The sequence below is a fragment of the Dermacentor silvarum genome, chromosome 9 (assembly GCF_013339745.2).
Source record: "Dermacentor silvarum isolate Dsil-2018 chromosome 9, BIME_Dsil_1.4, whole genome shotgun sequence".
NCBI classification, from domain to species: Eukaryota; Metazoa; Arthropoda; class Arachnida; order Ixodida; family Ixodidae; genus Dermacentor; species Dermacentor silvarum.
Window position 1 is genome coordinate 24,300,910 of NC_051162.1, and position 71,171 is coordinate 24,372,080.

Here is a 71,171-nt window from a genome sequence, read left to right on the forward strand (position 1 = left end):
CAACTCTGAAAAACATTATTTTTTCGGTCTCGGGCTGGGTTCGGGTCGGTTTCGATTCGGGCTCGGGCCTAAGGTAAAGGAGTGGCGGGCCCGGCCGGGCGGGTAACGTAGATCATTTCCAGGCCCGGGCCGGGACCGGGTCTCGCCATAAAAGTTTTGATCGGGCTCGGACGGGCCGGCCAACGTAAAAACGGGCCCAGCCCGGGCTTTTTGTACTGGGGAAAGGGGCAAAGGGAATAAAAGATGATAGAAGAAAAAAAAAACATTGAAGTAAGAAAATTTGCGCAATAACGCGACCCTACGCGCTACAACGTTCAAAGCCGGTCGCACAATTCACAAGCCCTTAAAAGCTTCAGCAGAGCCCTTAAGGCCTTGAGTGCCGAAGTCCGTCTACACCAGTGTCCTAAAACTTTTTCTTCTGTGAGGGGGCGATTGTGCAGTTTTTCAAGCGCAGTCGCGAGCACTTTTCTTGCCACATAGTAGCGGGGACAGTCACAGAGTAGGTGCTTGATTGTCTCCTCGCGGCCACAGTTGTCGCAAGCAGGGCTGTCAGCCATTCCAATGCGGAAGGGATAGGCGTTCGTGAATGCCACGCCGAGCCACAGGCGGCACAGAAGTGTTGCTTCCGCTCGTGGTAACCCTGGTGGAAGACGGAGTTGCAGACATGGATCCAATCTGTGGAGGCGTGCGTTGCTGAAGTCACTGGTGTTCCACAGAGTCTGCGTAAGCTCGCGTGCGAGGGAACGAAGTTTTGTGGCTGCGTCTGTTCTCGACAGTGGTATGGATACAATAGGGAGGGGCACCATCGTGGGCCGATCGGGCAGCGTCATCCGCACTGTGATTTCCCGAAATTCCGCAGTGACCCGGTATCCACTGATAGATGATGTTGTGCCCCTTGTCGGTTGCGTGATGGTGAAGTAGTCGGATTTCTGCTACTAATTGTGCGTTAGGTCCGTGGTTGAAAGGGGACAGCAGGCACTGGAGAGCTGCCTTCGAGTCACAAAAGATGGACCATGACTGTGATGATTTGGGACCAATAAATTCCAGAGCAGCACGGATAGCTGCGAGTTCTGCAGCCGTCGATGATGTAATGTGAGACGTCTTGAATTGGATGGTGACAGATTTCACGGGAATTACCACTGCTCCAGCTGAACTTTTGGAGGAGACAGAACCGTCCGTGTAAACGTGGGTGCGTTCTCTGTGCTTATCATGCATGAATGAAAGCACGGTTTGTTTGAGGGCGAATGACGACATGTCCGTTTTCTTTCTGATACCGGGAATTACAAGAAGGGCTTGGATTGGATGCAGGCACCACAGTGGTAGAGATGGTCGTGCTGCAGGCGTGAAGTTCGACGGTAAAGTTCCATGGCTGGCGGCAATAATCCTGCTAAACGCTGAACGAGGTCGAGCGGCAGGAAGGGAGGCGAGATGATGCGATGGAAGTCGGGTGAAGTGCCGGATGTGCATCCTTAAAGCATCGACTTGAATGTACGTAGTGATGGGGAGATCATGCGCGATGGCTATTGTTGCTGCCGTGGATGCACACCTGGGAAGGCCAAGACATTCTCAGAGCTTGAGCTTGCACAGACTGGAGGACCCGGAGGTTGGTCTTACCGGTCCCACTCAGTACAGGTAAGCTATAGGGTAGGAGACCCAGGAAGAGTGCATTATAGAGTTGGAGCATCGCCCTCACAGATGCACCCCATGACTTTCCCGCGAGAAATCTGAGAACATGGGTTACCATGGTCAGCTTCTTTTTAGGTAGGAGATATGAGGACTCCAGGAGAGGTCTCGATCGATTGTCGCTCCTAGAAAACGGTGCGCCTTCTCGTAGATGATTGGCTGTCCATTAATTTTGACAACATACGGTCTCATTGCTTTGCGCTGAAAGCGACCATGGAGCACTTCTCCGATGACACCTCCAGACCTCGTGCTCAGAGATAACCTGATGTAACTGTGGCCGCTTTTTGGAGTCTGGCGCGCACCTGGGGACGCGTAACTCCTGATGACCAAATGCATATATTGTCCGCATAGATCAACACGTGGACGGATTGCGGAAGGGAATGAACTAGGTCGATGAGCGCTAGATTAAATAGAGTGGGGCTGAAGACTCCACCTTGCGGTACGCCACGGTAGGTGTTGTGCTGCGATGTCATACCATCCTCTGTTTGCACAAAGAATGACCTGTCCTTCAAATAGCTGATAATCCATCGAAAAACAAGGCCACCCAGGCCAACATCGCCCATAGCGTCCAGGATGGCTCGATGAGTTATGTTGTCATAAGCGCCTTTAACGTCCAGGAACATCGCCGCTGACAGTCTCTTTAGGGTTTTTTCGTGCTGAACCGACGAGACAAGATCTATGACGTTGTCTATAGAAGAACGTCCGCGTCGGAAGCCTGCCATAGCGTCAGGGTATATCTCGTATCGCTCTAAGTACCACTCCAGACGTGTAAGCACCATCCTCTCCATCACCTTTCCTAGACAACTGGCCAGAGCAATGGGACGATACGACGCCACGTCTAGAGGTGATTTGCCTGGTTTGAGCAGAGGCACAAGGCGGCTGGACTTCCATACAGCAGGAACCACTCCTTCACGCCACGAATTATTGTACACGTCCAGAAGAGCTTGCCGAGCTGTTTGACCGAGGTTGGCAAGAGCTGCGTACGTCACCCCGTCAGGTCCAGGCGATGAGGAACGTCTGCATGCTGCCAATGCCGCTTGCAACTCCTCGGTCGAAAACAGATTGTCCATACGAGAATCCCTCGAGATGGGAACGTCATAGGAATCATGCGCGGTGAACGAGGACGGTTGGCCGGCAACCTTCAAACAGAAGTCCTCCGCTACGCCGATCTCTCGGCGACCTTGGTAGAGAGCCAGGCATTTGAAGGGGTGGCGCTGTTGCGGCGATGTTCGAAGACCGCGCACCGTCCTCCATATATAGGACAGGGGTTTATGGGGGTCAAGAGAATCACAGAAACTCTTCCACCTTAGAGACTGCAGTAAGTTGATCCGACGCTGGATCTTCTTCTGTATGCGTCTCGACTCCCTTAAGTCGTAGATGGACTTGGTGCGCCGGTAGCGTCGTTCAGCGCGACGGCGAATTGCTCGGAGGCGTTCCAATTCTGCTTCGAATTCACAAAATTTTGGTGTAGGCCTAAAAACGCTTGTGGCCTTTTGAGCAGCGTCATTAATTAGCTCCTCGATGTTTCCAGGCACACAGTTCTGAGAATTTTCACACATCTGCTCCGTGAGGAGCGTGTATTTCGGCCAGTCGATGCGTTGAACTGTGGTACAGTGTGACTTGGCGATGCCTTCGACCTTAACATATGTTGGAACATGGTCACTACCATGCGTTTCGTTGTCCGGGAACGATTTCACACTGCTACTGAGGGATCTTGAAACAAAAGTTAAGTCCAGGCAGCTGCTGTAAGTCAATCCCCGCAGAAAAGTGGGACTTCCATCATTTAGGCAGCAGAGTGCATGGTTCGACGCGAAGGTGAGTACATGTCGTCCTCGGCAATCCATCTTTAAACTTCCCCATAGCGGATGATGCGCATTGAAATCGCCGGTAATAATCCATGGTCCAGGTGTCGATTTTAAAATTGCACTTAGTCTTGCGTTGTTAAATCGGCTCGAAGGTGAAAGAAATGTAGGCACCTACGAGCGTGAGTGTGACGATCTTGCATTTTACGGTCAAGCATACGTACTGATTGTCGTCATCAAGTGCCACTGGGTGTAAAACATAAGTGAAATCACATGTGACGTAAACGATGACTTTGCTGCGGTCGCTACAGCTGCCAGACATGAAAGCTTCATATCCTGCAGGATAAACGGATCGCGCTATCAATGTTTGGCTCACAAATAACGATGATTGGAAATTTGTTCTTAAAAACAAAGGCACGAAAGTCCGAAATGCGGGATTTAAGGCCACATTCCACTGGAAGACAGACGCTTCCTTGACTTGTTTAAGGAACGAGTGCAGAGGAGCAGCCATGGTGCTTCTCAAGACTGGCCAGTACCGGATTCAGCGCATCCAGTATCTGAAGCGCACCTCGAGCCGCCAGAGTGTGTATGGACGTCAGGAGAACACGGAACGTGTTCATAAGGGCCCTTATCATGGTGACAACTTGTTTGTCGTCTTCGTGGCTGCTGTCCGAAGGTGAAGTATGATTTCGCGAGCGTGTGTCATGTAGCTTCTCCGCTGGTTGGTCTAGCCTCGGCAACGGAGGCCACTCCTCGCGTGAGGCAATGACATTCGAGACTTTCTGCGTAGGATCCTCGCTGCTAGTATAGGTGACCCATAAAACGAGAAATCGCAAGGAATTGTGGGGCGCGCCGTCTGCTAGGATCTTCCGGTTCGATGGACGACGCGCCCGACGAGGCGGCATCGGCGGCAAGCCCGGCGCACGTGTTTTTCTGCGTCGTTTCAACTTTATCGCGGGAAGCTTTCCGCCCGCTTTTTCGGCCAACAATGTAGTGCCATTCGTGCAGCTGATTTTTAGCTTTCAGTTCACTCTGGGCGCGACGATGACAAGCCAAGAAAGGTAAGGATATGCTTTTTTTTTCATAAAGTTCGCGTTTCGTCAGCCTGCTTTCTTTCTGACAGGTTTAGCTCTACGCCGCTGCTTGGACTTAACGACACTGACTGCTTTGCCTGCGGGTCAGTCATACAGATGAAATAGTTATAATTATCCGATAATTTATCCAACATATAGAAGTATTACTTAGAAAATCGGGTGCTGAGGCGTTGGCTACAGCGGTCAGGTAAATTCTGTTCATTGATCGCCGCTGCAAAGCGCAGCTAGCGATTCCGCTAGCTGCGCCGGCGGTAACGGCGCAGCTAGCGGAATTAGAAAATGAAGTGCTGAAAATTATTGAAAACCTTGCGCGCTGTCAACGGCGTTTCTCGGTCCAAACTCGAGGTTCATTTGAAGTGGTACGCAGTTGGAAGTGTTCGCTTTTTTTTGTCAACATTGGCCCTATCGCCGACATATTACGGCTGCGCATTAACTCTATCTGTTGAAGGAACTAAGGTGGGCTAGTTGTACGAGTAATATGTATGTATCTCGTTTTGTCCCGTTTAAATTTCGCCGTAGGACCATGTGTCATAATACCTCTATATGTGCATGCGAGTACCGAAATATTTCTGGTTGTTGGAGTCAATGTTAGAGAAAGAAATATATTCGGGAATCATTCCATGTCGGCCCTTACACAGCTCATCGCCGCCTGATAAGTGGCACTGTATGTTCATTTTCTTTTTGTTCACTGATGGTCCTTGTTACAGTTTTGGAAGTGGCAGCCAACCCTCTGATGCTTGTGACCAGCTGACTTGGCAAGGGATGTTGCAAAGTAGTAGTTTGAGGTAAGGGTAAAGGTACCAGCGTGCCTCTGCTCACACGTTTTTTCTTTCACTCACGGATTTACAGCTACATTGTTTACAGCTCTGAAAGATTTTTTAAACTTGTTGCTACACTTGTTTACTCTTAGATGCTTCTCTCTTACAGTGCTGCACCAGCCAGCCATGTGGATTGCCTTCACTCAAAGCTGCTTCAAGTGGGAACCGGGCAAACAGTAAATGCAGAGTAAGAGCCTTTATAGTTGAATCAAATCCAGCAGTGGAAATGTTACAGTCGCATCTTTTGCAATTGCCTTTTATCACACAATATACAGTATTTCTCAGTGTTAGATATCGTTTAATGACACTGGTGCCATTAGAGCTGCTACCTACACAGCCATTCTTCCCAGCAAATACACCAGGAAAGAACTAGAGCCACTAGCATAAAGAAAGAACTGATTTCCTTTATTCTGTGTTTAAAGATGCATAACAATGCAGTTGGCTGCCATGCACTATTTCTGGTGTTTGTAGTGGACAAAAAGAAAGGCAAGGGTGAAAAACATGTAGAACAAGTGCCATCTCGCAATTAGTTGCGATGAACGCCTGTTCAAATTAATATATGCTCAAAGTATTAACTGTCAGGAACAATGCAACAAAGTAAATGACGAAAACCAAGGAGCATGCACAGAAGCTGTAGTTCTGTGAACATAAATGCAAGACAGCTTGCTGATGAAGGCTATCTTCTAACCACATACATCTGCTGTTGTCTGCTGTACATAATAAATAACGGCATTAATGTGATGAAATTCTGTAACATAGTGAAGTGGCTGATCGGGCTAGCTGGCATTGCATTGTCTTTTATGGGTAGCATGAACTTCAGATGAAAACACATCGAGAAGAATGCACGAGGACAGTGCTTGTCCTCGTGTATTCTTCTCTTCGTGTCTTCACCTTAAGTTTGCATTACCTGCAAAGAAAATCTGTAATATACAAGCTCGTGGCAGCAGTGAACTGTGTCATAAGTAACGTTTTGCTGCATCACTGTGCTTTTCTTAAATGCTGGTTTGGAGGCAACAAATTCGGTGGTGCATATGTTATCGTGCAGTTAGCTGCAGGTCGTGTGTTGTCAATTTCCATGCCACGTGTTTGGAAGAGGATGACGGGGTAACTGTACCTGCCTGCAGCATTTCTTACGTAATCGAATTGGAAAGGCACAGATGGCGTAAATGCCAAGATACTTAATAGGCATGAAGTGAAACCGTTATTGAGGTCATGCCATGACAGTTTGATGAACAGTGAAGGTAACCCGAGCAGTTTCAGTGTTGATGTATGTGCTAAAAAGTTTTTTCCGTAAAAAAGAAAGCAAGAATTACGAACGTGAAAGCAAGAAATGACAGCAAAACAGTGTTCATAACAAGCTACCGTACAGAACAATTAAGCAAACCTAAACTTTTAAACAGTGCTGCCACATTTCTTTCAATTGAGTGAAATGTTTTTAGCTAACATTCCTTGAATCTGAACTCAGCTGGTTATCTGTATCACATTATGACTTGGTCCTGGGTAAAAAGTATGCATGCACATAAAAATGGTGTCCAGTAAGGTGACAAATTAAAAAAGGGTGCTGTCATGCCATATGTCACTGGATAGTACTTAAGTTGCTCTGTTGTCACCTTTCAAAGCTATCTGAAGGAAGCATGACGACAAAACAAGACCCACATCAAGCAATTGCACATAACAGGCACTATCAAGTTTGCTTTCCTGATGAGCCAGCATTAATAGTTGAATTTATGGGCACGTATATATATTACAAATTTGCTTCCTTTAATGAACTAGTTGCAACATTGTACTAGTATCATGTGTTTGTAGCTTTTGCCGTTATCGTTTTGTGCTTCGGCAGTACCATACTGAACCAAATGCAAGTACGCCAGCTTTACATTATTCTGCGTTTTTTACAGCATTTGATTAAATGTCTGCTGCAAAGATAGCTTGTACATGCTGGCATGCAGTGCCTCCATTTTTGGGACACATCTGTGTGCTTCGTTTTATATTTAGTAGGCAATGCTGTGCAAGTACACTAGTATGCAGTCCTAAGATTTCACTACAACCTAAAATTTTGTTATTTCATTACATATGGAACATTATCTAGATCCTAGTCACTATTATGGTAGATGGCCCAATTTTATCGCTACTTTTAGCTACAAAAGCAGGCATCATGAGAAGTCTGTGGCCTTTTGCAATGCTGCTTTTTATGCACTAAATGGAGGGTACAGCTGCGTAGAGTAAAATATTCTTGCTTGTGCCATATAGGTACAACATAAAAAACAAGTTCAGTTGCAAGCAATACAAAGCATACCTACGTGCAAAGTGGAGTAATGGACATGAACTGCAGATCTTAAAACTATTAAAAACTATTAAAGGGAAAATGAGACATCCACCCAATCGTAGCAATTGCTACAAAGGAAACCCATACAGGTTCCTCGAAAGAGAAGCCTCGCAGTTTAAGAAAAATTCGTTCTGGTCCAGGACTCGAACCCAGGACCACCGCCTTTCCGGAGCAGCCGCACTATCATCAGTAGTCTGTCCAACTTGTAGCTATGTATTAAAATGTTCAATGGCTTTTTTCAGGAACTTGGCTTCATATAACCTTGATGCCATGAGAAACCTGAACTATGAGCATGGCACACACCTATGGCCTCCCATTGACTATGCTGCAATATGCAAGTATTTTTTGGAAAGGCCTTGCCATGATGGCGGCACTGCCAAGGCATTTCGGGCTCTTGATGCATACCAGTATGTGAAGTCAGGTAGGATTGAGTTATATTTCTTTACATGTTTTATGTATGCAGGGCTTAGTCTCCCTTCAATACAGGGGGGGGGGGGCTCACAGGGCAGCGACCAGTATATCGCACAAACACTCACACACGCTCATATGATACATGCAACTCATATACATGATACAGCTCATATAATACACAACTTTATCAATAAAAATTAACTGGTAATCTAATGAAGCTAAGGTTGAACCTTCACTAATTCACGAGCAGGTAGCTTCACGCAGGTGGCTCATGAAACAGAATGCAGTGCCAAGAATATTAGTCAAGCAAGAGTGGTGACCGTCACCTGCAGTGCCTTGGGAAAATGCATGCCGCAGTACTACAATACCTTTTTGGCTCATGCCACATGAACCGATCAAACAAGATTAAATCATTAGTTGAAAAATTGGAGAGTTATAATTGCCGTGCACAAGGCACTACTGGTAATAAAATCACCTGCAGTGCTTGTCAAATGGGTGCTGCAGTGCCACAGTTGACCTGCCGAGAGGGGGACCGAGCCCCTCCTCGAAAAATGGTGAGGGGGCAGGGCCCCCCGACTTTAAGCACTGGCCTTATGTACACATAATTTTCAATTAGTGAGAACAGAAATGCTGAACACATGAGCTGTTTTGCCTGACAGTGTTAAAAATTCTATAGCTAGGATTAACATGGTTAGGTAGGGCTGCCTTACAAAGCTATTTTCCTTTCACCTTGTTTTTTGCATAATTGTGCCAGTTACATTTATAAGCTTTATAGCACATGCTGTTAGATGTGCTTACGTATGAAGGCCGTCTTGTGTACATGTATAGGTATGCTCCGCTCCATTTATAAAAATGATCGAAACTAAAAAGTACTGACATCCTGCCGCATGTATTGCTAGTGCTTTTATATTAGTTTTTTACATTATAGTTTGACAAGGAATCCACTATAACATTTCACTACGGGACCTCCTCCAGTTATTCCCCCACCTGTATATTGCACGACTTGATGAATAAACTACTGTCAAACTGAGAGCGCATGCACAGAATAATGCATACCTAACATTCAGTTGAATTGTCACTGCATTTATAGGGAACCTCCAAAGCCCCACAAAAACAAGGACTAGAGTAAGAAATACAGGATATGTGCCGACTGCAGAATTTGAAGCCATCCCTACACACTGACAGCTGATAACATAAACAGTAACACAGGCAAGGTGGTGCAATGGGAAATTCAAATTATGGAATTTTGCTAAAACTCGGCAGTCGGCTCATGTCCTACATTAATTTTCGCTATAGTCATCATTTGTTGCTGCTCGTTCTATCGGCTTGCCCCGCTAGACAGCCAAATTTGCTGGATTTATAGATGCCACACCTGTTTTACTAATTAATCATTTATTATTTGGGCTATCACAGTACACTGGTGTAATAAGAAAAAAATTCTACACAGGCAAAGTTAATGATATAAAGACTGCAACACCGAGACAAGGATTGCGGGTTCTCAAAGGCTACGTGAGCCCTTCACAGAGGAATGGACCAGTATATGAGTGCTGGATTTTGGTCACTGAAGATGGAGAAATAAAAGATGCAAGGTGTTCATGTATGGCAGGGTAAGCAAAATGGTTATGCACATTGTTATGTGTAATAATGGTGAGAGCACAGTGGAATGTTTCTCCAGTTCAGTGAGCCGTGCATTGTAAGGAGCCCTTGTAAGAGATCCTTATTTGCTTTTCTTCAGTCTGGGACGAGTCTGCAGCCACAGTGCTGCTGTATGCTTCGCCGTCGACTTCTGGACCCAGGTCAACACTCATCAACCAGATCCTCATCAGCTAGCTCCGACAGACTTGCCATGCCAGTGGGTGCAGCCTCGTCTGAAAAAGGTAATACGCAAGCCAGGCTCTGATATCACAGTGGCGCCACAAAAAGTGCACAAGCCAGGCTTGCTTGTGCAGATGTGAAATTATACATGGTCATTGATTTAACAGCTACAGCAAACTTGCAGCTAAAGAGAACAACTTGTGGATAAAGATTTATTCATATTTTCTTGTCCATAGGTCGCATCTAAGCCAACAAAAGATATAGTGTACAAGCGACACTCCTGTGGACCTCAACCAACAGTGCCAAAAAAGTGCAAGCTAATAGAGCTTAAAGAAGCCCTTGACGTCGAAGGCTTCTTGGAAAAAATTAAGGAGGTGACGTATACGAACAAGTTCAACAAAACGCATTGTGTATTGCTGGTTTAACATTCTTTAACCACTGCAAATTTTGTTTTCCTCCCATAGGTTGCACCAACGGCAAGGATATTTACACTGACAACTTGCAAACCACAAGTCAATGCGACTCCAACTGAAAATGTCAATGGTTCGTCCCATCACGTTGAGGAGGAACCCCTAACATTAACACTTCAGACACCTCTGGTAGCATTCACATCAAGGTTGCTCAGCCGGAAAGGTTTTAAGCATGAAAGCGTTGAGTGCTTGGCAGGCACTCTTTTCGAAAAATTGTCCATAGCAGAAAATGAGGCGAGGAGAATTGAAGTAGCCACGCGAAATCAGGCATGTTGTCCCATATGGTACCAACACCGTAAGGGTAGGATAACGGCATCACTTTTTAAGGATGTGTGCAGATCAAAACGAGTACACTGCACAACTCTGCTAAACAAAATATTTAATGCGCAACCACTGAATGTGCCTGCTGTGCAATATGGTGTTGAGAACGAACCTGTTGCCAAAGAGAGGCTTCTAGCACATCTGAGCACCATTCACTCAAATGCCCGCATTGAGGCATGTGGCCTCATGGTGAACCCCAGGTACCCATTTTTCGGCTGCAGCCCTGACGGAATTTTCAGATGCGACTGCCACCAACCTGCACTTGTAGAAATTAAATGTCTTTATAGTCTCAGGGACTGCCATCCTGAGAACTTATTAGCTGAAGGCCAAAAAAAGAAAGAGTTCTGCCTTGCAGCTAATGGGGCTTTAAAAGAAACTCATGCCTACTACTACCAGGTACAAGCCCAACTGCACCTGAACCTTGAAAATATCAGAACCTGCTACTTCTACATTCACGTTGATGCAGGTGGGCTCCTGGTAGTAGTAGAGAGGGACGAAAATTTCATGGACTCTCACATAGACAGTTTGCACAGTTTCTTGAGAGACATTGTACTGCCAAGAATAATTCTAGGAAATTCTTTGTAGGGATGAGCGGCCACTTGGAAAACTTTCACTGACTGATATGTGCTTAAGCTCACTCACTGTGCACTACTTTCAACCTCAGAAACAAATGACACTGCACAATGTTGTTCGTCATTTCGTTGGTGATGGGGCGAGCATTCCATTCATCAAAGACATGCTCTAGAATGTTTTACCCGAATGACTGCAAGCATGCCATGACACCACTTTATTATGGGTGCATGTTTGAAATAAGTGCAGTTGTACCTGATATTACTTTGTATTTAAGAAGCCTTTACTAGTAGGGATTTTTAAACTTGTGTGATATACATTTACTGCCACAGCTAAGGGTATTTTTATACAAGTGTGATAAACCTCATTTTGCTATATATTCAGACAAGCTTTTAATGGTTAGGAATCTCACCAAGATGTGAGAAATGTGTTTATCTGGTCAGTTGTATACATTTACTGCCTCAGCTAGGGTGTGTTTTTGATACAAGTGCGATAAACCTCTTTTTGCTTCGTATTCAGACAGCTTTTAATGGTTAGGAATCTCACCAAGATGTGAGAAATGTGTTTATCTGGTCAGTTGTGATATACATTTACTGCCTCAGCTAAGGGTGTGTTTTTGATACAAGTGCGATAAACCTCTTTTTGCTTCGTATTCAGACAGCTTTTAATGGTTAGGAATCTCACCAAGATGTGAGAAATGTGTTTATCTGGTCAGTTGTGATATACATTTACTGCCTCAGCTAGGGTGTGTTTTTTGATACAAGTGCGATAAACCTCTTTTTGCTTCGTATTCAGACAGCTTTTAATGGTTAGGAATCTCACCAAGATGTGAGAAATGTGTTTATCTGGTCAGTTGTGATATACATTTACTGCCTCAGCTAGGGCGTGTTTTTTGATACAAGTGCGATAAACCTCTTTTTGCTTCGTATTCAGACTGCTTTTAATGGTTGGGAATGTCATTAAGATGTGTTATGTGTGAAATGTGCTTAACTGCTCAGTTACATGTATACTCGAGTGCAAATGTCTAAGGACAATGAACATGCAAGCTAAAATCAAGGTGTAAAATACGCCCATGTGTTTTCAGCCAATGGAGTTAACACATCAATTCCAGGCTGTACTGTTGCATAACCAGGAAACTGTTTTTTCCCCTTAATTCTTAGACTTTTGCACTCGACTGTATATGTTATATGCAAGTGCAATCCATTTCGGAACTTAGCATTGCAACAGCTTAAGTGGTTCGAAATTTCTATAATATATGACTTGTGGGTTCAAGCAGCCTTTTCAGTACTGTACTGGACAATTGTTTTTGTAACAAAACATTTATTTCTTTTACAAAAAATAAATAAAGCGAACGTTATGCTTGATTTGTCTTTTGTTTTTTTCTCTTGCTCTGTCTTTTTCATCAGGCTTGTGCTGTCAATGCATATAAGAGCTCAAGCCTAAAGAGAACTGACAGTGCTTTATAGAGCAGTGTATGTAAACATGAAGCTTGCTGCAGGATACGTTGCAAGGAGAAGCCAGGCAACCAAGGAAGATTGATAGCTTAAATTTTTTTCTGCAACATTTGAATCGTGTCTAGTAAAGCTTGCATAGCAAGCTGCACACATAATATAAATTTGAGGTAGGTAACAACTGGAGAAAGCTGTCACTGTCGAACGTGGCGCTTCTGTCGGGCTTTCTACATTATCTTACATACGATGTATGTGTAATATGGGCTTCCATGCAGAAACAACTCACCTCTTTTTGACAGTGGTGGGCAGAGGTTTGTCAACCCAGCAACTACAGTTGTTATTTCGTCATACACGTCCACCAAGAGATGGTGCACTGTGCCGGTCATGATGCGCCACTTCTTGAGGTGCCCAATGGCTCTTTCCACAATTATCCGACTTGAAGAAATTCTTCTTGATGATGTGACTTCCTGGCCTGGAAGCTGCACTTTGTTCTTCGTAAAGCTTGGTGTAATCAGTTGAATGTTTCTCGCGTAAAATTCCTCAAAAAGAAGAAATCCTCGGTCGGCAAGAACTTGGTCACCGCTTTCCAGGTAGTCCATGAATTCTGCATCAAAAACAAAAATACTCATTTACAGCAAATACAGTATGTAAGGCAACCATGTAAACCTAATTATTAACACTGCCTGAGCAGCTCACCTGATGACAGTGTCAATTCTTTGTCAAAAACTCTGCCTCCAAACGTTGCTGAAATAAACAGCACAGCACCATGAGGATTTACGGCCACTAGGTACTTCAATGTAGAGTCTTGTTTGTAGTTGCTCCATACAACTTGCTGAGTATCAAGGTCAAGGGGCCTGAAAGAGAGTGATGGACAGGTTGGTGGGTATGTGATATAAATTAGGTCTGTACAATATTGACTGAGAGTATACAAGAAAGAAGCAAGTGCACTTGTGCTTTCAAGATCGTAACCGATAAATGATATGGAGAAATAAGCATGCCTGGCAACAGAAACTTCTGTGCAGTCGATGATCGCAAGAAGTTTAGGGAAGTTCTCTTTTTCTGTTAGCCAGCTCTGGCACACTTCACGAGTCGGGAACACAATGAGCTTCTTGCACAGGTGGTACATAATCCCAAGCATCCGCCTGAAATTCAAGCCAAGAGTTTTTGCGCTTACGTCAAACCTATAAGCCAAATCATGAAATGGAAGGTTGTGGCGCAGTTTCATAAGGAATGCGAGAAGCTGAGCTTCATGGGGAAACTTGTTTCGAGCAGATTGAAGCGCTGGTGCAACAGTTGCCAATATTGTAAAAAACACCTCCTTTGGCAGCCCTGAAAAAGAGAATGCTATGCATGGCAATGCTTGCCTTGCTTGAGATTTTTGAAAATAAGGGAAACTGACATACCTGTGTAAAAATGCACTTGTGCATCACTCATAAGCTTCACAAGTTTCTGTTCTTGCTGTTTATTTAGGAGCTGGGAACGTTGTTGCGTCAGCTCTTTTATTCTTCTCTCGAGCTGTCGAATTTTTGTCACCATATTCAAGCAGGAATCGCATTCCATGTATTCTGTTTGCACTTCAACTGTGTTGCTGAAAAAAAAATGCTTCAGTTGAAAGCACATTCACACACACGACGGCTCCAGGAAAATAACAGGCGATAGAAACCCCTTATGCATACGTAGCAGGTGCTTCGTAGAAAGACTCCAGCTGCGATGCGTCACCTTCTTCGGCAAGGTTGCAACCGCCGGGCATACCAACGTTAGCGGGCTCCATATCAGTAGCATCTCCGACAGATTCTTCAGACATCGTTGGCTGCTCTCTCGACGGTATCGCGATAGCCACTGCCGCCGTGTCAGCTGTTGCTTGCTGCGCAGCGGTCGTGCGCGCACGTTTTTTTTTTTTTGACACAGTCAGATGCTTGGCATAGCTGCGGAGAAGGATTGCGGTTGCGCCCGTGATAATTTCAGATACTATCGCTTACCTTTCTTGTTTCCGCCTCGAAACCTCCCTCGCTCTCTCATCGTGCCAAAACACCGTAGGTGTATAGTCGACGTGCTGGGGGTCTTTGCTCGGAGCGCCTGCGAGCAAATGCAGTTCTCGATGTCATATGCGCAGCACTTGCGAATGCGCAAACTTGACATTACTCCAAAATACACATGCATACATACCTGTAACGAAATGGTCTTCGCACACTCTAGCTCCGGCGTTAGGTATCCAAAGGGCACCGGTTGCCGTCGCTCTCCTCACGGCCACGGCCCACTTCATTTTTCTTTCTTCGTTCCATGGAAACCTATACATGCGTTTACCTTTCACGATTGAATTCGAGCAGCCAACGGCTGAACAGCCCACCATGGTTAGCTAGGGGCCTGCAACCGGGTAATCTTCGAGTGTGACAAGGCCGGACTGCAAGCGCATCAATAGGCTTCAACGGCAGAGCGGCGGCGGCGGCTGCGCGGCCTCGAACCGGAAGCAGCCAGCAGACGGCGCATCCCAGAATCCATCGCTGTTTTACGGGTCACCTATTGCTAGTTGTCTGTGGAAGTGTGTGGACTGTCGGCGGACGCGGTGCATCCTTAGCAATAGCAGTGGGTTTCCTCGAAGATCTCCGGCGATGTGAACGCCGGCGTCGCACCTTAGCGGCAGCCTCCCTGTGCGACGAACCATCCCCGACCATTTGCCTCAAGACTTTCATCTCCTTTTTCACATGTGGGCAATTCTTGGAAGATGCGTCGTGACAGCCTTGGCAATTGGCGCACTTTTGGTTTTCTGCACGACAGGCGTCGGAGCTGTGTGACCCAGAGCATCGTGAGCACACGGCTGTCTTTGTGCAAACTGCACTAACGTGCCCTATCCTTTGACACTTCCGGCACTGAAGCGGCTTTGGCACAAAAGGCCGTACTACTTGTCGAAAGTGACCGACCTTGACGTGTGATGGTAGGATGTCTCCTTTGAAAGTTAGCTTCACGCAGTTCGATTTCCCTAGGCGACGGGCTTGCAATATGGCAATTCCCTCTGTCGCCGGCTTGATGAGTATAGGCAGGTCGGCATCGCTTATGGAATTGTCTACATCATACACAACACCGGTCGTAGAGGTAGGTTCATCTTGTTTGAAGCAGCGTACGTTGATGTTATCCAGCACATTGACGTTGCTCAAAACATCTAGCGTGCTGCGGTCTGCGACATCTATAGCGAGAATGTTCTTACGGGCGTTGATTCTGACATCTTTGATCTGACCCGGAGCAAGGGCCTCGAGCGCCACAGATGTAGCTTGACGGTTGAGCCGGTTTATGTTGTCGCTAGCAGCCACAGGCACAAATAAAATTGTGTGCTCCGATGACTTTCGCGTCGGGATCACAGTAGCCTTACTTGCGGAAGGAGATGTCCTGATGAGTCTTCTCTTTGCTTTGCGCTTTGCTACGGGCACGAAGTCACTGTCATCCGAGGTTTCATCACTGGTCGGTGAGTAGATCACAGTGTCCTCGCTGTCAGTGTCACTCGAGTGACTAGACCGCTTTCTCGGCGCGGCCGCTGCTGACGTGGAAGGGCCCGGCACCCCTCCAGGCACCCCTCCAGGCACATCCATCGCCGTAGTTATGGGAGCGGCGTCTCCAACAAAGTAGCTTGGAATTCGCAGAGACAGAAAAGCAGCGTTCCATACAACAAACACTTCGTCGTCCCTAGAACACAATAAGGTGTGCATAACAGCTATAAACACAAATAAACAGCAAGTTGCATAAATATTTGGCCTATTCAGTAAGCTGTGTTGACTAATGTCGATTAACTTATCCACGAATGATACCGAGATGCTACTTTTTGGAACACGTACACTACATACATACCTGACCTGACCATCCAGATTACACGTTGCACTACGGCAGGCATAGCCAAAGGGCCTGGTGGCTCCTCCGTTATGTGGGCACTGTTATGGGTCACAGCCTCGCCACTGTAAAATAAGTTCTGTGTTAACTTATAGCAGTGGCACATAGCTTTATAAAGCTGTCAAATTGTCTACACATGCATGGAGCATCTAAATATAGTCACAAAACAATGTTTGCATTATTGCAGGGTGGCAACAGAGCACAAAGTAGAAGTCACTGATGAATGTCTCGATAATGGGGACCCTTTGATCACAGTAAAATTATTGACACGCAGCAGCACATAGCAAAGAAATGTTTGTTTACAAAACAATTCATTTTTTTTTCATGACTCAGTTTAACTTTCCCCTGTCATGTTTAGTTACGTATAAGGTATGTCAAAACATCTTGTCTTAAAAAGTAAGTTGGACTAGTAGCAAGCTGTGTTTGCTTCATTTCTTTTTCTCTAAAACTGTCGCAAAACCGAAAACTTCGTAAGCAGATACTATTTACAACGTCGAGGCAAGCAAACATGGCAAGGAAACAAGTTTCCTTGGACAAGTAGATATGAAACAAGTTTCCTTGCCATGTAAGCAAGGAAACGTCATTGCAATAAGAATTGTTGAAGAGGCAAATGAGTCCTTATTATGCAACTTCAGCAGAAAAGCGGGCGCTCACGCGCATCACGCACATGATGAACACTATTATTTTCGAACGTTATATTTCTCATCGGAAGAAAACGCTTATCAAGATTTTCAATTTTGCATCGAAGCAATAAACTTGTGTAACTAAGTGCTGACAACCAGCGTTCAGCAAGCATCAGCACAGGTATCACTGTTGTCGCGGGACTTCTATTTTATACGCTCGCGCACTCTATGCACACACGAGAAGCTCACACAACACGCGTGTAGTTAGCCAGCACGATTACTTACTATTTGAATGGTACGACGCGGTCGCGAAGCGCTCGCCAAGTTGCCGGTGCTGCGTCGACGATGTTACTCCCCGCATACATGCCGCTGCGTAGTGGACGAGCTGAGGCGCGCTAACACACATTATTTCTTTGCGACGTCCACCCAACTTTCCACAACGAGAACAAAGAGGCCGCACTCCACGGCATAAAATCGTTGGGCCACATTTGCCTGGCGCGCCACGCATACGGCGAGCTTGCAGCATGACACAAGGTATCTTCCGGCACTTCTGTGCACGCTAACTGCGACCCACTTCATAACAGCAAACACAAAAAAAATTGCCCCCACCTCCCCGAAGGGAATCGTGAGGAAATGCGAATGCATTTCTTGCGCCGAGAGTACACGGCGTAGTAATTTTAATGGCGTAAATTAATGACGAGACGAGGATTTGTACCGTAACCATTTATTTACACATTCATCAGCACCTGTTTGTGTTTGTTACCGCAGCCGTGGCCTAGTGGTAGAGCGCCCGCCTCGGCTGCGGGAGGCTATGGGTTCGATTCTCACCGCCGCCGGTCTCACAGCGGCGTATCGAGCACACATTTCCGGATCTTCGGCTCGGCGTTGGCGTTTCGCAGCGGCTTCCCCAGCACGGAGTTCGGTATCGGCAGCTCGCTTCGCTCGCTTAAGTTCGGCATCACGCGCTCTTCGCTTCGCAGCCTTGTCTTCCGCCTCTTCTCCTCCGGTTGATGATGACGTTGAAGCTACTGCAGTGACGTCACCTCCAGCGAGAGGTGTAATGCTCGGGTTGGATGGTATTACACTTCTTGCTAGGGGTACCGTTGCCGTCAGACATTCGCCTTCACCGACTTCTGCCATCGCTTGAGTCGCGAACGGTCGAGAGTGAGGCGCGCGCTTCACTCCATTTATATATACGTGCGAGCGAGCGAACGGGAGAGTGCGGCGCGGGGAGGAGAGAGAGCGAACGGCGAGAGAAGGAGCGGCGAAGCACTGCACCCACCCTTCTACACTCTCTCCACACACGCGGGAGCTCCGCCCACTTCCCGCGATGCGAGCGCTCTCACAAGCCAGAGCGCGCTCCTCCTCTCCACTCACTCTCCCCTACTCCGCCCGCACGACGGCCCCGGTTGCTAGGGGCGAGGATAAGCGCGCGCGCCCGCAGCTGTTGCTATGGGAGAGGGAGTGAGAGCGGAGAGATAACACCTGCCGGCGCGCGGACACCGACAGACGCCTGACATGCCCCGACTAAGAAATGCATTCGCATTTAAAACACACGATCAAGCAAACGCGACGCTCGTAGCACCCCGCACATACGACCGCCATCACAGAACACGGAGGAAAAACAATAGCGCCACCTGCATACTTGTGAGAATGTTGTGGCCTCTGTGATGACAAAAATATTAAGCAGTACACTCGCATACTAAAATTTTGTACCGGGTTACACACAACTACGTATAGATATTGCGAGACAAAATAACCGTAGAACAATCTATATCTTACACTATAGTTTAGCGTAGAAAGGAATTTTATAACGTATTTTACCTTTGAATTCCTTCCGCCGTCTGCAGCCAGCATAAGCATGGCCTTCGAGATTAGCTTACGTTATCCTTATCAAGCCGTCGCTGTGGCATGATTGAACGATTTGAACGGTTTGGGCTGTCTCGAAGCTGTCTCGAAGGCAATCCATGACGTTTAGCGATGCTGCCTACTTTTCCTACACCGTCACTTAGTTTTAAATAACTTTCTGATGTCGTCAACATGAATTGTAGCCTCAGGAATTGTTGACACGATATCGGAGGTACAGATGTAGTGTTCGATGTTTCCGTGCGTGTTGTGACTGTTTCAGTCGGAAAGGATCAAATCCACGAGGGTTGATAGCTCGTGTGGCGCAGGTTACACCCGTATCGTCCGCATTTCCTTTCGTGTCGGTGTGTTGAATATGCGCGGGTTTTGCTCCTGTCGTCCGTACCTTCTTTGTTTATCGTGCGGCTCGCGAAGATTCCCCCTAAAAACATGTCTGCAGCGTGCATGTGTCCTGTGTGGTGTGTGAAACAAATGTGCGCTGGTGTACGATGTGTTTGCAGCCGTATTGGTGGCTTATAGTCCTTTGCTCTAGTGCCGTTTCTATGATGTAAACCATACGTGAACAGAAAAAAATTCACTGTTTTTCATATGGACAAGTAGATATGATGTGTGTGTATCCACTGTGCAGTGTGGATGTGTTCGTCATTTTTATGCAGCTCGTATCATGGGGCTTGTGCCTATTCATGATGGCCCTTGCTTAATGTTTCCACTTTCACGGGCATGTGGCGTAGAAGCAGTCACAAAGTCTTGTGCATTTGGTGTGGAAGAAGGGAATACTTTTATGCGTAACTTTGTCTACTATAGGTGAACCGTTGCAACAATTAGCATTTTTTCCATGTGAATGCTTCTGCCATTTCATATAATTTGTAGCAGATCTTATCTGTGTAGAAGCATAATAAACACAATTTAACATGGTGTTCCTTAGAAGATATTAATTACTGCATAACCACTATACATCTCCATACCTCACTGCATGATGAAGATGAATGTTCAGTTGAAAATGAAAATATCTTATAGTTGCATGAACATATACATGCGAAATGCTACAGCAGCCTGGCATCACACTAACGTCAATATTGGTGACATCCGGCAACGTTCTGAGAACGTGCTGTTTTGTAACGTTGCTACATTGATACCATTTACACGTTAAATTGATGTTTACGTGCAACGTTGACACAACGTGGGTGTTGGGACGTTGCTGTGACATTTATTTGTGACATCACTTGAACGTACAGCTGGCAACGTACATTCAACGTTGAGGTTGGCTGTTTAACGTTGCCTGACATTTGTTACAATCAGGCAACGTTTACACTACGTTCTGTGTTACTTGGGCAGTTGTGTGGTGGCCAGTTTTGGACAACGGAAGCGAAGTCCATGCGCTGATCCCTATGCGTTTTTTCAAGCAGGGTCCTCGAGCAGCAATTTTGCTTTTTATCGCGGCTGAATGAAGCCTCTGACGTATGGTTTGCGTGGAAACCTCCACTGAAAACCGCCACTGGAACCAGCACTGAATGGCAGCTTGTTGTTTGCTTCACTGTATGCCAGTTCCTGAGTATAGAACGCTTCATCACTACATTGCACAAGTGTGATGCTGTAAAAGTTAATAAAGCAAACCTCACCATATTGGAGCACAAATAGGAGCCTTGTACGAGAGCCCTCCAACTTTTCAGACGCGCACCCTAATAATCTTGCATGGCTTGCACATCCTGTCATATTGGATGCCTTGATAGCATCTGCGAAAATAGTGTTGTTTAGCCAACATGAACATTTTCGATGACATGGCAGATCAGTCTTGTAGGGAGCAACATTTGATATATAAAACGTGTTGGCAAAAATAAATTACAGTAAGGTTTCACGTGCCAAAACCACTATGTCCTCCTGAGACCTGAACACAATGACGGGACATAAACGCTCTTCAAGGTGGTTTTTATTATCTACAATTACGTAATGAATTTGAAAAACAATTAAAAAAATTGAATACCGCGGTTAGATGCCAAAAGCTACGTCTGTGTGTGCGAGAAAGAAACACCTTTATCGTCTCCTCATGTTTGCTATGATAAAAACGGCATTTCATTGCTTTAACGCTGAGAGGAAGATGTAACCACGCGTAGTATATTGCCATGTTGCTGCTGCGTCCGTTATTTTTACGCCATCTCAGTGACCTTCAAAAACACCTCAAGGTTGCTTTTGGTCGTCTGGGACTACACAGAAGTGTAGACCAAGTTAATGTCAAATTTCTCCAAAGCTGATGACAAGAATACAAGTAAACCGCTTCTTTACAGCTACATATGCACCGTATTTTATACCAAGAGTGAATATTTTCCGTAATCACTTCCCAGCGAATTTCGAAAAAAAGTGAAGACAATGTATTGTATAAGAGGTCTTAGGAGGATATGATAATGAGGCACATTGTAGTGGGGGACTCTAGATTAATTTTCACCACCTGGGGTACTTTAACGTGCACCTAAATCTAAGTACATGGTTATTTTGTTGCGACCGCCCCGGACGCCCTACTGCTTAACAGTACAATGTCATAGCCGCTAAGCTGCCACCGTGTGTATGACAGTGAATGCGTGTTCGATATGTCTATAGTACAGTGCCATACTTTTGCATTCGTTTCCCAAGGGGATGTTACAAATGGTCAACACAGACAACACTTCGGTATAAGCAGGTTCGACTGTAAATAGTGTTTGATGGTTTTTAAAGACGTCTTGTATGTGTGGAAGTTGCGCGAGGAAGCTAATTTTCAGTTATTTCACACCACATCTTTTGCTTCTATAACTTTCTCATGCATCACTTGTTGCAGTGCTGTAATTGCATTTATTTGCTGATAGGTATTCAGTAAACGTAGCTGGTTGTGCAAGCGACATGCAGAAGTATGGAAGGTCGCGACTTTCTGTGGTAGACAGCTATGTCCTGATAGCGCGCAATTGACTGATACTCTGATGCAATGTCCACATATGAGACCGGCGGTGCAGAGCTGCAAAAACCGTGGTGTGTACTTTAGGCATGTGATGGTCACAATATCTGCGCTCTTATCTTACTTAGAATCACTGGCGGACATCCTAGGGATCTTCCGCGGCTTGTTCATCCAGAGGAGAAAATTAAAGTATACAATGTCAAAAACAGGCTGTATTGGAAAGTTGCGTAATATGTTTCAATAGCATGGATGCATCAAAACTTTCACAGTGATCCTATTGCAACTACTTGCTATTCAGCATAAAACACTGCATCTTGGTCAGTGTCTGAACTGTCTACTGACCTGCAGAATAAATGGCTGTCACCACATGTATATTGGACTGAAGCTAAACGTATAGAATTAAAAGTAACGTTTAATTTCGGGGACTTTCAGGCTGACATTGTTGAAAAGATTGCTCTCACCTGTCTGTTTCCATAATTGCAGGCGTTACGCGGAGCGGTGATGCCCCTGCTCCTGAAAGCTCTTCCTGGAAACTTGCGCCATGAGTGGCATCCTCCAGATGCGGTGTCTCTGCAATCTCCGAGCCGCCATCTGTGCTCGCATTTGGTCGATCAACGTTTGGTGTTTTGTGTTATGTTTCATTGACAAAAACAATCACGCGAAACAATTTTGAACCTCCTCAGTGCTTTGTTGAACAGCGTTTGTATCAAGTGAGCGCTGGCGGTTGCTTTCAAGCAGCGCAAAATGACATCGTGGAACTTGACAACAAAATAATTTCAGCAAAAGTTTCCAATATGTGCCATGCAGTGACGAAAGTATGTACTAAAGCCACAATACACGGCACTGAGTCCAATTTGAGTGCAGTTTTTTGGTTCTTTTGACGTACGACTCCATTTACACTAAGCATCGAAGACGAGCTGCTCTTATCAAGCGCATACTTAGCAAAAAAGGGACAAATGACGGGACTAGCTAGTCCAGCGCTTCTTTGTTTTCCATGCAGGCCTGAAGGTGATTTAGCTCCTGTGATGGTCTGTGCCTCTTCTAGAAGGTGCGCGAGCATCTTGTGCTTCTATATAACGTCACATATATATATATTAACGTCATATAATATAATAACGTCATAATATAATACTATATAATATATATAATATATAATATTACTATATAATATATAATATAATTATATTATATAATTATAATAAAGTTATATTACTATATAATATATAATATTAACGTCATATAATATATATAACGTCATATATTGCAAGGAGATGTTTAAGAGTAATGTTCAGAGTGGAGACCCTGTTCTGTGCGTTTCTGTATATTTGAAAATGTGATTCTTTGTGGTACAAGTGCACGCTACAAGTAGTGCTGCAAAGGAAATAAAATGTGATGAGCCTGAGTTTAGCCTCTTCGAGTGAGAGTGATTATGAACTGTCCTCGGGCAACAATGGTCAGCTGGCTTGTGTGCAGTGAAACCCTCCGTTGTTATACTCCTCCCAAGCAGACTAGACCTTGCTGACGAAGTTGTCATACGGAAAAGTAAACGTGGGGATTGATAGAGCTCATCCTCTTCAAGTGCAGGTGAATTTGAAGTGACATCAGGCGACATTGGTGGGCAGTAACACCCCCGTTTGCTTCAGTACAATTTTTTTTCAAGTAAGCCCTTCGGATCAAACTTGTTTGCATATTGTGCCTTTATGTTATTATTAGATTTATTTGGAGGCATATAAAAATTTAGTGGTGGCGTGGAGCAGAGGTAGAATACCCGGCCTCAAATCTGAAGGTCGTAAGTTCGAATCCTACTCCAGCCCACCACACTTTCAGGCATGGAGTGGTGCCTGACACCGGCAAGAAAAAAAAATTATTGCTGAGAGCTAGTGAGGCTATACTAGTTCATGTGCAACCAAACTAGGAAGGTCCACTAAGCTTCATCAAAGTCACTCCCTCACCAGAACAGGAATAGGCCTCCCTGGTGCAGTATTCGGCCACTACCTCCATCATGACTCCGACAATTAACCCATGGCCCCTGCGGAGCACCTGACCAAGGCGGCGGTCAGACCTGCTACGCGGCAGAGGGTGCTAAGAATCTCTCGGTCCGGACAGCCCGCCAATGGAAACTGAACTTGGCAACGCTCAACACGCGCACCCTCTCGTGCAGGACTATTTGAAGAATTATCATGCATTGCCTGGGATATTCTTGGCCTTCCCTACTACAAAATACTATTTGAATTCAAACAGGGTTATACAGGTTTAAACTGGTTTTAACAGGGACCTGTTTGGCAACAAATAGGTGTAAACAGGACCCGTTTACATACAAACGGGTCTGAACGGCGTCCTGTTTGGCTTGCAAATAGGTTTAAACTGGAACGCCCACACAGAAATAGGTCTAAACAGGGGCCCCGTTTATCCCCGTTTAGCGAACAAACTGGTTCGTACTGGGGACTGCCACCAAACAGGGGCCTATTTGGCCCGCAGATAGGTTTAAACAGGAATCTACGACATAGAAATGGGTCTAAACAGGGGACCAGTTTGGTACCAAAAAGGTCTACACAGGGGCCTACTCGGCACAAAAACTGGTTAGAACGGGACCTTTGTAGCTGTCATACTGGATGAAATCATACCAGACAATTTAATGCTTGAGCAGGTTTACGGTAAAATTCGATTTAAAATTGGTACACAGGCCCGAGCGCGCCGCAACACCCCAACGATAGCCGCTTCGCGTCGGCGCCCGGCACCGGGGCACAACCGACGGCGCCGCCAAACAGAGAGAGAGAAAAAAAGGAAATGGTAATACCACGAAACAAAAAAAAAACAGTAAACCCAGGCGGGACTCGAACCCGTGTAACCCAGATCCAAAAGCAGGCGTCCTAACTAGGCCACACAGCCCCGCTTCCAGACCGTGCATTCGTACAAGCATAGCCTCCTATATAATCTATGCCAGCCGGATGAGTCCGAAAGGTCCGTCGTCTATGGCGGCGCCACCTACGTAGGGTAAGAGTCAGCATATTGAAGGGAGCGGCATGGGGATGTCGCAACTGCCGCATGATAGCAGTAGCAGACGACGAAAGTTGTTCGCACTCTTGTTATAATAAAGATTGAATCGGCGGTTGCGGTGGTAGCAGACGATTTCTTTTTTGGAAGCCGCAGAGTTGGAAACGTCGTTGTGAATGTTTCGCTGCTTTCCCTAAGTTTTTCTTGCAGCTATATCGCCGGAAATGCGAAGTTTACTTTCACGAAGGCAGGATTTCATGATGGAGCGCTAAAGCCAAGTAAGTATTCACGATTTGCAGCGTATTAAATAGGATGTAATAGCACAGTGAAGTTCGCTGAAACTGTACCACTGTGAGATTTAATGGTTTGACTAACTGAAAGTTAAAATTGTGTGCTTACGTTTACTTGTCGCACGCACCTCATTAAATTATCGTGAGATCAAAGTTTGCAATTGCATATGTTGTTTTAAGCATGCATTTTTCTTTATTATTCTTTATTCGAGAATTACCCCGCATTGCCCGAAGGCGTTATAGCAGGGGGGTTACAGGAGGAAAAAAACAGATCTTCATTCGTACAGCACACTTGCTCTTCACACAGCTGATTCCACTCCACAATAATTTTGACAAAAAAGGAAATGCAAGCAAGTTCGTCCTAGCACGGTACTGGCGGATTTTAAGAGAGTGGTCATTACGCCGACAAATATAATGTGGTGGTTTCAAGTAGCTTTCACTGCTAATTCCTGTCTTATTATAAATATGAGGTGTAAAAACGTTAGTCTCAATTTTTTCCGCCGAGAGAAAAGCGGTTCCCCATTCAATTCGTGTTTCATTTGAGTACAACTTTCTCTCCGCCCATATCGCCCCAGGACGAACGTAGCAGCTCGGTTTTGAATTCTTTCCAGTTTATCAATCGAGTTTTTTTGCGCGGGGTCCCAGACGGCGCATGCGTATTCTAAAATTGGTCTCACGCATATTAAGTAAGCAGTTTTCTTTAGGTTCGGCTGTGAACATTTGAAATTCCTCTGAATAAAATTGAGTGCCCTACAAGCTTTTACAATGACGTCATCCACATGAGCAGACCATGAGCAGTCAGATGATAACGTCACACCTAGATACTTGTTATAGGTTCGTGTTTTATCAGGGTATTATTTATCTAGTAAAGACTTACAATCCGTTTCTTCTTGCAAAACATACATGAACACACATTTTTAAATTCAAATTCATCTTCCACGTGGAAGATGCATTATGTGCGTCGACGAAGTAATTTTTCTGTAAAGCGTGTAACTGTAAAAAAATGCCCTTGTATATGATTTTAGGAAACGGGAAGGGCAAAACGATATATATTTTTTTTCTGTCTTACAGACCAAGATGGCCTACTGTTGCATGCCCAACTGCAAATCGGATGGGAAACACAAGATAGCAGGTGTATCTTTTCATGAGATCCCTGCGGAGTCCACACTGCGAGAAGCATGAATCAGGGCAATTGATAGACCTGACTGGAACCCGAATGTATCATCCAACTATTCAAGGGTCTGCAGCAAACACTTTAAGGACGAAGATTTTACGAATGGCCAAAGGCGCCGTCTAAAGAAGGGCATAGTGCCTGCGCTCTTTCCGGAGAGTTCGTCGGAAGTTCTGCGTGCGCCTGCTGCAGAAAGCACGATTGAGCACATTGGTCATTCAGAAAGTGAACTTACACAGAGCAAAGAAATGGATAATTCAGCCAGTGTAACAGAGACGCCTATGGAGCTTGAAAGATCCAATGAGAAAGAACAACGCGCACAGTCTTCTTCAATTGCGGTGCAAGAGCAGCTATGTGCGCCACCAAGGGCTTTTGATGAGGAAGCAGACAATAACTCTGATATAGTTGTCCAAGAGGCGCAGATGGACGAAGAAGAAGAATCTTGCAGTCTTTACGCAAAGGAGAAAGCAAAATGGCTGAGAAAAGAAAGAGAAATGAAAAGAAAGATTGATAGACGTTACGCTGTTGACAGATATAAATCAGAATTAGAAAAAGTCAAGGAAGACTGCAACTTTGCGGATATGTCATACATATGGCAGCAAGCCAAGCAAAAAGACACATCGGCTGTCTTCCTTTGGAATCAAATAATTAATTTCGGACGAAAAAAATCAACATGGGCGGAAGATGTTGTGCGCCACTACTTTATATTGAGACACCTGTCTACGAAGGCCTATGAGCATGCCAGGAAAGAAAGACTGCTCAAGCTGCCGAGCAGGACCACCCTTCAAGAATTCCTCGGGGGCACGAGTGGTGAAGCAGGCTTTAATTCACTGATAAAGCTGCGCTTAAAAGCAGAGAGTGAGATACTGACGTCGCATGCTTTAAGGCATTGCTCCCTCATCATGGATAAAATGCAAATAAAGCCAAAGCTGCAGTACAACAAGCAGCAAGATTGTTTTGTTGGCCATGCTGCCCTAGGCGAAGCGGACGACCCAGCGAATGAGCTCTTGCTGGCAAATTCGTTGTTGTGTTTCCTCATAAATGGCCTGTCAACATCTTACAGGATTACAGTGTCTTATTTCTTCACGAAGAGCATCTCTGGTTCTCAGCTGTCTAAGCTGGTGCGATCAGTTATTAAGCACGTTGAATAATCGGGCTTCACAGTGGACAGACTCGTGGCTGACAACGACAAAATAAACGTGAGTGCCATGACAGACCTCTGCGGCGGATTTCTGACTTAAAGAATTGAACACCCGGTTGATCCCGACAGACTTTTATTTCTCAGCTTCGACCGCTGCCACGTCCTGAAAAATGTAAGATCTCAATTTTTGGAAAGAGAAATTGGCCCGGACGGAGAAATATCTTCTCGTTACTTGAAGAAAATATACAACTTGCAGAAGGAAATGATCGTTAAACCCGCGAAAAAACTTACTAGAAAACATGTCTTCCCGAACAACATCGAAAAAATGAATGTCAAGCGTGCGCTGGAAATTTTTTCTCCAAGCGTAACGGCGGCCTTGGAATTTTGAAGAGGGCACGCAGGGCACAGCTGTGACAACTTCTTCGCTGCAGCAGGGCCAACAATAACTTTCATGAAGAACATCTACCGTTGGTTCCTACTTCACGACACCAGCAACACGACACAATACATCCACCAAAACAATCCCGATGTTAGACACTATGATGACCCCGACGATAGCCGCCTCGAATGGCTTGAACTAACTTTTCCCATGTATGTGGAAGAATTCAAAAACAGGTCGCCTTCCGCGCACAACTTTCTCACGGCAGAAACCTACGAGGCGCTTCTCCTGACAACCTTCTCCACGGTCACTTGCGTTCGGCACTTGCTTGCAAGGAGGCAAGGATGCGGGTATTATAATCCGTTTCTTGAGTCAGTCAGAACGCGATAACTGGCTTTCCAAAAGAAAGACACTCGCGGATAAGAATTCCTCTCTGTTCATGGCCGAGAACTTGTCGAGTGCAACCAGGAAACTGCTCTTTGCAACAAAACAGTGGGCAAAACAAAATGGCTATAAGTATGCCTGGTGTAGAAATGGGAAGGTTTTCCTCCGTAAAACTGACGGGTACTCTGCTCGTGTGATCAAACATGTGGACGACCTTGCAGGTCTGGTATAGTTATTCCTTGGTTGATGCTCGTGTACCTTTTTATTCTACACAGTCATGGATAATTCTATTTCCCCGCCTGATTATAATATGCTTACAGAATTCTCTGTGTTGCCTCTTACGTTTTTGCACTTGAATATGCAGTCAGCGCAGAACAAATACGACGAGTTGTGTTTTTCTCAATGAAATAAATACTGAATTCACAGCTATCATGTTGACAGAAACATGGTTTGCTAATGATGATGATGTGTTTAATCTGTAAGGTTACAGCTGTACATTTTTAAATAGGGAAACAAAAAGAGGTGGTGGTGTTTGCTTATATTTGAAAGAAAGAATTACGTATGAATATATTGATGAGTTTTCTCGGTCTGAGCCTGATGCAGAAATGGTTTGTGTGAAATCGCGAAGCTTCATGTTAGTCGCTCTGTACAGACCCCCGGGTGGTTGTGCTGAAGCACTTTTATTACTACTACATAAACTTTTTTCATTTGTTTTCTCCCATAATTATACATTAGTGCTTGGCGGAGACATCAACATTGACAAGCTGCAGAAAACTTCCAAACAAACCGAACTATCCACGCTCCTTGACTCATATTTTATAACTAATATGCTCACTGGTCCTACGCGCATAACTTCAAACACTGCTACACTTATAGACGTTTTCCTGACAAGCTTCCCACAAGACAGTGTACGTGCAGGTAGTATGTATCAGTGACCCTTTGCCCATTTATCTAATCGTTGAGAAACCAAAAGGGCTGGGGCATAAAGCGATACCATCCACCTTTGTTCAGGACATAAATGCAAGAACATTAAGTCGGTGTAGGGACGAAATTAGCAAAACAAATTGGGACAACGTTTTCTCATCTTTTTCTGCGAAAACGGCGTACAATAGCTTTACGGTAATATTTGGCTCCCTGTATAAAAAACATTTTCCTTACAAGAAGATTGTGAAACCGAAACGCGCACGTAAACCGTAGATGACGCCACAGTTGTTGAAAATGATCAACGAAAAGAATAAACTGTACAACATATTTCTGAGAAATCGAAATCTGGATGCATTACAGGCATTTAAAAATACAGAAATCTTCTAAACAAAACACTTCGTAACGCTAAATGCGACTACTTGGCGCGTTTATACCATGATACCATGTTTGCCCAAGTAACACGAAATGTTGCTATAACGTTGTCCGAATGTGCGCGAATGTCAGCGGCTAACGTTGCCTACATGCTGCTAATGTCCGCTTTTTTGATCAACCCGCAACGTTGGCATGTAACGTTACCGCAACGTAAAGCAGCACATTCAAGAAGTTGGTGCAACATCAATGCAACCTGTTAACAACATCACCTCAACGTCAGCAAGTAACACAATGTTCTTACAACGTTATCTGAATGTGCTAAACTGCCGGTACATAACGTTGCCAGTACATGCTGAAAGTGCTTTCAGGCAACGTTCACGAGCAGTCTTCAAGCAACATTAGAGCAACGTACCTGTATATTAATAGTAGGTGTCATTGATGTATCCAGGCGCGGGAAGGTGCTGTGGAAGTTCATGAAATGACGACAAAAAATATTTGGCAGTCATGTTCTGTACTTATTTATCACATACTGCAGCAGCTGCAGGAAGGGCTTACAAAAACAAAATGAAAACAGACATAAGCACTAAATCTAAAGAACAAGTCTAAACAATGAAACAATACAAGGAGAATAACACACAGCCAAGAAAATGACACTTCCAATAAATAAATGCGGCAAATGCACAACATTCTGCAATTATGATAGGACAGAAAACTGGAAAATAAAAACTGCTCATTGTGTTTTTGTCCCTTGATTAAATGATACATATACACATATATGTGTAGACAAGTTTTAGAACACTGAAGCTGTAAAAACATTCACATTTCTGCTCGTGTAGTGGCACTGGCCTATCCCCCTTAGTGCGTCGAGCCAGAAAAGAGGTCTATCATCATCACCACCACCACCTTGCTTGACCTCGTCGGAGCCAAGCATCCTCGTCCTTGCGCTAGAACCTTGATTCAGTTAGTCCTGTTTAATGCTGTAGCCTGGAATGATAAGCAAAATTAAAAGCACATGTTATAATTTACCGAAATAAATCAGTCCACAAGTCTTACAGTGGCTACACAAATATATCATTAGAAAATACAACTCTAATCAGATTGTGAAACACCAGAATTGTTTTCATGTAGAACAACGTAATTAGCACCCAGAAATACTCGAAAACAGAAACACCTAAATGATCTACAGCAGTTAAACAAACATCTTCTTTACTTGCATGTGGGGATAGACTAGCTTTTAACTGAAGCAAACTTAAGTTTAATCCGCATCAAGAAGACTAAGCTTGAGCACTCGCACAATAGAGACCTACTATATATAATATAGTAGCCTTTGACAATAAATAAAATTGAAGGACGTTTACAAGCAGATCAAAATGCTACACAATTTGTTGGCTGAACTAATTTGCTGCATACAAAAAATATCTAAAAATCAGCTGAGCAAGTTTTAACGTAGCTTGCATGTACCAAAACTAATGTAGCCCCGTATTTCATGGTTACTGATTTTTGGGCCTACTGGAAACAATTAAAATTTTTAAAAAACACATGTCCGAAGCAGTAATACAGTTAGCATAACCCCACTGAATTTATGTGGCTCTGAAAAGCTCTACATTTTTCAGATTAGAAAAACGAAAACACACCTTACTGGTCATGGAGGGAGGGTGATGCCTCATGTTCGTTGGTATCCACCCTCTGTGCCAAGGTAGAAGAGCTGCAACAAAGCCAAAGTATTGAAATACTCCATTTTAATAAACTCCATAAAAGAACACACAAAAGCCCTGCTAAAATGTCGGCCCCTGAATATGTTAGCTACTTCTGTAGAGAAGCAAGTCAAGGATGCTTGTAGGTTACCGTGTTCAACTTCTGTATATTGACTTGCATAAATGCTTGCCCCCCGCCCCACCCCCTCGTTCTCGGACTGCATGGCCAAACTCTAAAATAGACTGCAATCTTCCCAAACGATAGGCATATCTACATTACAACCAATAATGGCAAAAGCGATGCATACAAATTGATCAGAGGTAACCCAAAGAAGTGCTTTAAGCTCATTTCTATTCAACACTGCAATGTCAGGGCATTCAGCCATGCTTCCTAATGCCTTGGGTACATCTATGTACGCAGACAATATATATCCATATGGACATCTCGAACACAAGTCACTTGAGGTTGCCAAGCACCGTCTTCAGCAAGGGTTAAATGCAGTAAGTGAATACCTAAAGGACTGATCGAGGCATCCAGGTTATTCATGCGCCAAGTTGGTGGTTCTGGCGTTCACACGAAAGTGAAGAACTTGAAACTTTTTTGTGGATGGCCAGAGATATGGAAGTCGGATGGAAGGATTGTTTCCTTAATGTGACTAAGCTGCCAGCTTAGTTGAACCCAACACATATCTGCTCATGAAGGCTAAACCAATGCCACCATAAATGTTTTCCGTCTCACTGTGAGTACAAAGTGGGGGGAGGGAACACTGCGTCACTAATGCAAGTCCGCTTCTAAAACATCAGACAAGAACGTAAACTTTATTTTCAAATCAATCAGATTCGAGTCTGGCGTCTTTTTAGTGGGTCTGGACACCCGCCGCGGACGCGGTTCCGAGACTGTCTCGTAACGGCTTCCTCGGCTCCCTGGATGGCCCAGAGTTGTGCTGTCAGGTTCGAGCTGAGCAGTGCAGTCTTCCAGCGCGAGTGGAGGCTGGCAGTGGAAGAGACGGAGGGGTCGGCACTGCCGAATTGTTTGTTAAATCCTGACACTCCCATAACATGTGATTAAGCGTGGCAACCTTGCCACACGACGTGCATCTGTTTGTAGTGTATATGTCTGGATACATGGCGTGCATCAGTCTGGGGTTTCTGTAAGAACTGCCAATTTTATGCCAGTTCTGCACAATACTATATTCCGTACTTCCCTCCACCAACTTCAGCTGTTACAAGCACGCAGCCTTAGACTGTCTGGCAGTTTTACAAGCAACATCAAGTTCACTGACATTAGCAGAGGCATGAGAACCCTCCTTTAATTATTGTGCTTTGGAGCATGAAGACTGCTCAATCAGTTATGAAGAGGCCCAGATGGTGGAGGAAGGTTCACGAATGAAACAAATTGCCATCCACCTAACTGTAGCATGAAGCTACAGATGAAACCAATACAGGTTCCTCAGAAAAAAGCTTCGCACTTGAAAAACATTACATATACCATGTAAAACAAATATACGTTTATACGACCATCTCATAAATTATGTTGATATATTACACGTCAGACAAAATCTTGGCACCTGCAAAGCATTTTAAGCAAGCTTTATTTAGCATGCCATACCGTTTCTTGCAGCGTGCTGGGGCGTGCCTCAAGTGGTCGGCAATGAGATGGTGCAGCTCAGTTTCCGTACATCGCGGATATGATTTTTGAAGAGCCGCTGCAATAGATTTTGAATGAAATTTGTTACTGTGCAACACAAGGAAAAATGCATGCATGCAAACAAAGGGCACATATCGCCAATATGCCATATAACCTCAACTAGTGCAGGTTAACAAAAGTTAACATGTTGGTCTTTAGAGTTAATGCTGCCCTTTGTGTACTGACAGTCACTAAAAAACTTCCATAAGTGTTAAGGTATTGTGACATAATATGCAAGTAATAATTTTGCAACAGATGTTGAATAAATACCATACTCTATATCACTCAGATGATGGCTGCCTTGAACGCCTGCCATATATTTTGAGTGCATATTATGTGTAAAAGGTGGAACGTTTCAAATTACAGAATGAGCAAAAATTTAAAATGTCATGCAGCATGTCTTGTTTACTATATAATGTGGACAGCTTTATTCTATTTTTTCTTGTGTTTATTAATTTTTGTGAACACATGCTGACTGCATGTGAATTCAAATTTTCTTGGACACAATGGGCTAGTTCGATGAGCAATGAACATGCATAATTTGACTTTGAAGACCTTATTACTTTCAGTTATGTCCCTCGTTTTTGTGCATATGATCTCACAAGCTTTCTGCTGGGTCTTGACAAATATAAAATTAGTTTTTTTAAAAACACCTCTGTCAACTGCTTTCGGGTCATTATTATTTGTTTATTTTTGTGAGCTAATGCTTACAATAATTAGCATGTGGCTGCCTAGCATTTGCCATCCTCTGCTAATGATAGGAGAGCTACTGGCCTTCTAAAGGTGTCCTGAACCATGCCCTGGAGTTGGTGAAAAATCACAGTCCGCTAGCCTACGCTGCTGTGAACATTTAAGCCAAATGTTGTGGTTCTGCGAGGTGCATGGAGTTTACAAGTGGAGCGGGAAATTCCCTTTCTCTCAAACCCTTGCCTTTAAAAAAGGCCTTCTCTTCACCCATTTGAAAGCTGCGCCAGCTTGCGTATCCTGTCATAAGCAAAATTCCCATAAACAGCTGCTATTGGCTGATAGTTGACTTTACTCAAGAGGAGTATTTCAATCAATGTACTTGTTACTACTGTTACTGCGTATATTTATTGATACAGCTTAACAGGTCATCATAAGAAAAAAACCTGCATTCCTAACTTTGATAAGAACTACATACTTCTGGAAAAAGCAGACTATAGTCTGTTTACGCTTGGCTGAGGCTGCCTGCATCAGACATAAACTTTGTCGTATTCCACATGAATCTTAATGTCAGACCACAAGTACACTTGCCAGCTACACTCACTCCTGGCTAGACGCGTTAGCAGACATTGTCTAGTATTAAGCTATTGACAGCGCTTCAATATGCGCAAGTTGTATGAGGCTGCTATCCAGTGGTCAAGCTAGTGCAGGACAAAGCTGGTCCGCACCACCTAGCATAGCCAGACTGAAGCACGTCAGCGTGAGTGCCCACTCCAGCCCTATTGTGCACACAGAAAATGCTGTCGATATGCACTACAGTTGCATGTAGTTCCATCTGCTATATAACTTTATTACCGCGGCCACCACGAGGTGCTGCAACGAGCCCTCTCGGTGAGCTCAGTGCGGCTTCCTGAAGACAACCGCGTTTATAAGTGCCAACATCAGAAGTTGTGGTGTCTATGTGAACATGCAAAATCAAATTTGAACTATGCGCTGTCTAACGGAGCCTCCACTCTGCCGTTGTGGGCATGACCTACTTCGAGTAAATACATTACTACTGCTACAGGAACCAAAAAAGCACAAATTTAATACAAGAAGCAAACCGTGAATACTAATCACATTCCAGTATCCATTCCAGCAGCTCATTCTGGAAATCAACAAAATAGTAACTATATGAAGGTTTCAGGTTTTATGTTTTGCTTCACAACATTACTTTTGATGTGAAAGAATCAAATGGCCCATTGAGCGAAAAAAATCTACGGAGTCTGTATCAGCAGCGAAACGGCACATTTTCTGTTGGCGGCGACGCCACGTCACGAGCTCGCCTGCCTCATGCGCTCGTGATGATCACTTGCGCTTGCTCGCTCGGGCCTTGACGGAGGAGAGCGGGCAAAAGGGCACACCTACTGTCGTAGTATTGCATGATGGGAGAGGGCATCGCCGCGACGCCACGTGACCCTAGCAAGCCTGTGTTATCCGCGCGCTTTTTGTCCGCGCAAGCTCTCACTACATTTTAAGTGCGCCTCGGTAAGGACAAATCAAAATCAGCCAAGCGTTTCAACGCGCTCGCTTGCTGTTGAGGAGTTCATAGCTAGGAATGCTCAGAGGCGGTCAATTGGACATTAATGCTTTAAAATTCACAACTCATAAGAGCTTAGGTGTCCTCAGATATTTAAAGCCGCTACTGCCATAAAATGAACTGTGAACCGTGAAGCGCATAGTCGAATGTATAGTTTGCACTGTTTGCCAATCATTGTTCGATATTGCTGTGCACAACTAGTTAATATAAGCAAATATAAGTCAAGTAAATATAAGATGCATGCCCACTGAGATATTTTGATGTCTCTTTTCTATGATGCTTGTTCACTTGTTTGCCACTGGAACATCAGATCACGCAACACTGTTGTGCTACAATAACAGTGCCAAGTGGAAACACTGCACGATCACATCAAAGAGAAGCGAAATAAGTACTCTTGTTAGGTGTGCATTATCACTTCCAGCAGCCGAACTAGAATGGCACAGCAGTCTCCAACAGTGACTGGTAGACAGCGCGAGCTGTAACCTTGGTCACATATGTGCCCAGCTGTTCATTTGACACTGATAGGGCTAATGCAGTGGCTTCTTGTATGCCATTGGTTGTGACAGGGTAGATCCAGTATATAAATTTGCTTGTGGTATAAGAATACTAATTATGTCAAGAATCAATAATTTAGCTGGGACTGAAGCATATTTTTTGCTACTGTGTTTACAGCTGTACTATCTGCACATACAAACTTCCAAGGAATTAACTAAGGGGTCCTGAAGGAGCATATACATATACCAGCTGTTTCTTTTTATGTTATATTTACTTATAGGCTCATGAAGCAATAGCACAACTAAGGCGACTAAAACACTAAAACAAAGAATGAATAAATTTCTAGCTAACTATGTACCTTTCATTACTGCTGCATTTGCACAGCTGAAGTTAAGCAGAAATTATTCTCTAATCTTGACACTGACACTGCTTAATTAGAAGACATCTATTCCCTAAACCTGCCTTGAGATATATACACTGGTGTTTCACAAGTATAAGGCAGGCTCTTTAGGAATTTCAGCATGCCAATTTATTTGTAGCACACTTCGGAGACAGACACCTTGAACGTGGTTTTATTCTCAAATTTTACTTAAGTGCTACCTCATTTCAATTCTGCAACTCTGATATGCCCATCACTAACTATTTATTTATAAATAATGAATATTGTTATTTGGGTAACATGTGATTTCCAACATTCAGTATAGTCTTGCAATACCATACATAGACAATGACTTCCTTCATGCCCACATAGAATAAATGTGCAGCCTCTACAGATTCTATCATCGTTATCATCATCATCAGCCTATATTTATGTCCACTGCAGGACGAAGGCCTATCCCTGCGCTCTCCAATTACCCCTGTCTTGCGCTAGCTGATTCCAACTTGCGCCTGCAAATTTCCTAACTTCATCACCCTATCTAGTTTTCTGCCGCCCTCGACTGCGCGTGCCTTCTTTTGGTATCCATTCTGTAAGTCTAATGGTCCACCGGTTATATATCCATCCTACGCATTACATGGCCTGCCCAGCTCCATTTGTTCCGCTTAATGGCAACTAGAGTATCGGCTATCCCTGTTTGTTCTCTGATCCACACCGCTCTCTTCCTGTCTCTTAACGTTAGGCCCAAGATTTTTCGTTCCATCGCTCTTTGTGCGGTCCTTAACTTGTTCTCGAGATTTTTTGTTAACCTCCAAGTTTATATACATTGCTTAATTAACCAATCACTCTAAAACAAAATTTATACAGACCAACGATGACACCAAAGAGTGCCAATTCCCTGAAGGGCTTCTTTCCCTTTCTTCCCGTTAGGCAAAATGTCTCAGCAAGCTCATCGGTTAAGCATCTCTTCATTACCCTTCTTATGCAGTCCTTTGGACATGACCCTCCAATAAGTCACAAGTGGTGGATCTAAAAGACATTACAATGAGGCTTTAGTGTTTTGCAGTGTTGTAAGAAAACATTACAATGGTGTAATCATGCATGCAATGAAAATCCACTAGAGAATGTTCTTTGTTTTTCATATCAAAAGATTTCAAAAAGGAAAGCAAGGACACTTGCCAGGGCTCTTCTCTTATCTTTGTTGGCAATAAAATCTTCCAAGAAAGACACCGCAGGATCGTCTGACAGTGGCAAAAGTGCGAGCATGTCTTCTTGGGCTGATGGACCTTCTGATTCCATGGTGTTTGTAAGGGAAGCCTCAATCCTTTTTAGGGCATTGCATTGTTCATCTAATTTGGCTTCGATAGCTATAACTTTGCTCACAAGGCCATTCAACAGCGCTGCGAATGAGAAGTAAAATGAATACTTGTGTTTAAGCCGTTTGTGTATAGGCTACCAACATTACATTCATGCACAAGAATTGCTGAATGTAGCAGTACAGTAATTCCATATACAGGGTGTCGCACCTAAAACTAAACAAAAAAATTTTTCTATGCAAATAAGATCAAGTGTGTCAGTAACTTTTAGTTCTGGAAATCCCAGGAGTAATTTGCTAACTGTGTATTTCTTTATTTAATTGTCAAGTTGTCAATTTGAGGACCATAAAGAATTGTAAGCGACATGGAAATGAGGTGTTTCCAGCAAGGTACACAGAGTGAGTTTGCTTTTTCGTCGAAGCAAGAAAGCTTGCATAAAATGAAAAATGCCTTGCGACTGCACACCTGTGAGCACATCATAACAGTGCCATTGAAGAGTCTCCATGGCAAAGCAATAAGCTGTTCATGTGTGGCTGGCTCCTCAGCTAGCTAGGGCAGGGCGTTTCTGTGATGTTCACTCACAGTATTTTCCGGGCACTGTTGGCATGTCAATTGTCGCCACTCAGCTGGCCAGTAACAGATGATAAGCTATTGCGCTTCCCCACTCAGACTGTTTGATGGCAATGTTATGTCATCCACGCCAGTGCACAGTCACATGGTATTTCTCATATTTCGCAGCCTTTCTCTAACAGAAAAAGTAAACATATACAATGTGCACCTTAAATGCTATAAACACGAGAACTTCTTTGCTGCATTCGCCTGACCCTTTGTGCTTGCATGAATCGCAAGAGAGAAATCTGGGTACTTGCTGCTTAAGACTCTGGCTTCTTAAAATCTGCATTTGCCTAGGTACTACGAAGTACGATGTGCTTTTCTCCTGTTTAACCGCTGCATGAACTTCAATTGAAACAGGACCATAGTGGCTGATACAGAGTCCGAAAAGGAAGCGGGAGCTTTTCGTCACCAGTGGTTGGCCCAAGTCAGTGAGGTGCTTGTAACAACAAAGCGTGCAGCTTTGCGGTGTGCCTTCAGCACTCTTGCTATTTTGCCAGCGTTACTACTGCCAGTGATAGGGTCATCAGTGATGGCCGCACTAACCAAACCTATGCGGTTGAAAACATAATTACAGCGTTTTCGACATAAAAGGTGCCACCCAAGGCAATATTTTAACATCGCAGCAATATACGAAAGTAATGAATAGGTGTATCGAACACACAAGTCCAAACAAGGATGTCACAGTCATGAGCTTTTGTGCGGTGCCACAAAACACAAACGTGAACCATTTAGGAAGTATTTATTCGTGGTCGTGTGTTGCTCATAGCAGTTCTGCCAGGAACAAATGGAGCAAAGCGCATACTTCACTGTAGTACCTAGGCAAAGGCAGACTTTGAGAAGCAAAATTGTCCGCAGATTTCCCTCTCGCAAATCACAGACGCACAATTCAGTGTCAGGCAAACTTGAGAAATAAACATCTCATGATGGAAACAGCTCATTTGGATGTCTATTATGGTTCTCTATAATCCTCTAATTGACATCTGAAATATTAGCACAAGAATTAAAAAGTTTTTAATACGCCAGGTATGTGGGCTTCCAAAAAGGTAAATAATATGGCTAATTACTTCCAATTAACTAACTGGATGTCAGAGACAAGAAAAGTTCTTCTTTCTGGGGTTTTACGTGCCAAAACCAGTTCTGATTACGAGGCACGCCATATTGGAGGGCTCCGGATTAATTTTGACCACCTGGGGTTCTGAACTTACTATATTAAAGTAAAAAGAAAAAGAAAAGCACTAATATAACTCACCAGCCTTGCTCATCACACGACACTTGAAAGCCGTCCATCCTGCACCAGGCTTTTCGCATTTCTTGAATGCGTTAATAGAGCGTGCTGGATTGGTGAATGGCGGCCAAAGTGTTTCATCCTCTCTAAAACAAGCTTTCGGGACCGCAGCCACTCCTCCTCCGTTCAGGAACTCTACAATGTAGTACATTCTGCGACCAGTTCGGAAATGGCGGCAGTTGTAAAATATACCGTCTGGTTTCGGTATGAAAAAACTGCAGCAGTTTTTTTTTAATTAGAGCATTTAAATCACGGTGACCTTATTCTTATCCTTCGAGTGTCGAGTTTGGCAGCATTTAGATAAGGAGTAATGTGCGCAGTTATGTGCGTACTTTGATTTTTTTCGTTCTTTTTTGGGCCGCAAACAGTTTGGAGTTTTAACACCGTTATACACAAACGAACACCTCTGTCTCTGCTTCTGTTTCACTTACAACTAGAAGCTGGTTTGATAAAAATTTCACTGCAAAGCTAGATGATTCCAAGGACGGGCTCCAAAGTACTTATTCCCTTTAGCTTCGCAAGATCCATAAATAAAAAAATGAATCACGTAACTTCCTTTTGCCCTCCTAACTGGATTGTTATATCTAGAGGCTGATATAACCTGGGCACACGACTGGTAACATTAACGTCACAACGGTATAAAATGCACTCCTGGTAGAAATTTCGTGCAGTTAATAAATAACCCTATGTATATGCACGGACCACTGCTGTCCAATACCCCCCTCCCAAAGGAAAAAAAAAACGCTCAACCTTGCACTCGGCCGCGCAACGCTTGAAACAGCGAAGCTGGGCGATTCTAGCCCAGATTTCCAGAAGTGCGCGCGAACTTTTCCTTTTATTACTCATGATGATTATTTCTTTTCGCGCGTCTCGGACTTACGGCCGTCACTGCGCGTTGCATAGCGCAACTTGCAACGCCGAAACCGCGTTCCAGCGGACGCGCTTCCGTGAATGCGTCTCTCTCTCGCTCTCATGGCGCGCAAAACCTCTTCACCTTGCAGAGCACGAGCGTGCGCACGCGCCAGCTGTGGACGAAAACGACGACGCTCGAACACAATCATATGGTTCGCATAAATGCATACTATGCAAGAGTGGTTACGACGCTCGCCTTGGGACCGCGGGTTCGAATCCCGCCTTGGCAGGAAAGTTTTTCTTTCATTTATTGATAGTTTCTTGATACGAACCACAATATACGGCTGGCTTAAACAGCTTCGCTGCTAAACTCATTAGGTGACCAGCGCCGCGAACGGCGCCAAGTGTTAAATGCACCATTTCAGTCCTACCGATGCAACAAAAGAGCTCGGGAGTGCGGCGAGAGAAATGGAACCCAATTCCGAAACAAAATTAGGTGTTCATGGCCGCTTCAAGTTTCAACCTAAACGGCGCATTTTTTTCGGTTAGGTACCACAGACAAAAAAGAAGTGTTAAATGATCCATTTCAGTCCCACCGAAGCAACACAAGAGCTCAGGAGTGCGGCGAGAGAAATAGAACCGAATTCCGAAACAAAGTTAGGGGTTCACGGCCGCTTCAAGTTTCAACATAAAGGGCGCATTTGTTCTCGGTCAGGTACTACAGACAAAAAAGAAGGAAAATAATAAAAAAATGAAGCGTATGATACTGAAGAACAAACGGAGGCTCGCGAGAATTTATTGTCAACGTTAACTTGAAACAAAGACGACAGGACAGAATCACAAAAACCGTGCCAGGAAGCACATATGCTATGAAGATCAAAGGTTTAAACGTTACTTACCTGCTGACGCCAAAGCGTAGGAAGTGACCACGTCAGAATTGCTTCCGCCGCAAGGCTTGCTGAACCGCGCACGGAGAGAGGCAGGCTTTGGAAAAAATCAAACCTACACGACGATAAGTATGGCCGGCGCAGCCGTGCGTCTTCCTTGCTATCCCGAAGTTTCTGTTTCAAGCGCGTGTAGCGCGCAAACGGTCACGTGGTTGAAACAGACCCATGCTGCGCCAGCTGCGCCCTCATATGCTCGAGGTCAAGCATAGCCTTTGAGATTCAAAACAAAACTCAAGTTGCGCGAGTCGCGTTTTTATATTTTAGACGTCAAGCATAGCCTTCGAGACTAAAACAAAATGCAGTGTTAGGTTTTAGACGCTGTAAATATCTGTATTGCTAGGGCTGTGTGTTCTCAATTATATAAACATGGAATCAGTATTATTGGACAAATTTTTTGTTATTTTAAAATACGTTTGAATGTTTTTATTGCGGTTAGTTGTTCATACGCAACTGTCGCAGAAGAAGCTCATTTGCGATGGCTTCTAGTGAAACTACGCAGTGTGAAAAGAAGTGAGTGGCGAATGGAAAAACTGTAGCCCGTTTTGGGGTACGAAATAGAAATATCTTCCTCATCGGGAGGTGAGTTTGTTCGAAGGTACATCTGTCTTCTGGCAAACGACAAGCAGCTCACAACTGCTGGCCCTGGATTAGCGGTCGTCCGTTGCAAACGTTTGTCCGGTGTGCGTGATTTGTGGGCTGCGTGCTGCAGGCGTCTATATCCTGATCACCGTGCTCCTGATGGTTGCGTGCACTACGTGTGTTGTATACGGTGGAGCGATTGTTTTCGTGCATGCAGGCTAACGCGCTCCAGCAGTTGTGAAACTGGCCCTGTATTAGCGGTCGTCCAGTGTGCGTGATTTGTGCGCCGCATATATTGTGTGCTGCAGGCGTTGTGCCTCCTGATCACCGTTCTCCTGATGGTTCCGTGTACGTGTTTTGTATACTGTGGAGCGATTGTTTTCGTCGGTGCAGGCTAACGCGCTCCAGCAGTTGTGAAACTGGCCCTGTATTAGCGGTAGCCCGGTGCGCGTGATTTGTGTGTGGCATATATTGTGTGATGCAGGCGTTGTGTCACCTGATCACCGTTCTCCTGATGGTTCCGTGTACGTGTTTTGTATACTGTGGAGCGATTGTTTTCGTCGGTGCAGGCTAACGCGCTCCAGCAGTTGTGAAACTTGCCCTGTATTAGCGGTCGTCCAGTGTGCGTGATTTGTGTGTGGCATATATTGTGTGCTGCAGGCGTTGTGTCTCCTGATAAACGTTCTCTTGATGGTTCCGTGTACGTGTTTTGTATACTGTGGAGCGATTGTTTTCGTCGGTGCAGGCTAACGCGCTCCAGCAGTTGTGAAACTTGCCCTGTATTAGCGGTCGTCCAGTGTGCGCGATTTGTGTGTGGCATATATTGTGTGATGCAGGCGTTGTGTCACCTGATCACCGTTCTCCTGATGGTTCCGTGTACGTGTTTTGTATACTGTGGAGCGATTGTTTTCGTCGGTGCAGGCTAACGCGCTCCAGCAGTTGTGAAACTGGCCCTGTATTAGCGGTAGCCCGGTGCGCCTGATTCGTGCGTCGCATATATTGTGTGCTGCAGGCGTTGTGCCTCCTGATCACCGTTCTCCTGATGGTTCCGTGTACGTGTTTTGTATACTGTGGAGCGATTGTTTTCGTCGGTGCAGGCTAACGCGCTCCAGCAGTTGTGAAACTTGCCCTGTATTAGCGGTCGTCCAGTGTGCGTGATTTGTGCGCCGCATATATTGTGTGCTGCAGGCGTTGTGCCTCCTGATCACCGTTCTCCTGATGGTTCCGTGTACGTGTTTTGTATACTGTGGAGCGATTGTTTTCGTCGGTGCAGGCTAACGCGCTCCAGCAGTTGTGAAACTTGCCCTGTATTAGCGGTCGTCCAGTGTGCGTGATTTGTGTGTGGCATATATTGTGTGCTGCAGGCGTTGTGTCTCCTGATAAACGTTCTCTTGATGGTTCCGTGTACGTGTTTTGTATACTGTGGAGCGATTGTTTTCGTCGGTGCAGGCTAACGCGCTCCAGCAGTTGTGAAACTTGCCCTGTATTAGCGGTCGTCCAGTGTGCGCGATTTGTGTGTGGCATATATTGTGTGATGCAGGCGTTGTGTCACCTGATCACCGTTCTCCTGATGGTTCCGTGTACGTGTTTTGTATACTGTGGAGTGATTGCTTTCGTGCGTGCGGGCTAACGCGCTCCAGCAGTTGTGAAACTGGCCCTGTATTAGCGGTCGTCCAGTGTGCGTGATTTGTGCGCCGCATATATTGTGTGCTGCAGGCGTTGTGTCTCCTGATAAACGTTCTCTTGATGGTTCCGTGTACGTGTTTTGTATACTGTGGAGCGATTGTTTTCGTCGGTGCAGGCTAACGCGCTCCAGCAGTTGTGAAACTGGCCCTGTATTAGCGGTAGCCCGGTGCGCGTGATTCGTGCGCCGCATATATTGTGTGCTGCAGGCGTTGTGCCTCCTGATCACCGTTCTCCTGATGGTTCCGTGTACGTGTTTTGTATACTGTGGAGCGATTGTTTTCGTCGGTGCAGGCTAACGCGCTCCAGCAGTTGTGAAACTGGCCCTGTATTAGCGGTAGCCCGGTACGCGTGAATTGTGTGTGGCATATATTGTCTGATGCAGGCGTTGTGTCACCTGATCACCGTTCTCCTGATGGTTCCGTGTACGTGTTTTGTATACTGTGGAGCGATTGTTTTCGTCGGTGCAGGCTAACGCGCTCCAGCAGTTGTGAAACTTGCCCTGTATTAGCGGTCGTCCAGTGTGCGTGATTTGTGTGTGGCATATATTGTGTGCTGCAGGCGTTGTGTCTCCTGATAAACGTTCTCTTGATGGTTCCGTGTACGTGTTTTGTATACTGTGGAGCGATTGTTTTCGTCGGTGCAGGCTAACGCGCTCCAGCAGTTGTGAAACTGGCCCTGTATTAGCGGTCGTCCAGTGTGCGTGATTTGTGCGCCGCATATATTGTGTGCTGCAGGCGTTGTGTCTCCTGATAAACGTTCTCTTGATGGTTCCGTGTACGTGTTTTGTATACTGTGGAGCGATTGTTTTCGTCGGTGCAGGCTAACGCGCTCCAGCAGTTGTGAAACTGGCCCTGTATTAGCGGTAGCCCGGTGCGCGTGATTCGTGCGCCGCATATATTGTGTGCTGCAGGCGTTGTGCCTCCTGATCACCGTTCTCCTGATGGTTCCGTGTACGTGTTTTGTATACTGTGGAGCGATTGTTTTCGTCGGTGCAGGCTAACGCGCTCCAGCAGTTGTGAAACTGGCCCTGTATTAGCGGTAGCCAGGTGCGCGTGATTGTGTGTGGCATATATTGTGTGATGCAGGCGTTGTGTCACCTGATCACCGTTCTCCTGATGGTTCCGTGTACGTGTTTTGTATACTGTGGAGCGATTGTTTTCGTCGGTGCAGGCTAACGCGCTCCAGCAGTTGTGAAACTTGCCCTGTATTAGCGGTCGTCCAGTGTGCGTGATTTGTGTGCGCATATATTGTGTGCTGCAGGCGTTGTGTCTCCTGATAAACGTTCTCTTGATGGTTCCGTGTACGTGTTTTGTATACTGTGGAGCGATTGTTTTCGTCGGTGCAGGCTAACGCGCTCCAGCAGTTGTGAAACTTGCCCTGTATTAGCGGTCGTCCAGTGTGCGCGATTTGTGTGCGCATATATTGTGTGATGCAGGCGTTGTGTCACCTGATCACCGTTCTCCTGATGGTTCCGTGTACGTGTTTTGTATACTGTGGAGCGATTGTTTTCGTCGGTGCAGGCTAACGCGCTCCAGCAGTTGTGAAACTGGCCCTGTATTAGTGGTCGACCAGTGTGCGTGATTTGTGCACCGCATATATTGTGTGCTGCAGGCGTTGTGTCCCCTGATCGTTCTCCTGATGGTTCCGTGTACGTGTTTTGTATACTGTGGAGCGATTGTTTTCGTCGGTGCAGGCTAACGCGCTCCAGCAGTTGTGAAACTTGCCCTGTATTAGCGGTCGTCCAGTGTGCGTGATTTGTGCTGCCGCATATATTGTGTGCTGCAGGCGTTGTGCCTCCTGATCACCGTTCTCCTGATGGTTCCGTGTACGTGTTTTGTATACTGTGGAGCGATTGTTTTCGTCGGTGCAGGCTAACGCGCTCCAGCAGTTGTGAAACTTGCCCTGTATTAGCGGTCGTCCAGTGTGCGTGATTTGTGTGCTGGCATATATTGTGTGCTGCAGGCGTTGTGTCTCCTGATAAACGTTCTCTTGATGGTTCCGTGTACGTGTTTTGTATACTGTGGAGCGATTGTTTTCGTCGGTGCAGGCTAACGCGCTCCAGCAGTTGTGAAACTTGCCCTGTATTAGCGGTCGTCCAGTGTGCGCGGATTCGGTGTGCGCATATATTGTGTGATGCAGGCGTTGTGTCACCTGATCACCGTTCTCCTGATGGTTCCGTGTACGTGTTTTGTATACTGTGGAGCGATTGCTTTCGTGCGGTGCAGGCTAACGCGCTCCAGCAGTTGTGAAACTGGCCCTGTATTAGCGGTCGTCCAGTGTGCGTGATTTGTGCGCCGCATATATTGTGTGCTGCAGGCGTTGTGTCTCCTGATCACCGTTCTCCTGATGGTTCCGTGTACGTGTTTTGTATACTGTGGAGCGATTGTTTTCGTCGGTGCAGGCTAACGCGCTCCAGCAGTTGTGAAACTTGCCCTGTATTAGCGGTCGTCCAGTGTGCGCGATTTGTGTGTGGCATATATTGTGTGATGCAGGCGTTGTGTCACCTGATCACCGTTCTCCTGATGGTTCCGTGTACGTGTTTTGTATACTGTGGAGCGATTGCTTTCGTGCGTGCGGGCTAACGCGCTCCAGCAGTTGTGAAACTGGCCCTGTATTAGCGGTCGTCCAGTGTGCGTGATTTGTGCGCCGCATATATTGTGTGCTGCAGGCGTTGTGCCTCCTGATCACCGTTCTCCTGATGGTTCCGTGTACGTGTTTTGTATACTGTGGAGCGATTGTTTTCGTGCATGCAGGCTAACGCGCTCCAGCAGTTGTGAAACTGGCCCTGTATTAGCGGTAGCCCGGTGCGCGTGATTCGTGCGCTGCATATATTGTGTGCTGCAGGCGTTGTGTCTCCTGATAAACGTTCTCTTGATGGTTCCGTGTACGTGTGTTGTATACTGTGGAGCGATTGTTTTCGTGCGTGCGGGCTAACGCGCTCCAGCAGTTGTGGATCTGGCCCTGGACTAGCGGTCGTCCTGTGTGCGTGATTTGTGCGCTGCATATATTGTGTGCTGCAGGTGTTGTGTCTCCTATTCACCGTGCTCTTGATGGTTGCGTGTACGTGTTTTGTATACTGTGGAGCGATTGTTTTCGTGCATGCAGGCTAACGCGCGCCAGCAGTTTTGAAACTGGCCCTGTATTAGCGGTAGCCCGGTGCGCGTGATTCGTGCGCTGCATATATTGTGTGCTGCAGGCGTTGTGTCTCCTGATAAACGTTCTCTTGATGGTTGTGTGTACGTGTATACTGTGGAACGATTGTTTTCGTGCATGCGGGCTAACGCGCGCCAGCAGTTGTGGATCTGGCCCTGGACTAGCGGTCGTCCTGTGTGCGTGATTTGTGCGCTGCATATATTGTGTGCTGCAGGTGTTGTGTCTCCTATTCACCGTGCTCTTGATGGTTGCGTGTACGTGTTTTGTATACTGTGGAACGATTGTTTTCGTGCATGCGGGCTAACGCGCTTCAGCAGTTGTGGATCTGGCCCTGGACTAGCGGTCGTCCTGTGTGCGTGATTTGTGCGCTGCATATATTGTGTGCTGCAGGTGTTGTGTCTCCTATTCACCGTGCTCTTGATGGTTGCGTGTACGTGTTTTGTATACTGTGGGGCGATTGTTTTCGTGCATGCAGGCTAACGCGCGCCAGCAGTTTTGAAACTGGCCCTGTATTAGCGGTAGCCCGGTGCGCGTGATTCGTGCGCTGCATATATTGTGTGCTGCAGGCGTTGTGTCTCCTGATAAACGTTCTCTTGATGGTTGTGTGTACGTGTATACTGTGAAACGATTGTTTTCGTGCATGCGGGCTAACGCGCGCCAGCAGTTGTGGATCTGGCCCTGGACTAGCGGTCGTCCTGTGTGCGTGATTTGTGCGCTGCATATATTGTGTGCTGCAGGTGTTGTGTCTCCTATTCACCGTGCTCTTGATGGTTGCGTGTACGTGTTTTGTATACTGTGGAGCGATTGTTTTCGTGCATGCAGGCTAACGCGCGCCAGCAGTTTTGAAACTGGCCCTGTATTAGCGGTAGCCCGGTGCGCGTGATTCGTGCGCTGCATATATTGTGTGCTGCAGGCGCTGTGTCTCCTGATAAACGTTCTCTTGATGGTTGTGTGTACGTGTATACTGTGGAACGATTGTTTTCGTGCATGCGGGCTAACGCGCTTCAGCAGTTGTGGATCTGGCCCTGGACTAGCGGTCGTCCTGTGTGCGTGATTTGTGCGCTGCATATATTGTGTGCTGCAGGTGTTGTGTCTCCTATTCACCGTGCTCTTGATGGTTGCGTGTACGTGTTTTGTATACTGTGGAGCGATTGTTTTCGTGCATGCAGGCTAACGCGCGCCAGCAGTTTTGAAACTGGCCCTGTATTAGCGGTAGCCCGGTGCGCGTGATTCGTGCGCTGCATATATTGTGTGCTGCAGGCGTTGTGTCTCCTGATGCCCGTGCTTCTGATGGTTGCGTGTCCGTGCTGTGTATACTGTGAAGCGAAGGCTTTGATGCGTGCGAACTAACGCGCTCGAGCAGTTGTGAAACTGGCCCTGTATTAGCGGTAGCCCGGTGCGCGTGATTCGTGCGCTGCATATATTGTGTGCTGCAGGCGTTGTGTCTCCTGATAAACGTTCTCTTGATGGTTGTGTGTACGTGTATACTGTGGAACGATTGTTTTCGTGCATGCGGGCTAACGCGCTTCAGCAGTTGTGGATCTGGCCCTGGACTAGCGGTCGTCCTGTGTGCGTGATTCGTGCGCTGCATATATTGTGTGCTGCAGGTGTTGTGTCTCCTATTCACCGTGCTCTTGATGGTTGCGTGTACGTGTTTTGTATACTGTGGAGCGATTGTTTTCGTGCATGCAGGTTAACGCGCGCCAGCAGTTTTGAAACTGGCCCTGTATTAGCGGTAGCCCGGTGCGCGTGATTCGTGCGCTGCATATATTGCAGGCGTTGTGTCTCCTGTAAACGTTCGCTTGATGGTTGCCGATTGCGAACATTGATGGCCTGCCGATTTTTCGAAGTTCACCAAAGCAGTTCTGGCCAGTGCTTGTGCGAGCAGAACAGAGCTCCCTACGTGAACCTTTTCTTACGGCCTTGTACTTTGGAAACTCAAAACCCGAAGATATTGGTGTTTACACAAATGATCTTGTTGAAGAACTCCAGAGGCTGCTTCAAGAGGGACTGAAACACGGCAATACCTCATACAAAGTGTCACTTCATGCTTTTATTTGTGACACTCCAGCAAGGTCCTTTATAAAGTGCACTAAAGGACACACAGCCTATTTCGCTAGTGACAAGTGTATTCAGAAAGGGTCATATTCACAGGTGCACAAAAAGGTAACATTCGCAAATCATTCTGCAGCCCTTCGTACTGATGCAGATTTCAAGAATATGACACAGCCAGAGCATCACAACTCTACATCACCACTGGTTCAGTTGGGTGTTGGCATGGTTAGCAAATTTCCTCTTGATTACATGCACTTGGTCTGCCTTGGTGTTATGAAAAAGCTGCTTATCAGCCACTGGACATCATCTACCCCATCAGCATCAAAATTGCCAGTGAAATCTCGGCACGAGGTTTCTGGAAAGCTGGTATCGCTTGTGGTTAGCACCCCAAAAGAGTTGGAGCGTGTGCCAAGATCACTGCAAACTCTCGAATACTGGAAAGCTTCAGAATATCGCAACTTCTTAATCTACTTTGGCCCAGCTGTCCTAAATAACCATCTTCCTCGGCAATTCTATGAGCACTTCTTAAAGTTGAGTTGCGCCATCACTATACTTTCGTCACCAAGCCTGTGTGCTACCCACTGTGACAAAGCAGAGGAGTTACTGCAGAGCTTTGTTTCTGATGCCGGAAGCCTCTATGGGGTCGGTGTATACACCTTCAACATGCATAGCCTCATTCACTTGGCACAAGATGCACGACAGTTTGGCCACCTTGCTCTATTTTCTTGCTTCCCATTTGAAAGTTTTCTAGGGAAGATTAAACGGCTTCTCAGAGCACATGCCCTTCCAACAGGACAACTGTTCATGAGAGCTGCTGAGCTCAAGCTGAAGTCCAGGAACGATAGGCAGCCACACAACATGGAAGGAAAGTTATGGCAGATGCATGACAGTGGACCAGCTCCTCCCGATTTCTACGGCCAGCAATATAAGAAGTTCAACTTTGGCAAATGGCACTCTCCATAAAACCAGGGGATTCCTGTGTGAAACTCTGTGATGGCAACATTGTCTTAATAAGGAACTTTCTTCAGATGGAGACACCCTCATTTGTGGGCAGTTCTTTGGCTCTCTCAAAAATTTCTATGATGCTACGCTGCCGTCCACAGACTTGGGAGTGTACAACGCCGGACAACTTTCACCCAGCCTGTCTCTTTGGCGTGCTTCAGAAATTCTTGAGAAATGTGTTTGTCTCCCGTTAAATCATGGTAGGAACATTATTTTTCCTGTTTTGCCATTGTAAGATTTCAACATTTTGCATAAGCATTTGTATCACAAGAAAACCATTATTTCTGCTTTGTTCTTGTTCGAAAACTGCACCTGTTATGTGAGTGGTACTGTGATAGAGGGCTTCGTAACTGACACGTGTGCCTATATCACTTACATGCGTAGCACTGCAAAGCAGGCCACCAGGTACTCTTGCTTTCATCTTCTATGTGTTCATTTCACTTTCAGCTGCCTTAATACTATTCATTTATAATTAATGTGGATACCTTGCTTGCCAAGTTGCACAAGAAGCCCGTCCCACTGCCCACATCCCCCTTCAGGCATCCCAAGATCAATGTAGTGCCCACTGTGTCTGCCAACATCACCATGTTTTGTACTTCAAGTGACAGTTTGCAACTTAGGGTAACAATGTTTGGCTCTTGACAACACTAAAAGCGTAGCGTAAGCTCTATGCAGAAGGAACTTTTGCATCATCGGCATTCTTATAGCAGGATGGGAAAAAGTGGGTGTACATGCAGGCAGAGGAGCATTAAAGGATGTACATGCATAGTAGCATCGCAAAACACAGTGCACTCAATGCACAGTAGCATCCTATTGTCAGAGGGTGCAACAAGGCAGTTTGATACGAGCAGGAAGATTCCACATTATTTTCTTCTTGCCTGTACATTTGCTCTTATGTAGGCAGAACTTGTTGCTTACTAGAGAAAGTCCTAGTGACACTAGCATGAGCTGCATTTATGTAAAGTTGTGGCTTAAAAGCAATGTGTCTACATCACATTATTTAATTGTATTATAAATGTAACTTGTCTTCTTGAATAAATTTGGCAAGTTCTGTTTAATGGTGTGCCTATGTGTAAAACCTTCAATGCTGCATGGTACTTACGAGGACATGCATGTGTATTCTACAAGTCTGCATGCATGCAGGTGCAGATGGGGATGAATCTTAGCGGAAAACCACTATATATGTGACGCGAGCAGGAGGTTGCGGATAGAAACAAACATGGTCACCCGAACACTGCGTTTAATCTTCACCTTCGTCTTTTTCACATGCCGTCCTTCTGTCCTCTATTACACATTCCCTCTCCCCCTAAGAGAGCGCGCGCAACAACATGAAAGGGAGCAAGGAGATGATAAATAAAAATATGAGAAAGTGCAGTTACTACAATGTTCTGGCTTGAAACTCGTTACAACTTCCGAGAAATGTGCGGCAGTCCAGTGACGTCCAGCAGAGCTCAGGTCGCTGAGGCTGGCTGTTGCACTCCAGACGACATATGCATGCCCCGATGAAGGATGGTTTGGACACATGGCAGCCATGGGAACTCAAATGTCGGGGCGACTTGTAGACACACGCTGCCTCCTGTTTGAATGTTCGGTGGACCGAGTCATTGAAATGATGTGTCTGGTGGTCCGGTGTGCTGGGAAAGTGCCTATCTCCTTTTCGTCGTTGTGCGCAGTGTTGCAAGAATCCTTGGGGTGGGAGTAGTCCTGATAGGTGTTGCTGAAGGTGTGTTCAGTGACATTTCTTTCTTGCAAAATGTCCTATTCGTGCATTTTTCTTGGGTTTTTTTCGCCTTGTGCACTGACGTTTTCCTAGTTGCAACTGCGCTTTCAGTGCGCTCCGTCGTCTTGCTTCGAAGTCATTGTGATTGCTGCAGTTCTTGGAGTTGATGATGTTGCGACATTTGTTGAGGTGTTTCTATTGAAATATGACTTTGATTTCTTTTGCAAATTGAAGGGGGGTCAATTGGTAGCTGGTACACTGCTCCTTTTTGTGAGAGTTTTCTGGTGGCGAGGGCAGTTTGCCAGCTTTCTCAGAAGACTCTTCTGAGGCTGCTGCGACATCATTCAGAATTTTTGTAATTTGATAGTGTGCGACGCTGCTTGGCCCATGCCACGCTTCTGCAGTGGCAATCGATTGTTGAGGATTAGTACGCAGAAGAAAGCTTGAGAATCGCGAAGCAGCTTGATCTTCAGATGTATGGGGTTCCAAATTGTCTTCGCTTTTAAAAGCATGTGCGTTGGTGCTGGCTCTGGTATTTTGATTTCATCTTGGCAGAAAGCAAGTTTGCTTCGTTTCATCAGAACTGATTTTTGTGGTATTTCGTCGATTTTTGTTGCTGTTACCAAAGTTTCTGTACCTGCAGTTTGGGATTCCAGGTGATTCATCATTGGGTGGTGCCGCAGCGGATGTTGCTTGACCATGTTCTTCCAAAGAAAGGTTGTCTGCGATGTCGTGGTGTCATGCTCAATGATGTGAAGCATGCACTGCAGCCTAATGTTGATAGAAGAGTTGTGTGACTTGAAACCAGGTGGTGGGTCGCACGTACAAGATACAGTGAATGCATCCGATGCATTAGCGATGGCAGGAGTAGGATAGCGTGATGAAGACACACATATTGGTGTTTCCTATACAAAAGTGAAACCTGATAGAAGGTTGGGTCTTTAAGGAAAGCAACTTGTATGTCAGAGTGAACAGAGGCTTTACTTTGTCCACTGTGTGTGGTGAAATCATAGTAGGCGTGCAATTCTGTTTCGTCTTTTCGGGAGGATCACTACATGAGAAAGTTGTTGACGATCTAGTCATACGTGGTATTGGTTGGAACTGATGAGTTAGTTAGTTAGTTATGTAAGGTTTTGTGGCGCAAAAGCAACTAAGGCTATGATGCGCCATGCACAGGTTGAAAATATGTAACTTGATAAAAGTGCTTCAAGCAACAAAGATCATTTACATTAAAATTTGTTTAAGAACCCTGTTTCATCTAAAAAATTAAAAACATCGTCTAGAGATACAAGTGCATTTTCAGCTAGGATCAGGGATGGATGAAGTGGTGTTAGTGTTTTGTAAAGTTCATAAAAATATTTCTGTCTTTTTTCCTCCAACGCCGGACATGTTATTAAAATGTGATTCACAGTTAGGGATTCTTGGCAGTGGTCACAAACCGTTTGTTGTTCATTTTTCAATAACAAGTTATGTGTGAGATGTGTGTGTCCGATGCGAATGCGACATAGAATGACTTCCATGAAACGTTCCTGGTGATAAGATGTCTTCCACTCCTGTAGTATGGGTTTTACTATTTGTAGTTTGTTATTTACTTGGCAGCCCCACTCGTGTTGCCACTTTGAGGTGATCGCAGCACGGACCACCCGGACACAGTCCTTGAATGGAAGATTTATTTGTCTAATTTTGTTACAGGCTGTGAGTGCTGCACATTTGTCCGCCTTTTCATTTCCCGGGATTCCCACGTGACTTGGAACCCAACAGAGACGAATTATTTTACCACGCTTTTCACATTTGCCGAGCATTCTCAGGATGTAGCCGAGAAAAGGTTCGCACTCTGATTTTCTATGGAGAGAATTAAGTGAACTAAGGGAATCTGTGTAGACAACTGCTTTTTTATAATCTTCTGTTACTATTTTTTCCAAGGCCATAAGCAGGGCATATACTTCGGCTGTAAAAACGGAAGCAGACTGTGGCAACCTAAGACAATTTTCCCAGTGTTCCGATACAACTGCGCTTCCAACATGTTCATTTGTCTTGGAACCGTCAGTGTAAAACTCGGTGTAGTCATTGTATTTATTTTGTAGTTCTAAGAAATCTTGCATTATGTGTTCAAGCGGTGTTTCTTTTTTCTTGTGGCATGTTAGGGTAAAATCGCAAAAATGTGCGAAACCATGCCATGGGGGGAGTCTGTTCGGTCTTTCGGCGACCTTGAGAGCCTCGCTCGGAACATTGTAGCTTTGGCACATATCTTCGAATCGAAGGATAAGTGGTCTCACGCTATGTGGTTTGTTGGCATAGTGTGTTCTGTGTGTGGTGTAAGTAACAAGAGTGTGGCATATATGATTAGGTAAAGCTGTGATTCTGAGCACTTATGAAATTGTAAGCAAAGCTCTTCGGTGCTCCAAACAGGGTTCGTTACTGTCGGCATATAGGCTTTCTACTGGTGAGGTTCTGTACGCACCAGTTGCTAAGCGTAGTCCGTGGTTGTGCGTGGGGTCAAGACGTTTGATGTACGACTGCCTTGCTGACCCGTAAACTATGCAACCGTAGTCAAGAATGCTGCGCACGACAGAGCGGTAAATACGTAACAGGCATGTTCGGTCGGCGCCCCAATGCTTACGTGATAGGACCTTCAGGATGTTAAGTGCTTTGTTTGCCTTAGTTTTTACGCTGTTAATGTGGGCGATAAAGTTTAGTTTACTATCAAAAATGATTCCTAAGAACTTTTGCTCTTGCTTCACCGGTAACGGGCTTTTATTTAATTTGAGAGCTGGGTCAGGGTGTAACCCCCTTTTTTGTGAAAATACCACTGCCACAGTTTTTTGTGTAGAAAACCGAAATCCATTTTTATCGGCCCATTGCGTCAACTTGTTAATTGTTATCTGGATTTGCCTTTCGCATGTAGACATACCCGCGGCACGGTATGCAATTTGAAGGTCGTCAACGTATAAAGAGTACATAATGTTGGGCGGTATAACTGAATTTATGGAGTTCATCTTCACCACGAAGAGAGTAGTGCTTAATACGCAACCCTGTGGGACGCCATTTTCTTGGACAAAGACTCGGGACAGTGTTGCTCCCAGACGGACTTGAAATGTTCGGTTTGACAGAAAATCGGCCAGACAGTTGAGCATTCTGCCGCGTATTCCTAGTGTTGCTAGATCTTGTAAAATGCCATACCTCCATGTGGTGTCGTATGCTTTTTCTAGGTCTAAAAACACCGCTAGGCAGTGCTGTTTATAAAGGAATGCCTCACGTATGGTGTGTTCAAGACGAACGAGATGGTCAGTTGTTGAGCAGCCTTTCTTGTAACCACACTGATGAGTGTCTAGTAAGTTATCTGTTTCGAGAACGTATGTTAGTCTTATATTTATTATGCTTTCGTAGGATTTAGCGAGGCAACTTGTTAGTGCTATAGGTCTGTAGCTGTTAGGTGTATTTGGTGACTTTCCCGCCTTCAGAAAGGGAACAATAATAGCCTTTTTCCACTCTGCAGGCATTTTACCCGTTTCCCAGATCATGTTAAAAAACCGCAACAAGGCCTCTACCGCTTTCTGGGACAAATGGGCCAGCATAGCGTAATGTATTTTGTCAGGACCCGGTGCTGTTTTCTTACCCGAAGAGATTATTCTGTTTATTTCGTGGAGTGTTAACGGGGCATTGAACGGTCTATCTGAACTTCCCGTTGTCGGAAGCTTTTGTTTTTCGGCGGACTGTTTGTGTTTTAGGAATGTTGCTGAATAGTTTGCTGAGCTAGATATGGTGTAGAAGTGCTCGCCTAATATGTCTGCTTGTTCCTGGAGACTTGTTTGTGTGCCTGGAGTTGACAGTATGGGGATCGTGTAGGGAGCATAGTTGCCCCTAAACTTGCGAACCTGGTCCCACATTCTCTTGGGTGTTATTGAACTGTTAATCGAGGAGATATAGTTTTTCCATGAATTTCGTTCTGCTTGTCTACGGATATACCTCGCCTTTGCTTTCGCTTTTTTGAATAATAAGAGATTATCTTGGGTTGGGTACCTTCGGAAGATACCCCACGCTTTGTTTTGAAGTTTTTTAGCTTCTGTACATTCATTCGTCCACCAGGGTTTTAGTTTTTTACTCACAAATCCAGAAGATTGGGGAATAGCCTCTTCCGCCGCAGCAACTATGCAAGCAGTAATCCTCTCATTCGCTTCATCTATGCTTAGGCCATCTAAGATAACTTTTTCTAAACTGGCTTTTTCAGTGAAGAGAGGCCAGTTTGCTAGGTGCAGTTTCCAACGGCGTGGCGTAGAAAGTGTTATAGGCAGTACGGATGTTAGTTTTATGACTGCAGGCATATGATCACTACCGTAGGGATTATCTATTACAGTCCAATGAAGATCGGTGAACAGAGATGGGGAACACATTGCCAAATCCAGGCAACTCATAGCTCCTGTGCTAGGGGAACAGTACGTGACCGCACCAGTATTTAAAAGGCATAGTTCATTACTTAGGATAAAATCTTCGATTGTTAGTCCCCTATGGTCAGTTTTTTTGCTCCCCCATAGTGTATTATGCCCATTAAAATCTCCCGCTATAAGAAATGGTTCCGGTAGCTGGTCTAAAATCAGGTCTAAATCTCTTACAGTGAACTGTGTGTGTGGAGGAATATAGAGGGAACAGATGGTAATGGTTTTATGTGCTAAAATGGTGACAGCAGCGGCTTCTATGTGGCTATTAATGGTTACTGCTCTAGCTGGAATTCCGTGTTTCACAACCACAGCCACACCGCCCGAAAGCCGGTTAGCTTGGGTACGGTCGCGCCGTACAACAGTGAAGCCTTTTAAGATATTAATGTTTTTGTCACATAAGTTTGTTTCCTGTAGGCACAAAGCCACAGGGGAGAGGTTATTTAGTATATGTCTTATGTCACCTAAGTTGTGTAAAAGTCCTCTGCAGTTCCAGTGGATAATAAAAGCCATTTTAAAACATAAAGGTAAAAAATGCCATTATGATTCTGTAAGGTATAAGATGTTAGGTGACATTGTTTGGAGAGGGTTATTAGAAAGGAGGGATAACCTTTAGGTTATCACTTTCTGAATTAACGTGGTTATTGGGACTTTGTCCCTCTTGGCGCGCTCGAGAGAGCGCTTGTCCTTCGGTGTCGACGACACCGGGGTTTTTGCGTCGACCTCCATTGCTCTCTCAGAGGCGCTGGAGGATCGAGAGTTGGGCGCCGGGACACGTGTCTCGGGCCTTGGAGTTCGATTGAGTTTAGGGCCTTGCGAGACTGGTGTCTGCGGGCCCTTCGAAGACGATGGAGCAGCTCTGGCTGCTGCCACCACGGGGGCGGGAGGGGTCACTGCGGGACCACTGTGCGTGGGCTCGGAGGACTCCCGAGGCCTCTGTGACGCTGTCCCCACCTGCGTCACATCGGCATAACTTCTTCTGGAGAGGTAAGACAATCGCTTTCGTGCTTCAAAGAACGAGATTTTTTCTTTAACAGTTAGTGCAATTACTTCCTTTTCTTTTTTCCAGCAAGGGCAAGACCGCGAGTAAGCTGGATGGTCCCCTTTGCAGTTAACACAGTGTGGAGAAGACGTGCAATTGTCAGATTGGTGGTCATTGGAGCTGCATTTAGCACAGGTTGTTTGTCCTCGACATGCGTGTGAAGCATGTCCAAACCGTTGACATTTGAAACATCGTCTGGGGTTGGGGATATATGGTCTGACATTTACTTTTACGTATCCTGCATTCAGAGAGGTAGGCATTTCGCTTGTCCCAAAGGTAAGTATAACATGTTTTGTCGGAATTTCTTGATCATTTCTGCGGATGACGATTCTTTGTACTTTAGTCACGTTTTGTTCTTGGAAACCCTCCAGCAGTTCCTCATCACTCAAGCCAAGGAAGTCCTCCTCGGATATCACGCCCCTGCTTGTATTTAGTGTTCTGTGGGCTGAAATAGTGACTGCCGCGTCGCCAATGCTGGTAAGTTCTGAGAGCTTTTGCACTTGATCTTTGTCATTTAGTTCTAGGAGGAGGTCCCCGCTAGACATTTTTGAGGCTTTGTATGTTGATCCAATTTTGTCTTGCAGGCACTTGGCCACCAGAAATGGTGAAAGCTTTCTTATGGGTATGTTGTTTTCACTATGCATTACATGGAATTTGGGGAATGCTGGGGTATTGATCCGAAAGGAGAACTGAAACGTTGCTTCGGTGCGGCCTCTTTTCAGAGGCCGATCATAGACAACAGAGGTTTGCGCTTCCATAAGAAGGTGTCTATATTCGGCAACAGCGCCGACCACCCACCACGGAGCCCAACGAGGGGACGCGGCAGAGCTTGTACACAAGTCTGCACGACGCCAGTCGTACGCCGCTACTATAACCAAATATGGTGTACCCAAGGTAGGATAGCCACACACGGTTAACCCTTGCCGCCAGGGAGAATGGAAGTAAATGGAAGAGAGTAGAAGACAGGAAAGGCGAAAAAGTATGAGAGAGAGACGAAGATTGGGGAGAGAGAGACAGGAAAAGGCGACTACCGATTTCCCCCGGGTGGGTCAGTCCGGGGGTGCCGTCTACGCGAAGCGGAGGCCAAAGAGGTGTGTTGCCTCCACCGAGGGGCCGTAAAGGTCCAAACACCCGGCATCGGCTCAACCTCCAGGATCCTCTTTTCCCCGGACACGGCTAAGCCGCGCACGGCTACACGCGGGAGGGGCCAACCCTCATGTGCTCGGGTACGTGGTGTCGCAACACACCAAACGCCTGCTTACGCAGACGCCCCTGCGGGGGGTTGGAACTGATGATGATAGCTACATGAATATTATGGGTTACCGCTGCGACCCAGTTGCAATGACTCCAGCTGTTGGATAATGATCGAGGGGTCTGCAGCATATACTTTAAATCGACTAATCATCTCTGCTTTGATTTTCTTCCATGCTGCATCATCTTTGAAGATGTGCATAAGGTAAAAGCTGAGGGTCTCACCAGTGATGTATTCATTGAAGTTTGTGACCATGTTCCATTCCCACCATGATGTAGTAAATGCTTGAGGCTCAAATAGGTGAAAGCAGTCTTCCGCGGGCCCATTGTCTACTGATCCGGTGTACTTGGGTATGTCCAAGTCTTGTGGTGATTCAGTCATGATGCTCGTCAGTGTCAATGGGGGATCTCTGAGCATGGGATTCACAGTGTGCTGTTGAATGCTTCTATGTTGATGTGTGGCTGATGAGGTGGATGCCAGGTCTTTATGCTGTCGACTTGTACGTATAACTCGAGCATGAGGTTGCGGACGGAAACAAACAGGGTCGCCCAAACAGTGCCTTTAATGTTCATCTTCTCTATTCACACACAATCCTTCTGTCCACCATACATACACACGTGCACATTATATGTATATATACATACATCATGAAATGAAAATGCTCACATTGCAGTAATAGCGGGGCATGTATAGCAACTCGCAATACGAGAGGTTTCATTAGCCATTTTGAATCAAAATACACACACCAAGCCAAAATGTCATTATTAACGTTAATGGACGTTGGATAGACGATATATTCTTGATGTTGACTTTACGTTATGTTTAAAACGTTAGTTGGATGTTGATTTCTAATGTTGATGCAATGTAAGCCACTGGCTGTTGTTATAACGTATAACCATGACATGCCTGCAACGTGCAGCCAGTAACGTACATGTAACGTTACATTTCTTGGTTCAACGTTGCGTGACATTTGTTACAAATAGGCAACGTTCACGGAACGTTCAGCGTTGCTTGGGTGGTGGTATCAAGGATAGCAAACATTTATGGCAGCAGCTTTCTTCAGTTATCTTTTATCGCACTTCGACTACAGATTTGAAAGAGTTAACCATAGATAACAAAATTCTAAACGGAGAAATGTTAGGAAACGTTTTTAACGAGTATTTCACATCACTTCCTCAGAGTTCCCACAATCCTTTACATGACTATTTGAGGCCCCCTCCATCCGAGTCTTCAATTTTTTTCACTCCAACAGACTGTAGCGAAGTATTTAACACATTCACGGCGCTTAAAAAAACCAGATGTGAAGACATTTATCGCATAAAAGTGCAACCAGTAATATTCGTCCTTGACATCATCACTCCTTGTATAACCCACGTTTATAACCTTGTCTTAAGTACCGGCATATTTCCTCAGAAAATGAAGTTAGCTAAAGTCTTGTTTAAAGGTGGCGACAGAAATAATCTAGGAAACTACAGACCCGCATCTATTTTGCCGTTCTTCTCTAAGCCAATAGAAAAGTTAATTCACTCAAGACTCTCTACTTTTCTTGATAAACGTTCACTTATTATATCATCTCAGTTCGGTTTTAGACCTGGATTATCAACGGAAGTGGCTTTATTGCACCAAAAAGAATTATTATTACGGAAAATTGAGAATAAACTGCTAACACTGGGTGTTTTTATTGACTTCTCAAAAGCGTTCGATCGAATAAATCATATAACTATGTTAAAAAAGCTGTTTGTTATGGAATTCGAGGAATTGCAGCTGATTTATTAAGTAGCTACCTATCAGGAAGGTATCAAGCGACCACAATGATAAATGTGTTTTTCGATTGCTCGTTCATGTCGCAGTGCACATTTAGCGAACAGTTTCACGAAAAATGTCCTGACACGTATTGGACGTTGCAGGAGCTTTATCATGTATTTGCTTTCTGCTATAACGTGTGCTAGCGCCGGTGATTGTTTGACCTGAATGGTAAAGAAAAAATTCAAGCAGGGATAGTTACTGCTTGTGTACATAATTTCTGTATACGTATTTCTAGAAATGCAGCCTTCCGTATTTGTAACTATATCGCGCGAGCGTCGATCATGGGCCATTTTAGTGCCTTCAACGGCGATACTTAGCGAGACCGACAAAAGTAAGCAGAGGTGCATAGCACTCTCCAGCGCAAGCGTCATCTGCTAAGCTGCTCTTCTCAGGACGCCGCACACCGATTTCATAGTATGCTGGTGCGACATAGTTAAAAATGCGGGAAGCTGTATGTCAGCTAACGGCTGCGCGAGATGGTACTAGATTGTTGTGTCTGACGCATGGCCAGATTTTAGCTTGTATGCGAATTCTTCTACATATAGTGTCGCCAGACAGGCTGTATTTCTTGAGTTGGGTGTCCTGTGTGTTTTTGTGTGTTTGTAAATGTTCGATTATTTCAGAGAAGCTGAGATTACAACAGCAGTGTTTCTTTTTCGTCGATTTTTTTTTCTACTGAAACATAGGGCGCTTGTTCTTGTAATTACCAGTGCATCGTCCTTCGAGACAGTGCTTTGTTCCACCGCATAAAGAAATTCGATTTTGGAACACTTTTCATGTGCTAAGGAATTTTCTTCGTAGTACAATTCACATTTCACTTACTACAGATGTGCGTTTGTGTGAAGCTTTTGATAGTAGATTTATGTTTGCTGCAGTTTCATTTCATGTTAAATAACCACCCGTGATGTAACAATAAGATGTTTGCACAACCAGATGCAGCTTCGTGTAGTTGGTTGTATGAGACTTTTCAGAATGTAACATGATCTTGTTAACTCGCAAGCTTGCAATTTCAGCAGGGATTACAGTAAATTGAACATTTCTTATTGTTTAGGGATTTCAATATTTCGTGAACCAGAGGCATCTCTACACCACATAGGAACCTAAGGCATTTCTGCAGCCGGAACAGCACAGCAAAGCATCTGATCTGCATGCTGCGACAAGGTGTGTACAAAACGGTCCCTGCCACTTGCACAAGCTGTAGGTTTTGTTGGTATAATTCATACCTGTCAACTCTCCCGAATTTTTCGTGAAGTTATCTAACGATTATACCAGAGGGGGCACTTGCTTTAGGCCAGTTTGTTCAGATAAATTCATTAAACAGGCTATATCGGCAGCAGCAAGAACACTAAAAATGCGCTCTGTGATATAAAACAGTGTTGACAGTTCTGGTGTTTCAAGTTCGCTGCTGCTTTGTGTGCTGGATCTCAAGTTAAATAATGGTTAATTATGTGTGCATCAATGCAACAATGTGGGTGCTGAGAGGAAGCTTTAAAAATGTGTGCTATCTCGCCAATAAAAAATTTTTGTCTGCAGAATTTTTTACAAAATATAAAGATCACAGGTTGGCATCTATGACATTATGTACAGCACTGTTGCTATAAATATGCCATATTCATAACTTGCAGTTTCGCTCTACTTGAATTGCATATTTTGAATCTGGCCTACTTTCAGTTTAATCAATTCATTTAAGTAGCCTCCTCTGAGTTAAATGTAATTGGAGGCTATTGTAGAAATGCATGATGTGCTCCCTACTGAATGCATTGTGACAATTTTTAGCGACCATCTTGTGAGGCACGCATATCCTTTCATGTCTTGCTATGATTTGCCCGACAAAAGCTGTAGGGCTTTGGTTAGCTTTATTATGCATTTTTGTAGACTGCCGTTTCTCTCTCTTCTAACATACGTGCGTGCGCAGATTCTGTGTTCTTAAATATATTTCCGTAAGTTGCCCTAATTGTGTATTACATTTTTAAAAGATTTGGGGGGGGGGGGAGCGGTGTTATTGATTCCCATAATGCTCTCCGTCAGACCTCAGAACAAAAGGCCACAAAAGGTGTCTTAAAGTGTTCGAAGCTCAGAATTTAACATTCTGTCTCCTAAAGCACTACCAGTATGAAGCTGTTTCTAATTGCTTTGTTTTTATAAGCTAGCTGCCTGATTTGCAGCCACATTGTGAGAGAGTATGTTTTTTTCTTCTTTTGTTTGAGTTCTTTTGTTGAATGTTCTAATTTTTAGTTCAGAAACTTTTTCCTACCACCTCACGCGATACTCCAACTGGAGCCTATGAGGTATGTGTATAAATAAATAAGTAAATTCCTGAAGCATGCAACAAACCATACAAATCAGCCCCTGAAAAGTCATAAACAGGATCTATTATTTTCAGCAGCTACCTCAGTCATACTGTGCTCACTGGCGCGCTGATAAAAACCATTGCAGCCGTAAAGCACTACTCTAAACATTTCCCTTTCAACATTTTTAACTCTGGTATGCTGTCTTGTCCAAATCGTGTTGAGTGCATCTGGAATGTTTCAGCAATTGCTTTTACCTCAACCATTATGCAAAGCAATCATGCAAAGGTTCAGCTTGTTGACTGTTGCTTATTCATACCTAGCCTGATCTGTGGAGTTGACTGTATGCTTTCTTTTTTTGCATACCTGCCATGGTTGCTTAGTGGCTATGGTGTTGAGCTTCTAAGCACGAGGTCTCGGGATGAAATCCTGGCCATGGCGGCTGCCTTTCTAAGGGGGTGACATACGAAAACACATGTGTATTTGGATTTAGTGATTTAGTTGCACGTTAAAGAACCCCAGGTGGTCCGAATTATTTCGGAGTTCCTCACTACGGCGTGCTTCATTATCAGAGTGTGGTTCTGGCATGTAAAACCCCATAGTGTAATTAAATTTTTTTACACAAAAATTAAGGTGGCTGTTAATGATGCCACCTTTTCACATTACTGCATAACCACAAGTTTGTCGAAATAATTGAACAAATGTCATTTCTCTTCTGTAAAAGCAAACTGTTGCCTTGTACAGCAGCTCAAATAAGCCATAATTAGTGCAATAGCAGACTTAGTATGTTGCTAGAAAATTGTGTCGCATAAGGATGACCTGCATCGGAAGGCACGTTTCTTGCTCATTGTAGCATTATTTCGTCTCTATGTTCCTTTCAATGGTATTCACTGTACACGCATACTAAAGAGATAAGGAACAGGCAGATGGGGCATCCACAGCACACGCATACCAAGGAAGTCACGGTCAGACAGCGCGATAGAGCACAGCACGCTTTCACTCTCTGTCTGTCGCTTATTTCCCTCACACGTGTTCATTGTGAGCACTACCAAAATGAATTCTTACCGACTTGCCTAAGCTTCAACTCATGTCTTGCTGTTTTTTGTCTACAAAATGCCCATAAGCAAGTCATAGTGGTGGTGATTTTCGCATGTATGGAAAAGGCTTATTCAATTCCAGAACAGCTTCATTTGTTCTAGACATATTGTAAAGAACTTGCCAGTGTTTATTTTAAAGGCTGAATTGGATAGGAAACTATTGTGATATTCTTAATGGCACCCTTTTGCATTAAGTTTGTGCAGATGCTTGAAGCTTGTACTATGTTGGTGAAAATAGGGTTGAAGCTATAGAAGCATGTTTGTCAAAATGTAGTGAATGCTTCCCGGTAGAAATCCGGAGTTATGCTTCTTGGGACACTTATTGGTTAGCCTTATCGGGTAGTGCGAATAGCCTTATCGATACTATAATGTTGCAGGGTCTGCAGGATGACCAGCGTTACAAAAACATTAACATCATTGTAAGAATACATGTTCTGCAATATTATTAGGATTGGCCCTCCCAAGTGACGACACTTGCTTACACTATATCTGGGATAAACCATATTTACTCAGCCAGACAGCCATCTGTGCATGAGGGGGAGGGGGGCGGCAAAAAGGGGCTTTCGAGTAATCTTCAAGTAGATGGCTCATAGATCAGATCTTCCTTACTGTGCATGCTATGTTGTTCAAAGTCAACTTAGCTATGGGTACAGTGTCGGCATTTTATTACTGTTTATGCCTAATAAAGGTTGCTTTGTTCACAGTGTCACTTTCTATGTTGTTTCTCTTATGGCACTAAGCTCACTTGTTTTAATGCTGCTATAGGTATGTCTGGGCCTGGAGATGAAGTGTAAGATCGGTGCCAATCTTCACATCCGAGTTCCCACGACAGTCAAGCACCACTGTGATTTGCTTCATTGGCAAGGTAATATAATATGGTGAGCTCACACCTCAATATTGGTATTGAAAAATATGTTAAGTAAAAAACACAAGAGTTGGCCTTTATGACAGATACACTCATGTTCTTTTGTTAAAGAGCTCTTTTAGCACTGTTCTTTATGGGCATGTTTCCAAAGGATGCTTTTACTCCTTTATTGCAAACTGCCATGGAGCTAGTTTGTGTTAAACTAGCACTCTTTCACCAAGAAAAAGTCCAGTTTTTACTCGCATAGCGATATGGTGCAAAAGACGAAAGGGGTGGAATAGATCAATCTGAATGCATGTTGCTCACACAAATACAAAAAGGGCGCATGGCATAGCTAGCGCGATTTGTTTTACAGTGATGATAAGCAGTCTCAATGCCTAATAATTTTATTGATGGGGAGCTAACACACTGGTTCCCCATCATATGAATACGGAAAGCTTCACATTTCTCTGAAGCGCTCTGGTCCTTATATTTTGCAACAATCAAGTAGTTTTTAAATATTGGTGCACTTGCACTGAAAGCAGTGCAATACTAATGCCAACTGACCCACACATCAAGTTTGCGTGGTCACGCAGCCTGTCATTTATACATTTAGGCTTGTTTAGCTGATGTAGCATCTACTGCACAATAATGGTATGTGATAGGCACTGCACCTGTGTACTCTACATGCATTTTTGCATGATTTTTTTTCACAGGTAGCGATGCATGCCTTTTCATTATTTATGTGCCTACACAACAAACCAAGCTTGGTCTGGGCCGAAAAAGAATTCTAGGAAAAGCGTACGTGCGGAAACTTCTCTCCGCACGAAACAAGCTTGCCTCGTTGGGTTGGGTTAAATGGTCCAATGGGTTTTGTAGCCCATACGGGTTCCTTGCTCACACTAAGGCACATAAGCTTGTAGGCTGTGCTTCTGTAATTTGTACAGCTGACTGACAGTGCAGGTGCGGGCCTCATCTTCGCAAGGAAGCTGACTGACGGCACCTTCCACGGAGCAGATGACTCGGGTTGAGTGAGGCACTAGTGTTGGTGTTTGTTCCCTTGTGCAAAACAGCAGATTTAGGTTCATTGTAGTTGTAGAAGGACAAGTTACACATAACTTCCATGGTTTGAGTGGGCGCATTTCTCTTGGGGCATCAAGCTTTTTTTGCAACTGTCTGCATGAGTGCTTCAGTAGCATTGGCGTGAAGTTGGCATAGAGTTGTGCATTCAAGAACTTCTCAACAATGACCTGTTGTAGCTAGCGCTGTGAAGATTGCATCGTCTACCAAGCCTTTGGTTTTCTGTTGGTGTACTTGTAATCGTGCTGTCAGTAATTTCTCGGCTTGCCGAATTATCTTGACGCCCCACACTGACGCTATCGATGTCTTCAAGTGCAGACTTTTGGAAAAGGTTCTTCGCTTTGCAAATGTGGTTGTATGAAAGGTGGCACTTACAGGTGCCTATTCCAGACATTATTGAAACAACCCAGCGAATCTTGGTTACATCTTGCCCATACTGTATAGCAGTTAGTCAAGGGTTGAGAAAATTGCTCTCAGTGGTAGCATGCTGGCAGTAACTTGGTCACTGACCACATCTTCATCGTCATGTTACCTGACTAGATTAATTTTTGTTGAAGCTTTGGCAAAATTTCCTACAGAAATTATGGATAACACATTTTAGCCAAGGCACATTGGTTCGTCTTACGCGTGTCCAGGTTAGAAATCTATAAGTACCACCTTTCCTGCAGCCAGACTTACAAAGCTAAGAACCTTGTCCCGAAAATCGGCACTTTAAGATATATCAGTAGCGTCAGTGTGGAGCCTCCAGATAATTCTGCCAGCTGGGAAGAAATCACTCATAGCAAGAGTTCAAGAATGCTGACAGAAAATGAAGGGCTTCAAAACTGACACATTTGCAAGATGCCAACTAGAGCAGGCTATTCATGTCATCTGGGTCATATAGCTCCATGTCCACTTCACAGCGATGCTAAGGGACCACCTGTGCAAACTGTCGCAAGAAAGCTTGACGTATTAAAACAAGAAAAGCCTGTTTAAACCAAGAAGTTATCTTCAGCTTGTCTTCCTGCAAGCCCACTAAACCTGAAACTGCCATTTTGTGCAAAGGACTGAACTTCAACACTGCAGGATAGTTCACGATATCCTGTGAGAGTAACCTGCACCATGGAACATGGCTTCAGTCAGCTCCTTCTGAAGTCAAAGAAAAGGTCCACGTGCGTAGCTGCCATGGTGTAACCCTGGAATCTGTTTCTGCTCCGCAACTTGAGCTTTTTTTTCAGTGACCACAATTTGATTATTATGAAACAATGCATTAACAGGTTCAAACTCAGGGTAATGTTTTTATCTGCATGACTGTGGACAAAAACTGATGAAAGGAGGCGCAATGCGACTATTGAACCTGTCCACGGGAGAGGGACGTCAAGAAGTTTTAAATCCATTTGCATAGGCTAAAAATCGCAAGGCAAACTGCTGCTATTGCGTGAAAAAGTACCTTGCACTTCTTACTTCAAGGAATGGTTAGCATTTCTAGCTATATCGTGCGCGCGTCCATCACGCGTCATTTTAGTGCGTTTAAGGGACAATAATAAACGAGACCGGCAGAAGTACTCAGGTGCACCAAGCACCCTCCTGTGCAAGAGTCGTCTAAGGTGATGTTCCCTTCAGGACGACGCACGACCATATTATAGTGTTCTCGTGCAATATAGTTAAAAAGCAGGAGGTGGTACCTTCTCATGCTCATTGTACTTTTTTCAGGGGTCAGAGGAACACTCTGTTCGGATTACCAATGAGATCGTGGCATAGAATGAAGCAGAATTTACTACAAACGCCATTATAACATGTTCCATCAAGCTAGCAACCAACTAGCCCATCTAAGTCTCTTAATTATCAGTATGGGATAAACCAGCCAAACACTGTGGATGCTAAAGCCACTATTCCACTACGGTATTTACTTTGCTGGCAGAAAGGTAGCTTCCGAGTAATTTATTAGCTTGACGTGCCCATGCTGCTTTTAAATGTGCATTTTATGCTTGTACTACTTCTGTTGCTTTAATACTATTGTTAATCGAATAATTTATGTCTTTTTGATTATAACACTTGTTTCAGTGGCCCGCTAATTGTGACAGTTCATTCTACCACAGTAATAATGCATGTTCCCTTAGAATCATATCCAAATTGCTTGAAACCAGTTACCTTTGAATGAGATTTGTTAGTATCTCCTATGTTCTGAATGCTTACCCATTCTTATCTGTGTGAAGATACGCAAAACTGCTTTTGCCTTTGTGTGAACCTGTTGCATAAGTGAAAAGAAATTGTTGGCTTTTTTTTTACTTTTTCAGGTGCCCTGCAAGCTCTCACCAAAGCAACACATTTTACTGGTATTCTGTCAGAGTACCATTAGAATTTCGAATAAACTATGCTTGTAAGATGGCAACATGCCCCGTCTTAAAATCGGAGCGCTTCAGTATTAATGTTTGAATGGGTGCACATAAAAACATACGTAAAGTATACTTATGTCTTTCTTTTACAAGTCCTCTTCACAGTACATTTTTCCAACTTAAAATTACGCTTGCTGTATATTTTTTTGTGCACAAACCATTACATCAACACAACACTGCAGTAAGATGAGTACAAATGATAAAGCATGCAGTACACCTGCAAGAATTACATTTGCATACTTGCAGTACATATGAAAATGAGCTACCGATCTTTTTCAGGCTGCATACTCTTATAGGTCATACATGTCAAGCGCACTCATAGGTCACACAAAACTCGTTCAAGGCTGATCTCAAATCCATAAGTGCACCAAATAGATTTAAAGAGCGACTTACGTTAAGTGACATCGGACCAGTCTAAAGGAACCTGGCTCAAATAGGGCAAAAATAGGTTCGAACAGGGGTAAACAGGACTGGGTTAAACAGGACAGGACTGAACAGGATCAAACGGGAGTGGGCTAAACGGGTTCAAACGGGGACAAACTCGTCTGGACTAAACAGGTTCAAACAGGGGCAAACGGGTCTGGACTAAACAGGTTCAAACGGGGTCCCGTTCCATAATCCTATTTGATGATACCCGTTTGAAATCAAATAGTCGTATAATCAAAAAATCGTATAGTCGCTGTCGCGTCCGAACTGCTCGTTTTGCGTGAGGAATTCGAGGCACTGCTTCCGTTCGCCGCGGCGACGTGATTCGCCTAACGGAGCGAGACCGTGACCGAGAGCGGGATGTAGAGCGCGATCTTAGGATAGAGCGAGAGCGTCTACGGCCAGGTCTTTGTTGAGGTGAGGGCCCCTGTGAGCTGTCCGAGGTGGTAACCAGCGCGGGGAACTCTTCGGTGCTTGAGCTCCAGTGATTCTCTCGGGCGCGAGCGTTATCAAGCTGCTGTCTTCTTACTTGGTAGGGGGGCGGGTTGTTACAAAGTTTCTTCTTGCATTCCTTTCCTGCCGTTTCGTCGTTTCCGCCGCAAATCTTGCACTTCGGGTGACAGTCATGTTCTTCTGTGACCCCATCGCGCCCGCATGTGTAGCAGAACTTGGCCCTTGGCTGAGGACAGATATCCTGTCGGTGTCCGATGGCGCCACAGGCTCTGCTGTATTGGACGAATTTTCGGTAGGGCTTGCATCTGTAGTCACCGCTCTGGTACGTTACGTAATAAGGGACGTGCTGTCCGTCGAAGGTGATAACCGCGGCTGTTGAAGATCCTAGCATGCGTGCGCCGAGAACCGTGTATCTTGAGTCCACTCGAAGGCCGGCAACAATCTCCGCGGGACTTGTACCCGGTTCGAGGCCGTATATCACTCCACGGCACACATCGTCTGGGTGTCGAATATGGGGATTTACTTGATAGACGGTTACGCCGAGTTGTATGGTGTTGATATGCTGCAGTTTGGAAGCTCGTTCCATACTTGCCGTGCTCGCGATGATGACATTCTCTAGTTTCTGCACTTGTATACGGACATTATCGTGGAAGTCTTGCTGAACCAAACCACTGGATCTTCTGATGGCATGTGTCACTGCGATGAGTGTATGTTTCGAGAGGTCAAGTCCTGCTTGAGGGCGGAAGACGATTTTGAAGTCGTCAGTAGGAAAGGGTCGCATCCTCAGAATGCGTTGACGCTGTGGCAGTGGTTGTTGTGCTTGAGGTTTGGGGTCTGGGTTCAGGACTTCTATAGCTCTTTTTTCGGTGGATTCATTGTCTTCTTTGGCTGATCTGCCTTTACGACCAACTTGTAACCACTCGATGTGGGCTTTACCCGTCGTTTTGCCGCTATTGGCGTCGTATGTCCACTATGGTATGGTATAAGAGTTAGCCTCGGTCAACTCCATTCGCGCCGTAGTCGGCTCTTCTTGTAAAGCGTTCGCCATCTGTGTTTCCAGAAAAGCGTGGGCGTTTCGCCTCAGACGCTGGTTCTGTGTTATTTACTCCTACTGTGCGAGCACCGCGGGCCTGCAGGCGCGAGCCGCTGGTTTCCCGCTCGCGCCACGGTCACAATGTTCACAGCGCACGGTCACAGAATGTTCAGAGCTCGATTATTCGAGTAAAGGTCTACTCACTGCGTCGTGGCTGGCGTCAAACGATGCCTTGCAACTTTAGGAATCCGAGGTTACCAAATTCGCCGAGTGTCCAAGCAATGTTCCACACAATTAGCAATGAGAAAGGTGCAAACTCAGTATACTGTAGTCATGGGCGACTTCAATGCAAAAGTGGGGAAAAAGCACGTTGGTGAGCAAGCAATTGGCAACTATGGCATCGATTCTAGGAATACAAGAAGAGAGATGTTAGTAGAATTCGCGGAAAGGAATAGGCTCCGAATAATGAATACCTTCTTCAGGAAGCGCAGCAACAGGAAATGGACCTGGAAAAGCCCTAATGGAGAAAAAGAATGAAATAGATTTCATACTCTCTGCCGATCCAAGCATAGTGCAAGATGTAGAAGTGTTAGTTAAGGTAAAGTGCAGTCACCATAGGTTAGTGAGGTCTAGGATTTCTCTCAATTTTAAAAGAGAAAGAGTAAAGTTAGTCAAGAGGAAACAGGCCAATCTAGAGGCAGTAAGGGTAAAAGCAGACCAATTCAGGCTGGTGCTCGCAAACAAAATGCAGCTCTAGAACAGGAAGACAAAGACAGCATGAATATAATGAATGAAACCTTAACTAGGTTGATCTCAGAAGCAGCAATTGAAGTGGGAGGTAAGACACCAAGGCAACCAGTAGGTAAGCTCTCCCAAAAACAAAGGACCTCATAAAGAAACGACAAAACATGAAAATGTCCAACTCTAGAGATCAGATAGAATTCGCTGAGCTGTCAAAACTGATCAACAAGAAGAAAGTAAGGGATATTCGAAATTATAACGTGGGGAAGATTGAGGAAGCCGTAAAATATGGACGCAGCATTAAATCAGTAAGAAAAAAGCTTGGCATAGGACAAGGCAAGACGTATGCACTGAAAGATAAGCATGGTAATATCATCAGCAATTTCAATGACATAGTAAAAGCAGCGGAAGAATTCGATACTGACCTGTACAGTGCCCAAAACAGCCAAGCTACTTTCATTCGAAATCGTGATGAAGCGGATACACAGGCTCCTTCTGTAACTGGCGATGAAGTTAGAAGGGCCTTGAAAGGCATGACCAGGAGAAAAGCTGCTGGAGAAGATGGAATAATAGTAGACTAAATCAAAGATGGAGGAGATATCATGCTTGAAAAGCTTGCGGCCCTTTATACGCAATGCCTCACAACTTCAAGTGTACCAGAGAGCCGGAGGAACGCCAACATTATACTAACCAATCCATAAGAAGGGAGACGTTAATAAATTGAAGAATTATAGACCCATTAGTTTGCTTTCAGTGTTGTATACAATATTCATCAAGATAATTTCCAATAGAATCAGGGCAACACGACTTCAGCCAACCAAGAGAAGAGGCTGGCTTTCAGGAAGGGATATTCTACGATGGATCATATCCATGTCATC

At 44.9% G+C, this 71,171-nt stretch overlaps 4 protein-coding genes and 1 long non-coding RNA gene across 5 annotated transcripts; 2 read left to right on the plus strand and 3 right to left on the minus strand.

Annotated features, from left to right (window-relative positions):
- The first annotated feature begins 7,990 nt into the window (after positions 1-7,990).
- On the plus strand, positions 7,991-10,103 carry LOC125939793 (uncharacterized). Its single transcript, XM_049655233.1, has 3 exons — positions 7,991-8,141; positions 9,579-9,738; positions 9,867-10,103. Exons 1-3 carry the CDS (start codon positions 7,991-7,993, stop codon positions 10,084-10,086), a joined length of 531 nt encoding a protein of 176 aa, XP_049511190.1. The 3' UTR covers positions 10,087-10,103.
- On the plus strand, positions 10,095-11,469 carry LOC125939794 (uncharacterized). Its single transcript, XM_049655234.1, has 3 exons — positions 10,095-10,118; positions 10,183-10,320; positions 10,411-11,469. Exons 1-3 carry the CDS (start codon positions 10,095-10,097, stop codon positions 11,320-11,322), a joined length of 1,074 nt encoding a protein of 357 aa, XP_049511191.1. The 3' UTR covers positions 11,323-11,469.
- A 178-nt stretch (positions 11,470-11,647) lies between these two features.
- LOC125940055 (uncharacterized) lies at positions 11,648-12,472 on the minus strand. The gene is made up of 3 exons (XR_007463277.1): positions 12,130-12,472; positions 11,806-12,042; positions 11,648-11,670 (listed from the first exon to the last, which is right to left on the minus strand). It is a non-coding gene; the product is annotated as an uncharacterized LOC125940055 (long non-coding RNA).
- A 237-nt stretch (positions 12,473-12,709) lies between these two features.
- Positions 12,710-14,562, minus strand: LOC125939795 (uncharacterized). Its single transcript, XM_049655235.1, has 5 exons — positions 14,435-14,562; positions 13,757-13,900; positions 13,455-13,612; positions 13,045-13,362; positions 12,710-12,720 (listed from the first exon to the last, which is right to left on the minus strand). The coding sequence occupies exons 1-5, from the start codon at positions 14,560-14,562 to the stop codon at positions 12,710-12,712; spliced, it is 759 nt and encodes a 252-aa protein (XP_049511192.1).
- Positions 14,563-31,333: 16,771 nt separating this feature from the next.
- LOC125939796 (uncharacterized) lies at positions 31,334-40,232 on the minus strand. The gene is made up of 4 exons (XM_049655236.1): positions 39,394-40,232; positions 37,083-37,226; positions 33,002-33,098; positions 31,334-31,403 (listed from the first exon to the last, which is right to left on the minus strand). The coding sequence occupies exons 1-4, from the start codon at positions 39,578-39,580 to the stop codon at positions 31,334-31,336; spliced, it is 498 nt and encodes a 165-aa protein (XP_049511193.1). The 5' UTR covers positions 39,581-40,232.
- Between the last annotated feature and the right edge of the window lie 30,939 nt (positions 40,233-71,171).

Coding starts and splice junctions, on each gene's coding strand:
- LOC125939794 (XM_049655234.1), top strand. CDS start 10,095: ATGGTCATTGATTTAACAGCTACA. Junction 10,119..10,182: donor TCATTGATTTAACAGCTACA/GCAAACTTGCAG, acceptor TCTTGTCCATAG/GTCGCATCTAAGCCAACAAA. Junction 10,321..10,410: donor TCTTGGAAAAAATTAAGGAG/GTGACGTATACG, acceptor TTCCTCCCATAG/GTTGCACCAACGGCAAGGAT.
- LOC125939796 (XM_049655236.1), bottom strand. CDS start 39,580: ATGTACTACATTGTAGAGTTCCTGAACGGAGGAGGAGTGGCTGCGGTC. Junction 33,099..37,082: donor ACTCTTTGGTGTCATCGTTG/GTCTGTATAAAT, acceptor AATCTATTGCAG/CGGCTCTTCAAAAATCATAT. Junction 31,404..33,001: donor CCAGCACGCTGCAAGAAACG/GTATGGCATGCT, acceptor GCTTTGTTGCAG/CTCTTCTACCTTGGCACAGA.
- LOC125939793 (XM_049655233.1), top strand. CDS start 7,991: ATGAGAAACCTGAACTATGAGCATGGCACACACCTATGGCCTCCCATT. Junction 8,142..9,578: donor ATACCAGTATGTGAAGTCAG/GTAGGATTGAGT, acceptor AATTCTACACAG/GCAAAGTTAATGATATAAAG. Junction 9,739..9,866: donor AGGTGTTCATGTATGGCAGG/GTAAGCAAAATG, acceptor GCTTTTCTTCAG/TCTGGGACGAGTCTGCAGCC.
- LOC125939795 (XM_049655235.1), bottom strand. CDS start 14,562: ATGTCTGAAGAATCTGTCGGAGATGCTACTGATATGGAGCCCGCTAAC. Junction 13,901..14,434: donor TTCTACGAAGCACCTGCTAC/GTATGCATAAGG, acceptor CTTGAATTTCAG/GCGGATGCTTGGGATTATGT. Junction 13,613..13,756: donor ACAGAAGTTTCTGTTGCCAG/GCATGCTTATTT, acceptor ACTCTCTTTCAG/GCCCCTTGACCTTGATACTC.